Here is a 72,089-nt window from a genome sequence, read left to right as displayed (position 1 = left end):
TTTCTAACAAAATTTGTTTTTAACAATAAAATAAGTGTAACAATAATGAGTTAACACTGGTATAAAACGAACATAATTTGAGGAAAAGAAAACAGAAACAATTTGTTTATTTAAGGAGAAGCTAACAGATGAGCTGCATGCATTGGACGTTTGGAGTCAAGTAATTCGAAAAAAGTCATGAAACTACTCGCCTTCAATAGACAAATAACACAGAAACTGGGCCGTAGCTGACTAGTGCCGTATAGTATGGTCCGACGGGTAGCAATTTTACCTATTTTCAAATGATGCAAGGTGTCAAGTGTACCGACAGCCCAATGAGGCGTTTAGTCCGCAGTGCATGGGTAGGTGGGGGGGAGGGGAGGGGGTGTAGTTACGTTGGAGATAGTTCTGAGATATTTTAGGAGAGTTTTTCGGAGCATGACTTGGGCTCACTCATTTAGGTTACCCTAGACGCGACACAGAATGTTTATTTCAACATCCTCACCGGCCATCCTGATTTAGGTTTTCCGTAATTTCCCTAAATCGCTCCAGGCAAATGCCGGGATGGTCCCTTTCAAAGGGCACGGCCGACTTCCTTCCCAGTCCTTCCCCAATGCGATGAGACCGATGACCTCGCTGTCTGGTCTCCTTCCCCGAAACAACCAACCAACCAACCAACATTCTCAGTGGCAAAGTGTTGGCGTCTCTTTTGCATCTTCGTGATGACTATGCTGTGGACACCCCTGACTTACAGGGAGACAATATCCATGCTCACAGGGCTGCAAGCAAACATTCCTAAAGAACACTCGATTGCCACGCTAAACCACCCGATGTTCATCCCACATATATGATATTTTTGGAACAGTGAGTGAAACGCAGCGATCAACATTCCTAAGGTGTGGTAGCTCTACGGGAACTAATCATTAATGGGGGAGGGGGTCAGCTAGATACGGCGTAACTGAAGAAACTTGTGGGCTCTTTCCCGGAAAACTATTCCCAAGATTAGAAGAGGTGTCAAATGGTGTTACCGTGACGTCTGCTAGGGTGATTACTTTTTTGTTCTCTGCATTTAATACTAGTACTGAAGGATGTGTAGTGAATGGAGAAGACATTCGAAGTGAATAAATAGACCGGAAACGGTTATTTACGTTTTCTGCAAATACCATGTGCTTTAGTCGAACGTTAAGAAAGGAACTGGGTTTTGGGAATGAGCGGAGGATGTATAGGATGAAAGAGAACGGTTTACGACCACGCTCGGATGAAACGTCGGTTGGAAAAACTGCAAAGATTTCGAAGAGCGTGTGTAAATAGGATAGCAGTGAAGCCGTTCCGAGATGTGTGTCACGGCTGTATGCGAGGCAGCGCCAACAGTTTACTCGCCCAATCAGCGGCTTCTTATTCACAGATGCTGTAACAGAGGTATGCAAGCGCGAAGGAATGTTTACTTAGGCCTAGCCAGCAGCAGGTCATTGGCGTCAACATTTCCGCACTGCCCGCCATAAAGCAGGAGAGCATTCTTGAGCGAACACGCTGGCCGGTTTCGTTAGCGTCTAGGCTTCTGTTTGTCTGGCTGTGTTCACAGGTGAGGCGAAAGTGTGAGATAAAACGGTGTTGGAGAATTCTACGGCGAACAGTACAGGCGTAAAAGCGTCGTTCACAGCTTCAGACAGCTAAAAGTGTTCTACATGCCTAAGAACCGCGTGGGGAACTCCGTCCTGCTGCACGTCACGATCAGGCAGAATGTGTAACTACTCAAAAGTAATAATTCCAAGATAATGTGGTTATGTCATGTTAAGATGTGATCATGTCCCTATTACTTTTCATAATAAGAAATCTACCAGTATTATAATATTGAGAACTTGAAGAGGAAAGGAAAAGTCGTAATATGAATAAAGTCTAAAGGATGGAATTTTTTTAAAAACTTGTCATATTCATCTGGTATAACTATAAGCAAAAAAGTTTTAAAGGTACATGATTGCAATTTAATTTGTTGTTATTAATGTTTTTGTTTCTTTCTAAAATCTCTGCACGAGCGATTGATACTGTTATAAAGTTGTGTCACCATCTCTTTTACGCTTGTGCACTTTTTTCATTCGATCATAAGAAACTTGAAAAAGGAGAACTGTGCAATATTTGAATTATGTTTTATTAACATACTGCAAAACTTTCTATTGAACGATGTACTCGTAATTTTTTTGGAAAATGCTGCATGTAAAAGCTAAATTTTGAGGTAAAATTCAAAGTGGAAAATGCAGGATGCAATATGACGGTATTATGAAAAGGATAATTGCTACTCATCATATAGCTGAGATGCTGAGTCGCAAAATGGCACAACAAAAAGAGTGACAGAAAATGAGCTTTCGGCCAACAGGGCCTTCGTCGGAGATAGAACGTACACACACACTCACGCAAACGCAACTCACACACACATGACAGCAGCCCATGGCTGCTCTCACCACACTAGGCCTCGGTAGCCAGTTTCGTTAATTAAATCATTATCAACTAGAAGAAAAAGTATAAAATCTGTTGGTTTATAAATGCATCTTTCTCATAGAAGACACTTTCGAATACCGTATGTGACAATGACGAAACGAGGAATGCAACGAAACCACACCCTGGGAATATCTTGAAAACTTAGGTAAAAAATTGTTAAGGCTCTGTCAGCAAGACAAACTGCCTGTTGACTTCTGTCTCGGATTTTTCGGATGACGTTTGTTTGATTGTTTTCCTGACGTTTCGCCTGTAGGAGTGGCTGGCATTGTCAAAGCTTCATCCTCCATTGCTGGTGGTGAGCTAAAGTCGAGGTCGCGGCCGCGGATTATGTGTAGCTGTGGGGCCAACGTCCAAGGGCTTTTCCGTGGTAATTCCGGTGCGGTTGTCCTATTGTTACCTGCAACGTCAGCCGAAGAAACCGAGACAGAAGCCTGCAGGCAGCTTGTGAAATTTAGATGAGTTGCACACACACTCCTGACAGTTAATTTTGTGTTAGCAGAAGAGCCAACATCGTGTTACGAGTGGAGACCGAAAAACATGCGTTTTAGCTCACGCAGGCTGGCGTGAGGAGGGAAGAACTATACTGACGTGAGGTCTGGAACATGACAAGGAATGAGAATTCAGAAAGCGGACGTAATTAGTTTGATACTTAACTTTAATCCATTAATGATGAATGTCGCTCTTGACGGTACATGATTCACAATATTATCTGTTCAGAATACATTCTTGAAGATAGTAATTATAGTAACTGAATAGGGCGCCTTGCTAGGTCGTAGCAAATGACGTAGCTGAAGGCTATGCTACACTATCGTCTCTGCAAATGACAGCGTATGTAGACAGTGAACCATCGCTAGCAAAGTCGGCTGCACAACTGGGGCGAGTGCTAGGGAGTCTCTCTAGACTAGACCTGCCGTGTGGCGGCGCTCGGTCTGCAGTCACTGATAGTGGCGACACGCGGGTCAGACGTATACTAACGGACCGCGGCCGATTTAAAGGCTACCACCTAGCAAGTGTGGTATCTGGCGGTGACACCACAGTTAATAGGCGACAAACTCTGGCTATGTTGCATCCCATGTTTTGTGATTGTCACGTGTGGTATACGAAAGTGTCGTCTATGAAAAATGTGCATTTTTAAACCTAAACATGTTATAATTTCCCTTCCAGTTGATGATGGTTTAATTAATCGAAATCGGCCAAGAATAAATATTATATAACAGCTGATGGCACATAAAATTCATTTCTGCATATATCTCAACAGGCAAAGGCCTTGCCGCAGTGGCTAAACCGGTTCCCGTGAGATCACCGAAGTTACGGGCTGTCGGGCGTGGTCGGCACTTGGATGGGTGACCATCCAGGCCACCATGCGCTGTTGCCATTCTTCGGGGTGCACTCAGCCTCGTGATGCCAATTGAGGAGCTACTCGACCAAATAGTAGCGGCTTCGGTCAAGAATACCATCATAACGACCGGGAGAGCGGTGTGCTGACCCCATGCTCCTCCTATTCGCATCCTCCACTGAGGATGACACGGCGGTCGGATGGTCCCGGTAGGCCTCTCGTGGCCTGACGACGTAAAGCTTTTTTATATATATCTCACAGCTGTAACTAGTCACCTACATAAACTTTTAATTATTAACGTATTTCGTCGTTGAATTCTTATATTTACTTTGAATTCTCCTAGTGTTTTTTAGTTTGCCATTTGCTTTTCCTAGAACTAGCCTTATTTGCTCGGTCAATTTATATCATTACAGATATCTACTCCTGGATAATATACGGTTGTTACTGTAATGGACAGCCAGTAACAGTCTAAAAGGCTTGTAAGTGTGTTCCAGGGGAGGTTGCCCTGAGAAATAATTGTTGTGAAAAAAATGTATACCTTGAGCCTTTTCTGAGTTATTTAGCACTGACGTTAGCCAATCAGGTCGCCGCGCCTGCAAATCAAGCAGCCTGCCAGAGGCGGTGTCGCCAAAACGTGCTTTTGGAGTGATTTCCTCAAACCAAACAAACGTAGCTTTTGCTCGACTAGCTTTAATTTATCACTTCAGAAGAATGCACATTGTAACTGATAGTGAGCAGTTCAGCAAGCCGTAACTCACGGACCCACAAATGTCTGTGGATTACCGCATTTTAGCGCTTGCAAGTGCTTGAATTTGCACGCGCAACAACCTGATTGGCTAACTTCAATGCTAAATAACTAGAAATGGCGCAACGTATCGAATTTTTTTCTTAACAATCACTTCTCGGCACCATCTCCCCTGCAACACTCTTACAAGCTTTTCAGACTGTTTCTGACCATTATGTATTCAATAACTGATCGCTAATCGTATAATTTAACAATAACGACCCTTTCCCCCTATTTGCGCACAAAATCTTCGATTTTTTCGTGTTATCTTATAATTGTGAATACCTGATGCATTGATGGACCAGAATAACTAGACGACTAAATTCACTTTTGTCATGCGTGTCTTTTCTGTATATCACCCGAAGAAGGAGCACGTACGCTGATACGTCATACAACGAATCTGAAATACTGAAAAGAAAATAGCATATCGTTATGGTTTACATGTCCTTTATTGCCAGTCAGAATCTACAGTCTCGTACACGGGCCTCCAGTTTTCCGCCAGAAGTTTCGGCAATATATTCTCACTTCGCGCGAATTTACAACGCCACAAATATCGCCAATGTGTGATGTGATATAGGACCAGCTCCCATATTTGTGTGCTGTGTTCGTGCACTGCCAAATGAATGACAACGGTACTGTTTCTTTCCCCAGTTCTCGGCCTGCATTTGACAAAGACGATGGACGCACCGACTGTAAAAGGCGAGGACCACACAAACTGGTAGCAGGCCGCTTGACTAATACATACAGGTGGTCCTCGCGGCATTAAGATTCCTCTCGCCTCCATAGAAGGACAGCCGCTTGTTCCAACATCTGGCCGGACGCACGCCGTACAAACGCATTTGGGTGTACGCTGCCGCAGTTGCTCGACCAACTGGTAGACTTGCGTCTCGGCGGGACAATCGGCACACGACGAAGCCACTAGGCACTAAACCGCATAGATTCTGTACACCTGGTCTTCTGCTAAAGCTTCCAAGAGCTGCAGATTCTACCTTGTCAGTTTAACAAATTACCATTTATTTACGCGGTTGATGAAGATGATGAAGTGCGCAGGGGACGATGCAGGAGACCCATACCGCCATACTAGGCAAGGTCCTAGTAGAGGTGGTTTGCCATTGCCTTCCTCCGACCGTAATGGGGATGAATGATGATGATGAAGACGACACAACAACACCCAGTCATCTCGAGGCAGATGAAAATCCCTGACCCCGCTGGGAATCGAACTGGGGACTCCGTGCTCGGGAAGCGAGAACGCTACCGCGGGACCACGAGCTGCAATTTCCTCCTGTTGACAGTTGCTAGTCAGTGTGCGCAACGCCAACTTGGATGTCATTATTGCCGGTATAAGACACTGATGATGGACTAGTTCCTAACAACGGTCGGATAGTACATAATTTGTGTGCAGCTTGAATGTGCCATTTAAAAAATGTCGTTTATCACTAATGATATTGCAATTGTAAAACCTCTAACGTTGATACTGACCCGGCACAAAACACTATCGCTCCGACATCTTTCGACCGGCTTTTATCGACTCAGTACTAGAGAGGACAGCCAGCACGAAAAGTTAGGCAGCTGGTAAGCTACGGTCAGTGAAACCGAATAACCGTTCAAGGCAGACGTAGTTCTTTTCTGTAACTAACAGGAGGCAAAGTTCTCCTATCACACCTTGAGATACGGTTTCCTTCAGGAGAAAGACTCAGTAGTGTGTGACGCTTGTAGGGCAGGGGTGACAGTACGTCATGTGCTGGCAGAATGTACAATGATTACCAATCGGAAACCAGGCCATGTTTGAATGGGAAAGTTCTCGCTGTTGTGAGGGAAGTACGTGCATCAAAAGCGTTATAAATTTTTGTCAGAGTTTTCATCTTGAACCTAAAATCTTAGAGGTAAGAGTGTATCTTTTATTGTGTTTCTATTTTCTAATTTTTATGTGCTGAATTAATTTCACCTTTCCTTTCGGATATGCTTCTTTTGCAAGTATTTGAAATACTACACCGCGGACATGCTTATCACTTAGAAGCAATCCTGAACAGACTAGAGACTGTAGTATATGACAACAATACGGAGAGAGCGAAAAAAAAAAAGCTTTTGCGACAGATTAATATAAAAGTGGGATTTAAGGCCTAAGTCTTATTTAAAGCAGTTTTTGTTGTTATTGACAGCATTTACAAATAACAGTACAAGTAAATGTATTCGACTAAAATAGAATACTTTTCATGGCGCTCGAACACTTAACAACCAATCTTGTCTGTTTACTAGGCCATGATTTAACGTAAAGAAACGTTGTGATGGCCGGCCGAAGTGGCCGCGCGGTTCTGGCGCTGCAGTCTGGAACCGCGAGACCGCTACGGTCGCAGGTTCGAATCCTGCCTCGGGCGTGGATGTGTGTGATGTCCTTAGGTTAGTTAGGTTTAACTAGTTCCAAGTTCTAGGGGACTAATGACCTCAGCAGTTGAGTCCCATAGTGCTCAGAGCCATTTGAACGAACGTTGTGATGTTTGTGCTACTTTCTGCGTAATGATGGAGGCACACTACCTGCAAACAGATAACGGTATACCAAAAATACTATAGTGTCAGATCAGCATCTACATTCCAAGATTTGTATTTTCCGAGTTCGATCAGAACGTAAAGAAACCACTTCCGGGAAAGAGAGACAGAACAAGAAACAAGCAGGCGTACTAACTAATTCCGTGAAAACTCCTACAGCACTCGAAAATGGGAATAAATTCCATAAACACATCACCGAGCGAGGTGGCGCAGTGGTTAGCACACTGGACTCGCATTCTGGAGGACGACGATTCAATCCCGTCTCCAACCATCCTGATTTAGGTTTTCCGTGATTTCCCTACATCGTTTCAGGCAAATGCCGGGATGGTTCCTTTGAAAGGGCACGGCCGATTTCCTTTCCAATCCTTCCCTAATCCGAGCTTGCGCTCCGTCTCTAATGACCTCGTTGTCGACGGGACGTTAAACACTAACCACAACCACCACCATAAACACGTCGTGCTACGTATGGAAAAACGTAGCCGGTATAGTATTTTATTGTTTGAACCAGATTGGAGACAATCAATAATGCCTGGAATTGGGTGTAATGTTATCTCACATAGGTCATACGAAGCAGGCTGCCCTTCAAACACAGTGATAAAATAACAGTAATGACAAGGACAACCTACATCTAGATGTACATTCCGCAGGCCGCCTTACGGTGTGTGGCGGAGGGTCTTTCTGGTACTACTTTTATGTCCCCCTTCCGTGTCCTATTTGCGATTGATGTCTGGGTCAACGTCTGTGGGCTCTAGTTTTTCTTTTTTTTTGGAGGGGGGGGGGGAGGCCAGACAGCGAGGTCATCGGCCTCATCGGATTAGGGAAGGATGGGGAAGGAAGTCGGCCGTGCCCTTTCAAAGGAACCATCCCGGTATTTGCCTGGAGCGATTTAGGGAAATCACGGAAAACCTAAAACAGGATGGCCGGACGCGGGATTGAACCGTCGTCCTCCCGAATGCGAGTCCAGTGTCCAGGATCTAGTTTCTCGTATTTTTTTCTCGGATTTTCTCATTGCGGCCGTTTCAAGAGACGTATATGGGACTAAGAAAAGGGACAAGGGTACTTGTAAAAACGAAGAGAAAATCTCTTTAAAAATGTACCGAATGACGTGAAATATTAATGATGGATTTATGATATACCCTTGTATACACATTTCCATACAAATGATTTTCAACAAAATTCCTTACAGAGCATTACAATACCTCGGTGTAAACGATATTTGACGTAAGAATGTAATCTTCGTGTGCTTTTTGTTTATCATTTACTTTAAGTGATACAAAAACGTTAGCTGAATTAGTTACGCTTTCATAGGCTACATACAGTTGTCCTGACTAAAGACAGCATTTGATAAAAACAATTCTGCTCTTTGAGCGTTTGTCCGTGCGACTTGTTTATAGTGTTCACAAATGCAATTTTAATAGGCAGTTGTCTTCTTGTAGCCGGCTGGTGTGGCCGTGCGGTTCTAGGCGCTTCAGTCTGGAACCGCGTGACCGCTACGGTTGCAGGTTCGAATCCTTCCTCGGGCATGGATGTGTGTGATGTCCTTAGGTTAGTTAGGTTTAAGTAGTTCTAAGCTCTAGGGAACTGATGACCACAGATGTTTAAGTTCCATAGTGCTGAGAACCATTTGAACCATTTTTTTTGTCTTCTTGTCAATTGAAAAGGCACGATTGGGTCGGTTGATATTAAATTTATCCGTGATACTATAACAGTTTTCCCGATGCCAGTCTCTGTAAACAGTGGACCTGTGCGAAACTTTCACACTTTTACAATTGTAAATAAGACAGTATTTAGAATAAGTGTAGTCGGTGGGATAAGGGCAGATGGTGACAATGACAATTATGTTTGTGCTTTCGGAAAGTAAATTCGTTTAGAAAAGTCAACTTGTACGACGGGCAGAGCTAATGGACTACTGCAGTGGTCACGGTAATTATTTATGACGATGCTGTACCTAAATTATCCATTTAATAACTACTTTAAGAAAAAGCTGGTCTCCTCCTATCCAGCACTGGCACAGAGACAGAACCAGGTTTCATCAGAAAACACAACAGATCCCCACTTCGTCCTCCAATGAGCTCTCTTTCGACACCACTGAAGTCGCAGAAGGCGGTGGTTTGGGATCAATGGAATTCATACCACAGGGTGTGTGGCTCGGTACTATCCCTGAAGTAATTGATTTGTAACAGTTCGTTGTGTAGCTGTGGTGGCAACTGGTGCTCGAATTGCTGCTGCAGACGCTGTACGATGCACCACAGCCATACCTCGTACACGACGGTCTTCTGGAGACCGTACTTTCCCGTACGAGCAATCACGTACAGAGGCGGCATTGTTACCGTGCCTTCCTGCAATATCGGGAAGGAATATCCGGCTTCTCATAGCCCTATTACACGGCCTCGTTCCAACTCCGTGGAATTTGGTAATGCCGTCTCTGTCCTCTTGAAAGCATTCTTGACTAACACACCAATCTCAAAGGTAGGTAAGGCTATACGACCCTTACAGAGTTTCTAAAACAAATCTGATTCGTATCCTCATTGTGGCGTCACTAGCGCCACGCTTGTGCGACTGCCGTGAACTGTGAGGGAACGTCATCTACCCACCAATCCCTGCACCAGTCTTCGGTCCTCAGCAGATCCTCCGCTGAATTCTCCTGGAATTCTGGAGATAAGCAATATTTCGGGACTGACGATCCTACAATATGGTGACAAAACGCGATCGGCAAGGAACGAAACACAATGCCCAGCCTGTGGTGCTACAGTACCAACATTAAAAAAGTTCTTTATATTCAGCCAATGATATTCATGAATAATAACCCACCATCTTATACATTAGTGGGTCTTAATTACTACAGTACAGTTACTTACTTTAGCAACATTATTACAATTATACGTTTTCTACCTTCTACCTTGCTACAAGATTTGAAAGTGTTTGTTTGCTATGGGTAAGTCTACATTCTACTTTCTACTTTATCTATTCTACTGCCCTAACAAACTGCTCCTGCAGCGTTACAGATGTGCCGGTTGATCTATAAACCCACAACTTTTGGCCGTGCCCACTGAGCTAACTCCATTGGGCGTGCCCCAGGCACTGGGTTGGCCTTAACCTGGAAATCGCTGCAGGTACTGTTAATGGATGTCCAAAACCTACAGCCTACTTAAAAAGCTACCTATCTACTAGGAGTCAAATCCGGGATTTTTCGCATCTTTCCCCTACTCCAAGACGTGGCGGAATCCGACCGTCACGGCGATCGGCCAGCCCACGCCCCGGCGGAGTGGGGTAGGTGCGGATATGTCATATTTTGATCACGATTTATAGATTATACCTACGATATTCTTGCAGGACCTTTGCCGATACCTCGCTGGCACGACTATCGATGATCTTGAATGTGGTTCGGTCCCTAATCAGATGATATGTGTCTTTATTGGGTAATTGGTATCTTAGATCGGTGGCTACGTCATCGAAAATGGGACACTCGTATATCTCATGGTCCGGAGTGCCATTTTCAGCACCACGGTCACACGAGGGGGTGACCCTCTTTCCGAACCGGCAAAGATATGCCGGATACAGCCCATGACCTGTAAGGAAGTGCAGCAATCCCTTGATCGGTTTGAAGTGCGAGAGTTGAAGTCGTTCCTTAATATTTGGCAGCAGCTGGTATGTCCTTCTTCCTGTCTCTTCCTGCCACAGTTCTTCCCCTCTCATTTTGATGGCGAATTTGTCCCCGACCCGCACCCCCAGAATGTGTTCGGTTTTTTCAGGTTCTACATCTACATCTACATTTATACTTCGCAAGCCACCCAACGGTGTGTGGCGGAGGGCACTTTACGTGCCACTGTCATTACCTCCCTTTCCTGTTCCAGTCGCATATGGTTCGCGGGAAGAACGACTGTCTGAAAGCCTCCGTACGCGCTCGAATCTCTCTAATTTTACATTCGTGATCTCCTCGGGAGGTATAAGTAGGGGGAAGCAATATATTCGATACCTCATCCAGAAACACATCCTCTCGAAAACTTGAATAGCAAGCTACACCGCGATGAAAACCGCCTCTCTTGCAGAGTCTGCCACTTGAGTTTGCTAAACGTCTCCGTAACGCTATCACGCTTACCAAATAACCCTGTGACGAAACGCGCCGCTCTTCTTTGGATCTTCTCTATCTCTTCTGTCAACCCGACCTGGTACGGATCTAACACTGATGAGCAATACTCAAGTATAGGCCGAACGTGTGTTTTGTAAGCCACCTCCTTTGTTGATGGACTACATTTTCTAAGGACTCTCGCAATGAATCTTAACCCGGCACCCGCCTTACCAACAATTAATTTTATATGATCATTCCACTTCAAATCGCTCCGTACGCATATTCCCAGATATTTTACAGAAGTAACTGCTACCAGTGTTTGTTCCGCTATCATATAATCATACAATAAAGGATCCTTCTTTCTATGTATTCGCAATACATTACATTTGTCTATGTTAAGCGTCAGTTGCCACTCCCTGCAACAAGTGCCTATCCGCTGCAGATCTTTCTGCATTTCGCTACAATTTTCTAATGCTGCGACTTCTCTGTAGAGTACAGCATCATCCGCGAAAAGCCACATGGAACTTCCGACACTATCTAATAGGTCATTTATATATTTATTGTGAAAAGCAATAGTCCCATAACACTCCCCAGTGGCACGCCAGAGGTTACTTTAACGTCTGTAGACGTTTCTCCATTGAGAACAACATTCTGTGTTCTGTTTGCTAAAAACTCTTCAATTCAGCCACACAGCTGGTCTGATATACCGTAGGCTCTTACTTCGTTTATCAGGCGACAGTGCGGAACTGTATCGAACGCCTTCCGGAAGTCAAGGAAAATGGCATCTACCTGGGAGTCTGTATCTAACATTTTCTGAGTCTCGTGAACAAATAAAGAGAGTTGGGTCTCAAACGATCGCTGTTTCCGGAATCCATGTTGATTCCTACAGAGTAGATCTGGGTTTCCAGAAATGACATGATACACGAGCAAAAAACATGTTCTAAAATTCTACAACAGATCGATGTCAGAGATATAGGCCTATAGTTTTGCGCATCTGCTCGACGACCCTTCTTGAAAACTCGAACTACCTGTGCTCTTTTCCAATCATTTGGAACCTTCCGTTCCTCTAGAGACTTACAGTACACGGCTGTTAGAAGAGGGGCAAGTTCTTTCGCGTACTCTGTGTAGAATCGAATTGGTATCCCGTCAGGTCCCGTGGACTTTCCTCTGTTGAGTGATTTCAGTTGCTTTTCTATTCCTTGGACACTTATTTCGATGTCAGCCATTTTTTCGTTCGTGCGAGGATTTAGAGAAGGAACTGCAGTGCGATCTTCCTCTGTGAAACAGCTTTGGAAAAAGGTGTTTAGTATTTCAGCTTTACGCGTGTCATCCTCTGTTTCAATGCCATTATCATCCCAGAGTGTCTGGATATGCTGTTTCGATCCACTTACTGATTTAACGTAAGACCAGAACTTCGTAGGATTTTCTGTCAAGTCGGTACATAGAATTTTACTTTCGAATTGACTGAACGCTTCACGCATAGCCCTCCTTACGTTAACTTTGACATCCTCTAGCTTCTGTTTGTCTGAGAGGTTTTGGCTGCGTTTAAACTTGCAGTGAATCTCTCTTTGCTTTCGCAGTGGTTTCCTAACTTTGGAGTTGAAACACCCTCTTTTAACCCAATACCAGGCTGCTTGTTCCCTGATTTTAATGTCCAACGGACATAATCCCATGACAATTAATAGTGCTCCCCCTGGATATGTTCTGTAAGCACCGATCGAGCGTAAAAGCATATTGCGCTGCACCCTCCTCACTGCCACGGCAGGCACGACCCTCGTGAGCCGTTGTGCCCAGACCCCAGATCCGTAAACCACGATGGAGGCGAGAATGGTGATCAAGTCTAATCAGATCTGGAGGGAGGTGAAATCTTCTATGCCCAGTCGTGATAAGGTTATTCAAGGCCTCTAACGACCTTTGGGTTACCGCTTCGATATGTTGGGCTAAGCTCCATTTCTCATCTATGATAACACCAACATTCGCTGAACAGCAATCGAGCAGCCCTGGGAGAGCGCGGAGAAGGGCAGGCTACGGCGCAGTGTCTGTGACGGCCGCGAGCTGCAGAGGCCTTTGTGCGCGCGCGGCGCCTCTCCCAGTGCTGGTGGGCGGGACCGCGGCCTCGGCCCCTGCAGACAGTGGCCAATAAATCGGGCCGAGCGGAAGGCCCGCTGCGCGCTTCCGACGCGACGCCGGTACACGGGAGGCGGGAGACGGCCCTGGGCCCGACCTGCGCCGCCCGGCCCACTGATCCTCATAAATACGGCGCGGCTCGAGGCGCTGACGATGTTCATGCTGCTCTGCTCGCCTGCTCAGCAATCCGGTCGCCTTTTTTTCTTCGTTGTTACTTCATCCCCCAACGCCCCATATCGACGGGCGGTACACTGAACGAGCTCTTCAGCCAATTGACAATAAAAACTAAATGAGAAGAAAACAGGGGTGAGATATGTACGATGAATTCAAAACTTTCTGAAGATGAAAATAAAATGGACGTTATTTCCTCCGCCCTTAGTTAAAAATAGTTATAATAAAAGGTTAAACGGAGCACAATGAGAGCACATTTAAAAGATGATCCCAAACGCTGTTAAAGAAGCACTTATCTGGGACCAAAAACTGAATGGCTTGCCTTGGGATGGGGAATCTGTTGTTGAATTGGAAAAGTCGGAGGATAGGAAAGTTGTGGTATAAGGATGAAGGTTCAAAAATGGCTCTGAGCACTATGGGACTTAACATCTGAGTCATCAGTCCCCTGGACTTAAAACTACTTAAACCTAACTAACGTAAGGACATCACACGCATCCATGGCCGAGGCAGGATTCGAACCTGCGACCGTAGCAGCAGCGCGGTTCCAGACTGAAGCGCCTACAACAGTTAAGGATGGAGGACTGGTTCATACGATGGGTTATAAGTGGCTTTTGGGATAGGAGGTGGAGTAGAGGGGGGGGGGGGGTATTAGTGAAGAAAAAACTTGGTGGCAAAAAAGGAAAGGTAGGGAAAGATGGGGAGGGGAACGGGGCGAGCCCTGAAGAGTTGGAATGGTGGGTTGGATTTAGAGCTGGTAGGATGGATAAATGTCGGGACAGAGTTCATGATCTGGATGGGGGAGATGATTGGAGTTTCGTTGGGAGAGTATGTGGAGGGTGATTAGATGTAGGGTTGGCGGGTTTTGGAAGAGCCGCAGCAGCATACAAGGATTAGGAAGTAGAGGGGGGAATTACAGGGTTATTCGAGTCGAGTTTGCGGATGGTATAGGTTGTTCGGAGGTGTAGAATGTGAGTGAGAAGGGGTGTGAATTTGATGAGTTGGTAAAGGGTCCTTTTGGGGGGAAGGTAAACAGATACGGAAAGCGAGGTGGTGTGCATCAAGTTCCAGGATCTGTATGGACTTACAGAACTTCGATGGAGCGGACATCCATGCAGCATTCGTATAGAAAAGGAAGGGTCAGACCAAGATTTTGTAGGTGTGGAGGGCAAGGGAGTGGTCCAGTCCTTAGGCTCAGCCAGTTAGTAGTTTAAGCCTATTGTGTGATTTCTGTTGGATGGTTAATAGGTGAGGTTTCCATGCTTAGTTGCTGTTCGATGGTTAGTCCAAGATACGTTAGAGTATTAGTTAGATGTACAAGACGGTCGTAAATGGTAAAGGAGAAGTCATGGAGATGGAAGGCATGGCTGGTGCATCTTATAATTATTGCCTAGGTTTTGGAAGGGATAATCTCGAGGAGCCTTTCGTTACACCAGGAGGTAAGCTGATTGAGGTGGATTTGGAGGGATTGTTGGGAGTTCTAGAGTGTAGAATAGAGAGCGAGGAAAGCGGTATTATGAGAATACTGAAGGAAGTAAACTGGTGGAGATGATTTGGGCATATCGGTAGTGTAGAGGAGATAAAGGAAAGGAGGGAAGGCGGAGCCTTTTGGACATGCCTGCAGTGGGATGGAAGGTGGGGGATTGGCGTTGTTAATGGTGACGAAGGATGAGTGATTAAAGAGGAAGGATACAAGACTGCTGACATAATTAATTGGAAGTGCATAAGTCTGGAGTCTGTAGAGGAGACCGGTGTGCCATACACGTTTGTAGGCTTTCTTTGTTGAGGGAGACAAAAATAGTAGATTTACACCCCTTAAGCTAGTGGGATAGGAGATGGGAGAGACGCAGCAGCTGGTTATCAGAAGAGAAGTTGGGACAGAAGCCACATTGTTTAATGGAAAGGAGGTGGTGTTGGTTCAGGTGTTAATGGATGTGTTGGGAGAGGATGGATTCGAAGACCTTGCTAGACGCTGAGGTGAGTGAAATGGGGCTTTAGAGGAGGTCTCAGTATGGGATTTGTGCAGTTTGAGTAAAAGTAGGATTTTGGAGATTTTTCTATACTCCAGAGTAGTAACCTGTGAAGAACATAGTATATAAGGGGCATCCTTTAAGGTGCCAATAGATAATGCGGTCGTGAGCAGGGGATGTGTGGTGCTTTCCTGTGCAGTACTTGTTTTATGTCATGTGCTGTGATTGGGGTCACCAGTAGTCCGTCTGCAATGCCATTTCCATTCAGTACGGCCACATGGGGCTCGGAGATCTGGTTCTCTGTCTAACAGGTCCACAGTTCGTTGTTACAGCGGTCATCCAAACATTCCACAGTAGGTTTTGAAAACCAAGAGGAAATTTGGAAAGCTCGTGGAGAGGAAATAAAACCTTCAAGGTCTTTTTATATTTCATATTTTCCCGACACAATCACATGAGCATTTCAGAATGTTGTAAGCGATTTCGACCGGCTAGTGCTCATCTTGGGACTGTCAGTACATAAAAAGGGGAGACAAAGAATCTGTTGTGTCCTCCAGAGATACGACACACAGCCATGCACAGAGAGGTTGCCACATGGCAAGGCCAGGCTCCAGTGAGGCGAAACATAATTATGATCAGATGCCACACAGGGCGCACAAACACGGAATAAATTAAGATTGCGCCATACGTCACTCAATTCCCACGTGCACATCCCACCGCCGAACGTGGATATAAGCAGACACACGTCTCCGCTCAGCGAGTGTATCTACAGTTAATTCGGCAACCCGTGACTCAAGACAGCTTAAGGACATATCCACCATCGTGGACCAGAAAACTACACATTCAGCTAGCTACATCAACAATTGTTCATTGGCTTGAAGATTAGAACAGTGTTCAAACACTGATCAGCGCAACTGAGCTTTGCATTACATTGCCGCACATCATCTTCACACTCAGTGTACGTAATGTATAATTTTTGTTAATAAACTACTGTAAATTGTTGCTAATTTTTGTTTCCATTGATTTTGGCAGTTTGCCTAAACCTATTTGGCCCTGTAAGGAGGCTGTGTAGTTGCTGCGCACAAGCAACAGCAACTACTTTCGATGGTAGACTGTTCTCTTCCTATTACCTTATTATGTTTGATGCCAAAAGTATTTCGTGAACATAGCGCAAAGAATCATTATAGAATCTATGAACTATGCCAAGAAACTGTAAAAGCAATGGTAAAAAAGATTAAAATCATACCTAAAGACACGTGTTGCATGCGGTTTCCGTTCCGTTGTTAACAATACTGAAGACAGCAGTACCTACTACGTCAAGGTTTTTGTAGGCATTATGTAATCCTCATGTAACTGTGGATAAAAGTGTATAAAACCAACATAATCAATGAAACACTTAATCTCCACGCAGAGTATGTCAACTTTTCAAAAAAAAATTCAGAGTTTGAAATCCGTATGCCGTATCGCTCCTCTTAGTGAGGCGGTCAATAGGTTCATTATGGAGAATGCCTCGACGCCCTTTCATCCAAAATAAGCGGAAGTCAACGCCCAATGTCCGCGCGTCTATTATGGCCTTCAAGACATCTAAGAAATATTTGTTGGCCTGTTCATCAAATGCCGGATGTTATAGCTTCTGCAACACACTTTCGGAGTCCATGTAGTTCTATACGTGTCGGAAAATCCGCGTGCCATTATAAACAGCCTCCCTGATGACCAGTAACTCAGCACTGTAGGTAGACGCTTCAGGCGGCAGTGCAAACATTTGGTATGTGTAGTTAGAGGGACTCTGACGAAGGCGTATCCCACACCTGCCTCACTTTATGGGCCTTCCGTATAGATACAATCATCTGTGGCCAGTGTCGGGTAGGGAAGTACTCCATATCTTGATTAATGACCGACCCCGTTCTGAAATGCGATAGCACGTACAACACCAGGGCTGGGGTGAAGAAAATACCAAACGAAAGAAAGTTTTGCTGCCTTCGCGTTTGCTGGACTTACGTGCTTGTGATTTTGACCTATCGAAATATTTTAAAACGAAAAACATTCTGAAATAATCCTAAATCTGTAGACCAACTGAAGGGAAACCTAAGCCGGAGTGCTAAAATAGTAGATATAACGATTTTCTGTTAATTGAGAGTTAATATGATTTAAGGAGCACTAATTTTATGTAGGTGTGGGGTGGTCATTTTCAACATATGTTGTAATTTTTAAAATATTTTTTGAATTGAAACAAGATGGTATTTTCTTAAGTTAGAATACGCTTATTATTGACATGGGGCTGCTGTTATCTTGAACGTACGGCAGAACAGGCCCAGGTAAGCTACTACCGGTGGCCGCCTACAAAGGAGTCTGTGTGGTCGAAATTCGTCATATATTATCACATCAGCCATGTTTCTCCACAGGCGAGATTTTCAAACCGATTAGATAACAGACGAGGCCCAACGCAGATATTTTTGATCACTGGGCACAAGTTACAAAAGTGTCAAAACTTACATGAGCAACTCGTGAAGGGAAGGTAGGGTAGTATCGAACATACGTAAGCTTTTTCCAAATTACAATTTTTTCTGAATACTGTAGTGGACCATTCTTCAAACTAAATAACACTTGAGAAGAGTTGGGGAACAGAGAGAAATTTTAAAGGTAATCAGGAATACGAAATACGATTGGCTTGGACATTAGAGAAATTTTAAAGGCGATCAGGAACAAGAAATGCAATTGGCTTGGGCACTGGATGAGAAGAGATTGTTTCCTGATGGAAGGAACGGTGAGTGAAGAAGACACAGAAGATACTTAATGGTGGATAGTATAAGGACAGAAAACAATTATGAGAAAACTAACAGGGTAGTAAACGACAGAACTCCATGGAGAGCTACATCTGAAGACCTGTCCTAGGGCAGTTCACCGATGATGATGATGAACGGCCTGGTACAAGTCTTAACTGGATGTCACTTGGGCGACTTTCTCGCCCCGAACCTACCCCAGCAGTCCTACAGTCCTGGAGTGTAACGAGGAATCCGAACCACGTGTCACTCCTAGCGAATCTTCACCAGCGTTCTTCTCGAAACTGGACATTTCTCACTCTGATTTCCGTTCACTTTTCCCACAGCTTCCTTCGTGTTATTTTCATCCAAATAATGTCCTTATTGCTCTATCTCTGCCAGTTCGAGAAAAGAAAACGGTAAAATTTTTAAGTTATTATGTCGTCTGTTTTTTCTCGGTACAACCAGGAATTACTTTGTAAGATACAAGCCGAAAGCACAACTGTTGTAATTCAGCATTTCCGTTGTTATTACTTGGGCTAGACATTGCCACAACCTACAGCACACAGGATATCTAAAACCTTTTGGGTCAAATTGAAACAAGTGATAGTGGGTCCTATTAGGACAATGCCCGCCAATACGATGACAGAGAATCGTTGCTGCTGGCCACCGATATGAGAGGCGTGGGGATTGTACTCTCTTCAGACATGGCTGTTGCGGCTGTTGGAAACATCATCACGGGTGAATGAGGCCTCATTCGTGAACAATACAAACTGTACGATTTTCGGCACAACAGCACTGCGGTGGGTAATCCATTGACACATGTGAATGCTGGGCTCCTGTGCTTGGACACGTTCTTTATGACGGGGGTTTAATACCTGTTCCACGAGTATTCTCCATACTGTATCATTCGAAGTTTGCGATTCATGGGCAAGCTGACGGATGTTTATTGTTGGAAACTCGGCCACATAATCCAACGCCATCTCCTCAAAGGCTGGTGTTCGGATACGTCTTTGGCGGGAACATTGGCCAGCTCTCTGTGACTTTGTAAGGGGTTCACCACCCTGCTGGAGCAAATGTAATCTCGATGTATTGCTCACTTGCTAGAACGACAATTCACAGGCGCTGCCTGAGACATAAAATATGTTTCCCCTGTTAAAAGAGAGCTGCAATAGAGTCGCAGGTCAGAGAAGTCTCTGCGGCAGTCGCAGTCGCTCGCTGCTACAGTGTAGTTGTAGTCTGCAGTTCACAGTCAGTAGCTGTTAAAGTCACAGTGCAGAACAAATTGTAAAGTTTTGTTATATGGAACTGAATAATAATTGCGATCAGCAGCAGAGCTAAATGATACCATGGAATGAGATGACGATGAGAAATGAATAATTGTTAATTTAATGAAAAATCAACAATGTAATTAAGTCAACCATCTATTGTAAGGTAAATTTTATTATTTTTGTTGGCATGCGCGTAGTTAAGTCACTTGTCTGAGAAGTTAATATGAACTTGTTTCAATCTTTTCTTTTGTGATTCGTCAGCACCAGTTGACTCAGATATATGATATATTCAATTTACCCGTTTAACGGATTGTAGATCTTTATCAACAACGTAAAAAAATTTCAGAATATAATTGTTTTTACCAGTCAACTATAAACGTATAATGTCCCCTAAGTCATTACCATTACCGATCCAGTCATTTATGTAAATTAAAATATTCTAGAATTTTTGTCAGATCATAGTCATGTGTTCTTTAGTAATCAGATGACCAGCTGTGCAGCTGTGTCACTAAGTAAAGTCAGTTTTTCTAGTAACTCAAATCTCAGACAAATGTTATCCAGTATTAGTAGACAGACCAGATTGCACTAAGCTGTGCCATTTACGAGCAGATATATAGACAGCGTTAACCGGCGACACCATCACGAGGTAAGAATTTTTCAGTTTATTTCTCACGGACAGATTCAAATTAATTTCACAGTGCCATGGCGTAGCGCTGCGTACGTCAAAATTTATCAGTTGTTCATGAGTTAAGATTTATCAGTTTTCATACGTCAGAATTTAATTATCCAAATTTAGGTATCTTTATTTTTTATTTTCTGTTCGGGAAGGTTACACGTTAGTATTTCATATTTTTTTTATTTATACGGGAAGGCTACAACGTGAACGACCGGTGTCTCGTAAGTTGGTATCCACGAAGAAAAACGTCTTCCAATTCGGATGACGTCTCTTGGGAAAGCGTTCTCTGTACATTCGCGCTGCTTTACGGTCTCTACATCCTGCCGTACCGTACATTAAATTTGTGTCTGCCAACTCTCGTGACGAGTAACTTTCCATCTTTGACTATGTGTCACGCACTGTGCACAGCAACACACAGCAACACATCACAAGCTGTCTGGTGCAATGGACAACTGATGCGATGCATGCGGTCGTCGCGTGACACAGGATCTATGAGCCAACTTGTATGCGGTGTGTCTGTTTGGCGGACAGCGCTGTACGCTGTTTTATCATCCGCTGCCTGTTCCAGTGTACAACAGACACCTGGGATCTTCGCGACAGCGCGGCAGAGCTGCATGCACAGTTGCAATGTATTGAGAATGGCAGTCGTTGCTTTTGAACAACTACTGTGAGATACGTTGTTGTTAACGTGGTGTACGTTGCGGATGTCCATAACACAATAATTATGCATTTCCGACCATTGATTCCCTTTCTCAAAATAATAGGTCGTGTTTCAGTTTGACCCAAAAGGTTGAGACACCATGTAGATAATCATGTACTATAAAAATGTAACATTATTGACTTGCCCGGCCGATATGGTCGAGCGGTACTAGGCGCTTCAGTCTGGAACCGCCCGATCGCTACGGTCGCAGGTTCGAATCCTGCCTCGGGCATGGATGTGTGTGATGTCCTTAGGTTAGTTAGGTTTTAGTAGACTACTGGCCATTAAAATTGCTACACCATGAGGATGACGTGCTACAGACGCGAAATTTAACCGTCAGGAAGAAGACGCTGTGATATGCAAATGATAAGCTTTTCAGAGCCTTCACACAAGGTTGGCGCCAGTGGCGACACCTACAACGTGCAAACAGCATCATGATGGTCGCATCCGTATTTGCGACATCACGGTGAACGCACATTGGAAGCGTGCATTCGTCATCGCCATACTGGCGTATCACCCGGCGTGATGCTATGGGGTGCCATTGGTTACACGTCTCGGTCACCTCTTGCTCGGAATGACGGCGCTTTGAACAAAGGACGTTACATTTCAGATGTGTTACGACCCGTGGCTCTACTCTTCATTCGATCTTTGCGAAACTCTACATTTCAGCAGGATAATGCACGACCGCATGTTACAGGTCCTGTACGGGCCTTTCTGGATACAGAAAATGTTCGACTGCTGCCCTGAACAGCACATTCTCCAGATCTCTCACCAATTGAAAACGTCTGGTCAACGGTGGCCGAGCAACTGGCTCGTCACAATACGCCAATCACTACTCTTGATAAAGCGTGGTATCGTGTTGAAGCTGCATGGGCAACTGTACCTGTACACGCCATCCGAGCTCTCTTTGACTCAGTGCCCAGGTTTGACTCAATGCCCAGGCGTATCAAGGCCGTTAGTACGGCCAGAGGTGGTTGTTCTGAGTACTGATTTCTCAGGATTTATGCACCCAAATTGCGTGAAAATGTAATGACATGCCAGTTCTAGTATAATATATTTGTGCAATGAATACCCATTTATTATCTACATTTCTTCTTGGTGTAGCTATTTTAATGGCCAGTAGTGTAGTTCTAAGTTCTCGGGGACTGGTGACCTCAGATTTTAAGTCCCATAGTGGTCTGAGCCATTTCAACCATTATTGACTTGCAATCAAAGCACAACACTTCGAAGTTACGTTAGAGCACCGAAGAACTCACTAGGAACAGATAACCTGTTGCCACCGTTGTTTTGATTCAAAATCGTGTGAGTGGTCAAGTCCCTCTGTTGCTGCACTGGCGCGACAAGTGCTACCACTAGTGACAGAGTTATGAAACAGCTCTTGTCCGACACAATCCCCTGACGTAACGATTTTCCCTTTCTTAGCTGAGACAATGAGAATAATAGGCAGTCAGAGGAGCTGATGGTAGGGAGAGGTGGATGAAGAGGGAGCGTGGCAGGAAGCGGGGGGAGGGGGGGGGGATGCGTCTGGCCAGATGTGCTGAGGAGGAGTGGGGGCGGACGGCGAGGAAACGAAATACTGTAGAAGGCACGAGCGGCTTTCTTTGTGCGCGGGGCGTCCGCTGCAAAAAGCCGGCAGGACCTGTTGCTGGCATCCGTTACGGGCAGGCCTGTCCCCTGTGTTTACCGTCGAGATGGGCACGGGCTGATTGGGGGGAGCTTCCCCGCCGGGAAGCAGACTTCTCGCGTCGCGAGGTGGTCGCTCGTAAACAGCGCTTCTGATTGCTGCGATTCCCCTCTTCTGTTCTGTTCCGGCACACCTTCACGTTTCGGTGGTGCTACCTGCTGCTATCTCGTCTGTCTGTCTCGCCTCGGCGGCATCCGCTGCAAGATGTCGCGTCTATCTGAGATCGGATCTGTGCGGCCTCGGCATACACGCTCTTCCCTCCGGCCCAGAACGCTAGTGGTCGCGGTCCAGCGCCGCCAAACACGCTATGATGAAAGAGCTACTTGTTTATGCCGTATTTAGAACGCCCGTCTCTTTCCGGGCCGGGTATCCGTCTCGAGGGTTCACTGACCCTTCCGTATCTCTGGCGTTACGCCGTGGCTGGATTATCATCCGTCACGCTGCCACTGCCGCCGCTACTGAGACTGTGATAGGTCAATAAAGGCTCTACACACTCCTCACGCAACATCTGGTCCGCTCTCGCTGCCAGTACACGTAACTGCCACATGACGTTTAATACTGAATATTTTTAAGCGAGTGCAGGCATCACCATCCACGCTTAGCTGCTATACAGGGTGGGCCATTGATCGTGACCGGGCCAAATATCTCACGAAATAAGCGTCAAACGGAAAAACTACAAAGAACGAAACTTGTCTAGCTTGAAGGAGGAAACCAAAGGTCCTATGGTTGGCCCGCTCTACGGCGCTGCCATAGGTCAAACAAATATCAACTGCGTTTTTAAAATAGGAACCCCCATTTTTTATTACATATTCGTGTAGTACGTAAAGAATTATGAATGTTTTAGTTGGACCACTTTTTCCGCTTTGTGATAGATGGCGATGTAATTGTCACAAACATATGGCTCACAATTTTAGACAAACAGTTGGTAACAGGTAGGTTTTTTAAATTAAAATGCAGAACGTAGGTACGTTTGAACATTTTATTTCGGTTGTTCCAATGTGATACATGTACCTTTGTGAACTTATCATTTCTGAGAACGCATGCTGTTACAGCGTGATTACCTGTAAATACCACACAAAAGCAATAAATGCTCAAAATGATTTTCGTCAACCTCAATGAATTTGGCAATGCGTGTAACGACATTCCTCTCAACAACGAGTAGTTCGCCTTCCGTATTGTTCGCAGATGCATTGACAATGCGCTGACGCATGTTCAAAAAATGATTCAAATGGCTCTGAGCACTATGGGACTTAACTTCTGAGGTCATCAGTCCCCTAAAACTTAGAACTACTTAAACCTAACTAACCTAAAGACATCACACACATCCATGCCCGAGGCAGGATTCGAACCTACGACCGTAGCGGTCACGCGGTTCCAGACTGCAGCGTCTAGAACCGGACGGTCACTCCGGCCGGCCACTGACGCATGTTGTCAGGCGTAGTCGGTGGATCACGATAGCAAATATCCTTCAACTTTCCCCACAGAAAGAAATCTGGGGACGTCAGATCCGGTGAACGTGCGGGTCATGGTATGGTGCTCCGATGACCAATCCACCTGTCATGAAATATGCTATTCACTACCGCTTCAACCGCACGCGAGCTATGTGCCGGACATCCATCACGTTGGAAGTACATGGCCATTTTGTCATGCAGTGAAACATCTTGTAGTAACATCGGTAGAACATTACGTAGGAAATCGGTATACATTGCACCATTTAGATTGCCATCGATAAAATGGGGGCCAATTATCGTTTCTCCCATAATACCGCACCATACATTAACCCGCCAAGGTCGCTGATGTTCCACTTGTAGCAGCCATCGTGGATTTTTCGTTCCCAATAGTGCATATTATGCCGGTTTACGTTACCGCTGTTGGTGAATGACGCTACATCTCTAAATAAAATGCGTGCAAAAAATCTGTCATCGTCCCGTAAATTCTCTTGTGCCCACTGGCAGAACTGTACACGACGTTCAAAGTCGTCGCCATGCAATTCTTGGTGCATAGAAATATGGTACGTGTGCAATCGATGTTGATGTAGCATTCTCAACACCGACGTTTTTGAGATTCCCGATCCTCGCGCAGTTTGTCTGCAACTGATGTGCGGATTAGCCGCGACAGCAGCTGAAACACCTACTTGGGCATCATCATTTGTTACAGGTCGTGGTTGACGTTTCACATGTGGTTGAACACTTCCTGTTTCCTTAAATGACGCAACTATATGGCGAACGGTCCGGACATTTAGATGATGTCGTCCAGGATACCGAGCAGCATACATAGCACACGCCCGTTGGGCATTTTGATCACAATAGCCATACATCAACACGATATCGACCTTTTCCGCAATTGGTAAACGGTCCATTTTAACACGGGTAACGTATCACGAAGCAGATACCGTCCGCACTGGCGGAATGTTACGTGATACCATGTACTTATACGTCTGTGACTATTACAACGCCATCTACCCAAAGCGAAAAAAGTGGTCCAACTAAAACATGCATATCTCTTTACGTACTACACGAATATGTAATAAAAATGGGGGTTCCTATTAAAAAAAAAACGCAGTTGATATCCGTTTGACCTAAGGCAGCGCCATCTAGCAGGCCAACCATAGCGCCATCTGGTTTCCCCCTTCAAGCTAGACGAGTTTCGTTCTTTGTAGTTTTTTCGTTTGATCCTTATAACATTAATGAACTATTGAAAATATGACATATGTATATTAACGACCGTTATAGCGACAGTTATAATTTCTACACTGTCATTTTACACTTCTTTCAATAACCATGTAGGTATCATGAATATATGTATGTTATCGTCCGTGAAAGCGGCGGTTATTTGCATCAGTTTAATGACATTGTTTTTTGTATTGCAGTATATTTAACGAGGTAGTATTCCACAAAAGTGTGTATCGATAGAGCTCTTGATCACCCAACAAGAAATAACATGACGCACAAGATGCAGAAAGGACGTATCTGATGAGGGTGATAAACTTGACTAGACACAAAAGCTTCATAGATAGATTGAAACACGAAGTTTCAACATGAAACTTTTCTGCAGCTTTGCAATCGGGTTTTGTCACAAACTGAAAGGAAAACTACTCCATCAAGTGACATATCAGTCAATTATTGTGCATTATATGTATTGTATATATGCTCTTTTCTAAAAGCATTACATTTTTAGAGTTGTAATGAAATAAACATTTAACTGCCAGAAAAGACTATTATAATATCATTTGACATGGCAGACTGCGAAGTGACCAAAACTTATAAGAATATTCAGAATATGATCAATAGAGTAATTACTGACAGCTTTTTCTTATTCGCTGCTTTCTTCTGCAGATGTTGTATGCCATTTGAAGGGCCATTTGAAAAGTGTCTCATAAAACTCACTGTATCCTGCATGAAAATATTGTACAAGTCTTTCCAGATCTTTCACATTTTATCGTTACTAGAAGACTACGAGTGATGTATGCTTTCTCGTGAGATAGACTCGGATGGAAATCGTAGCATTTAAAAGAAAATGTGTTCCTGGCTAGTCCATCAAAATACTCAAAACCAACAATCTTCCCTTCCATGACTGATTTATATTCAAAATGCCTCGATTTGGATAAATGAAAAGTAACTTTATCTTCCTTACGTATAACTCTTCCTGCTGTTTCATCTGACAGACGCATGTATTTTCAGTGCTAGGGCCACCGTTTCTTGAAAGTTAAATATCGTCTGAATTCACCACTCTGATGGAGAAACGTTCGGACACACTGCTCTCTTTCATATGTTCACAGTATTCTTCCGCTGCAAATATCCTGCCGCTCTTCCTGATTAGCCGTTTAATAGCCCCGAAGTCTATGTCACAGGGCAAAATGGAATATCCTCGGACAGGATATCGTTATCAACCACATTAAGCAGAAAACGAACCAGGATTTTGTCGAGGATATGCGTTACTGAACCGTATTAGAGCCTGCACGTCTTACTCTTTGTTATTTTGTTGAATGTAGTCCAATAAAAAGCTACAAGCTTATCAGGCGTTCACTTGGCAATTCCTTCATGATAAACGTACAACATCGCATGGCTGATCTGTGGGTTGTGTACACTAAAAGTGAACACTGACAACTGTCTTAGGAAAAATACATATTGAATTCGGATGTTTGGTAGAGGAAGGAACAGCGGGAAAAAAATCAGATGATATACATGCACTCAAGCCTACCACAACAAAACACCAACATTCTCTACTTTGCAAAAAGGGATCAGCTGTGCTACATATGTCCATTCTGCACCTTTCATGATAATAACAACCAGGGAAATCATTTTCTGGTGGGTGTATGTGTGACTTTTCTGCACAGTGCATAGTGTTGATGCAAACAAATGAAAATTTCGAATTTTGTTAGATATGTCCTTTCTGCATCTTGTAGTTCACATATCTTGTTCATTTGTCTTTGAAAATTTACGATGAGTGTAACACAGCCAACTAACTCTATTTTATGTCTGATGTAGGAGGTGTAGACAGCCAGAGACAGTCAAAGCGTAGCCTTGGCTACGTACGTTATTAGGGTGTAAGCAGAATATGTGATTTTATTTCATTCTATGCTGGTGTAACAAGCTGTAACTTTGCGACAGTTCTGAAACATATCAATAAAGGAAAGTATGTGTGACTTGTGGCTGCTCCACAATTTTAATTTTAGCTTCACGTTGTGATCCATTGAGAAGATGAGGACAGCATATTCCTACTATTCCACAGCCGAGGCAACAGCTTCATCTACACTTATCGAGTAGACAGCGTTTCGAGTCCATCAGATAAAGGCATAAACGTTTCCACACAACCCAGTACTCGTTTCTTAACAGTAGCTTGTATTTACTTTTAGAGAGACAAGTGAAAAAGAAATGTACGACCCTAACAAATATTCTAAGCAGGAAAGAGATGCGATCTTGCGACACATTCGTTCCATTTAGAAAGGATAACCGATAGAGGTACTCAAAGTACCCTCCGCCACATACCGTCAGGTGGCTTGCTGAGTATGGATGTAGATGTAGATGTAGATCCACTTGAGAGTTTATCGTTTATTTTCCATTGTTCACGTAACAGCTCAGAGCGTATTTAATGTTCTACAGATACATTACATTCTAGTCGAAATTTATATACTGTACGTCTTACGATAGAGTTAGTATTAGACCTAGCCAAACTGTCCATGCCTGTAAAACGAAGATTAGGGTTTAAGGCCCGGTGGATGACGAACCATCGGAGACGGAGAATAATGGGGAATAAAGTCAGCCAGTCCGTTTTTAACGGGGCCATCCTGGCATTTGCCTTAAAATTGTTTCTTCAGATCCCTCCAACATGTAGTACAGTCAGAAATTTATTTATTTTCAGTCTGCGATCACATTCGACTAATGTTCAATCAGAAATCATCTATACTTTAATATGGTATTTAAATTTAATCTTACTTTGCCACATATTTTAATATTTATTTTTTACTTTAGTTTATCTCCCATACTATTTCATTTCTTACTACTTTTTAACTTTCCTAAATTGCACACATAAATATACAGTCATAATATCTAAAATTATGATTCCATTAATTCCATGTGAAGCTTTACTTTTGATCAATATAATATCTTCGTAAATGTCAAGCTGTTAAACCAACAAGGCATCATTTATGAACCAACACAAATAGAAAACACAAATTTAAGGACACTGTCGTTTCAACGTGTAACGCAAAGTTCTTCTCTGCAGGTAATTGTATTTCGAATAAGATTACAGTCACATCACTATATTTCTATACGTGGACGTAATGTTATATATTTTATTTTGTACGGAACCACAAAATCACTCGAGAATGGCCTAGAAGGCTGAAACTAATTGAGGAACAATAAAATGATTACAGCAAAAGTGGAAAATGCCACAATCTTTTGCAAAGCATTGTTCTCAGTCTATCGGGTTCAGTCAACAATCATCCTCAGAGCTCAATGTCAGCGACTGATGGTCTAATGACAAAGTGTTGTGAAATAAAGTACGTCCAACAGGAAAGTAATGCGCAGTCTCCTCTGCAAGAAATCTTGAGACGTGAGGATCCAGATGACATCTAAATGTTCAGCATTACACAACTTGAGGTAATACTTACAACAACCGGCGGAGAGGCTTAGCGAGTGAGGAAACAGGTACTCACCTGAAAGAAAGAGATTAAAGTCAGTATCACACAGACAATTCAATATGACATTTCACAGTTTCAGAGAATGAACACGTGTAATGCAGTTATGCGGGGAGAGGTTAAAACCTATGTGTATCTAGCACGAGTCAGACAGCACAGAGGAACGCACTGAACTTCATTGTCGAGATAGCGTCGCTGGGTGGTTGCGTGTTTATACGGCATGGCCTATGTTCGCACAGTACATGTCTTTAATCAGCGTATGGCACTAGTTTCGAGTCTCGCCCTGCTATTTTTTCCGTTCAGTTTTAACGCCTGCATCATTTAAATATGGTGTTCATCAAATATGTACTAACTAACATATATATCTTCATCGTATTTTATGAAAAATGCACATCTTCTTGTTTTACAGTTACATATTGTACGCAAAATTCCAATTTTCATTGTAAACATAAATTCTTAGTTATAAATATTTAGTAAGAGATTGTGAAAGGTTGTTTAAATTAAGGAAATATTACACAATTAAATTATTGGGGAAAAAATGAAAAATCGAATATCTATGTTCTTTATTTGTGTATGTTTTATACCACAGGTGTGATTTCACACGAGCCAGAGCGATAAAAGTCGTAGAAACATGGAAAACAATAATTTTCACGGCATCGAGCACGCCGTACGAATGATGTATTTTTATAGCTGCCAACTTATCACTGCATCTGAGCCCAGTACAGTTGATCTGGAGCGAAAGTAAGGGATTCCTTGTGAGAAACAACAAGTCATTAAGCTCCCGAGGTACTGGAACTAATGTACGAACCTTTCTCACACGTCACTGACAAACGCTGACGAAATGGACAACAGCACATCATTAAAGAAGGGGCGATACCTTTCTTTCTTTCCTTTTTTTTGGGTTGCTTCGGGGATTCTCTTGTTTATAGCCTCGTTTTTATGAATGCAGCGGTGTCAGTTCCGGTACTGAAATGTATTCCTCGAAGTCGCATATGGTAGAAGTTCAGCGATTACCAGACGACTGACTGTAATTTCTTCAGTGGCTTCAATGTTTTAACTATATGGCGAAATCCCTGCAATATGCCTTTACGTCAGGCAAAGCTCACGGAGAAAAATTGCCCTTTGTTTAAATTAGAAATTTTCTTGGCTCTTCTTCTTAATGACAATGCTGCGTTAGTTGAGATCGAAAGCACGTTATTCAGCGTGTTTGAAAAAGAACTCCCTAGTTATAATGAGTCCTAGAATCTGTACAAAGTGACATACGCTAGGTTCCCGGGTTCGATTCCCGGCGGGGTCAGGGATTTTCTCTGCCTCGTGATGGCTGGGTGTTGTGTGATGTCCTTCGGTTAGTTAGGTTTAAGTAGTTCTAAGTTCTATGGGACTGATGACCATCGATGTTAAGTCCCATGGTGCTCAGAGCCATTTGAGCCATTTTTTGTCATACGCTATTCTAGTTTGTGGTGTTTGATTCATCAACTCTCCAAGTTTAGCTCCCCTGCAGTTGGCAGCTCTGCTTGACCTTGTAATGGCATCAGTGCTGTATTTGTCCTCTGTTCCCTCAGATCAGTCCAGGCATGCGTGCAGTTCACTGCAGAGCAACTCAACAACATTGCGTACTCCCCAACAGAAAGCGCAGTATGTTATTTGGCTTGTGAAAACTGAGTCAGTTATAACAGTGCAACGTAATTTTAGACGTCAGTATGGTGGTGAACGACCTACAGCCAAAACTATCCGTCATTGGCTAAAGTCTTTCAAAGAAACCGGTAGTGTTTTAAAAGCAAAATCACCAGGCAGACCGAGAACTTCAGAAGATGTTGTTGAACAGACCTGTTTAAGTTGCGCGCCTACAAATTGCAACTGTTACATGAAATAAAACCTACTGATAAAATCGAAAGATATGAGTTTGCTGTTGAGTTTGTACACAGGATTGATGATGATGTTAATTTTTTGAAAAAAGATTCTCTTTTATGATGAGGCTACATTACATGGCAGTGGAACAGTTAATAGTCATAACTGCAGAATTTGGGAAGGGGGGGGGGGGAACTTATTCAGCATCATCTGACTCTCCCGAAGTTGATGCCTGGTGCAGTTTGATGGAAGATCGTGTGATTGGTCCTTTCGTTTTTGTAGAAAAAACGATAAACTGGGACATTTACTGTGACATGTTGACGGAGTACATCTTTCCCCAAATGGACCATGGAGGTAAGAATAGAGGGAGACCCCGTGACGTCACAGCTGCGAAGCCATGTGAAGCCGAGGGTAGCCATCTCAATCCGACCAAAACATTGCTGCTGTAAGCTTGTGTGCATAGGCTTGTCGCTCGCTTTTGGAAGGATTTTGCGCTATTATGGTGACTTGTGTGGTGTTCGGATGTACGAATCGTTCTGATTGTGATGCGAAATCGAAGGGAATAACATTTCATGTGTAAGTTGTCTCGTTAAGTGTGATTTTACAACTTCATTGTGAATGAACGTGTGCTATATCGGTACTTGTACTATAGCGTGTTTTTCTCCTGTATGATTTTAGATTTCCTAAAAATGAAAGTCGGAAAGCTCTGTGAGAGAATGCCGTGAGGAGGAACAATTGGCGTGCGTCTAAATGGAGCACTATATGTTCTCAGCATTTCCGAGATGAGGACATAGACCGAACTTCCCTTTCAACAGTAAGGCTCCGAGAAAATGCTGTACCATCAGTTTTCCCTACACACCCAAAACATTTACAAAAGGTATGTTAATTCAAAGAATTAAATTCTTAGTTTTCAAGTTCACGTTTCAATATAATACGTACGTATCGTCGATAATCGAAGTGTTGAGTAACTCACTTTGTCTTCATCATGTACCAAATTAAAAGCTAACACTACATTAACTGGCGTAAAGTATAGGCCTAAACAGGACACTGTGTAGATTTGCCATTCTATGTACCGTATTTCAGTAAATATTGGTGGTAATGAACAGTGTTTCCCAGTAGTGTTCAAATGGTTCAAATGGCTCTGAGCACTATGGGACTCAACTGCTGTGGTCATAAGTCCCCTAGAACTTAGAACTACTTAAACCTAACTAACCTAAGGACAGCACACAACACCCAGCCATCACGAGGCAGAGAAAATCCCTGACCCCGCCGGGAATCGAACCCGGGAACCCGGGCGTGGGAAGCGAGAACGCTACCGCACGACCACGAGATGCGGGCAAGAGCCCAGAAGTGTAACGTAACTGAAACGTCCCAGTACGTATTACAAACAAGATGGATTTATGGGGCTTTGGAGGGAGGGTATAGGTAACTTAGTTTTCAGTTTCTATTATTTAGTTTTTGATACACGTTTATTACTGAATTAACAAAATTGTATCGTTTACATTGAAGACTAGCTATTCGTAATATTACATTAAAAACTATTTTTAATCAGAAGAAACGCGGAATTTCGCCTTTAAGAGATTTTATTGTAAACAAAAACTTTGAAACAACCAATCTGATGACGTTACATGCGCACATGGTGCAATTAGCGACTGTAATACACGCAGCGCTATAGCACACTGGCAATGTTTTGGTCAGAGTGTCATGGCAGCGAGCCACGCCCCCATGGCTTCAAAACGTAGTACGGCTGGGATACGTAGCGCCATCTCCCCTTATTCTTACCTCCATGAAATGGACGATACTGAGGCGTGAAAGGGGCTTGTGTTTTCCCAACAAGATGGCGCCCCACCTCATTATAGTAACCACGTGCGTGTAGCACTTGACACTCGCTTTCCAGGAAGGTGGACAGACCGGACTGGCCCAAAACCTTGGCCACCACGAAACCCAGACTTAACCTCACTGGATGTTTTCTTTTGGGACCACATAAAAAATATTGTGTACAGTGAAAAGATCAGAGACATCAGTCATTTACGGGAAAGAATCGCCGCTGCAGTCGGGACAGTTACACCTGAAATGTTGGTGAATACGTGGCGACAAGTAGAATATCCTCTCGACGTGTGCAGAGTAACAAATGAATCCCACGTTGACGTCTACTAACATTAAACAAAACTTAAAGGAATTCTCTTTCATGATATGTACTCATTGATGTAATTTTTCATTAATTTTTCCATTAAATTTATACTTAAAGCTAGGGAGTTCTTTTGTAAACACCCTGCATTTTAGGTCTGGTCACTTTAAGAAGTGTATTGCAGGAGTATTACTACACTACTGGTCATTAAAATTGCTACACCACGAAGAAATGCAGATGATAAACGTGTATTCATTGGACAAATATATTATACTAGAACTGACATGTGATTACATTTTCACGCAATTTGGGTGCATAGATCCTGAGGAATCAGTACCCAGAACAACCACCTCTGGCAGTAATAACGACCTTGATACGCCTGGGCAAGGAGTCAAACAGAGCTTGGATTGCGCGTACAGGTACAGCTGTCCGATACTACAGTTCATCAAGAGTAGTCACTGGCGGATTGTGACGAGCCAGCTGCTCGGCCACCATTCATTGACCAGACGTTTTCAATTGGTGGGAGATCTGGAGAATGTGCTGGCCAGGGCAGCAGTCGAACATTTTCTCTATCCAGAAAGGCCCGTACAGGACCTGCAACATGCGGTCGTGCATTATCCTGCTGAAATGTGGGGTTTTGCAGGGATCGAATGAAGGGTAGAGCCACCGGTCGTAACACATCTAAAATGTAACGTCCATTGTTCAAAGAGCCGTCAATGCGAACAAGAGGTGACCCAGACGTCTAACCAATGGCACCCCATACCATCACGCCGGGTGATACGCCAGTATGGCGGTGACGAATACACGCTTCCAATGTGTGTTCACCGCGATGTCGCCAGACACGGATGTGACCATCATGATGCTGTAAACAGAACCTGGATTCATCCGAAAACATGACGTTTTGTTATTCGTGCACCCAGGTTCGTCGTTGAGTATACCATCGCAGGCGCTCCTGTCTGTGATGCAGTGTCAAGGGTAACCGCAGCCATCGTCTCCGAGCTGATAGTCCATGCTGCTGCAAACGTCGTCGAACTGTTCGTGCAGATGGTTGTTGTCTTGCAAACGTCCCCAACGGTTGACTCAGGGATCGAGACGCACGATCCGTTACAGCCACGCGGATAAGATACCTGTGATCTCGACTGCTAGTGATTCGAGGCCGTTGAGATCCAGCACGGCGTTCCGTCTTACCGTCCTGAACCCACCGATCCCATATTCTGCTAACAGTCATTGGATCTCAACCAACGCGAGCAGCAATGTCGCGATACGATAAACCGCAATCGCGATAGGCTACCCGGTCAAGCTGTTGCCCTGTGTCATCGCTGAGTCGATGTGCGCGTAACGCACAACATAAAGCGTATCTTTTTTATTGTATTTGACTGTACTCGGGACAGCTTAGGTCCTCCATTGAGGTTCCAGTTAACGCGGAAGAGTACATAGTGTAGTATTTACGCCAGGTTTATGAATACGATGGACGCAACAGGCTGCAATAGGAGCAGCATGGCCACTGACGCTCTAATAAGTATTCAGAAACTTTAAAGACAACCGCCCTTTAATGCAACATCCTTTTCTCGAGGTGACAGGTAAAAGTTTGTGACTAACCCTCGTAGACGTATTTGTAGATGTTGAGAGGCCGGGTCCGGACGAAGCAGTGTGTGTGTGTACCTGTAGGTGCCCACAGGGAAAACGGCGGAGGCGTGGCCGCGAGCGGGGCCTATCTGGGCCGGGCAGTGGCAGGCGCCAGCTGGTGCAGCCGCGGCGCAGGAGGTGGGAGACGGGATCCGCGAGCGCAGACGGCGGCCGGTAACGAGGTAATGATCCGGCAATTGCGCCAGTGTCGGCCGGGCATCCTGCCGCACCCAGCCAGCGCGCCGACCGACGCGCGTGCGCGGAATTGCCTGCTCGAGATGCACCTCGAGCCGTTGCCGCCACAGTTGGACGCAATCGGCGCATGCCGTTAATGAACCTGCTCGTACGTAGCAGCTTACAACTAGATTTCCTGATGCGTCCGACACGGTCAGTACCGACAGGAAGAGATTGAAACAGTGTGGTTGTTTTGTCTCATTAAAACATATTTTCCTGACACTCCCATTTGTTTTCCAGATTGAAATTGCAAGTTGCTCTATACCATTTTTTTTTGTCAGGCCAAGTTTTACTTTACCCAGTTTCCATGGCGCTAACCGGTGTTCTTTTTTGCTACCTCGTCGCTTATGAGTGATCATCCCAGGTTCGGCAAGGAATTTGCAGTTTATCAACAATTCCATTAGTTATAAGCTCTTCCCGCCCCTATAATTCCTTCGTTACAACTGTCCATCACCATGCCATGGTGTGTCAGTATACAATTCCCTCAAGTGTTTGAGGAATCTCACGAGAACACTCTTCGTTCGTGCGAAACTCAGCTTACCCTCTTCTTATGTCATACACTCATAGGCCAAAACATTATAACCACCGCCCATCGCAACGTTGGATGCCACCTGCTTGCGTTGCGAGGACGTGACGCGGAACGAAAATACACTACTGGCCGTTAAAATTGCTACAACACGACGATGACGTGCTACAGACCGAAATTTAACCAACAGGAGGAAGATGCTGTGATATGCAGCATTCACACAAGGTTGGCGCTGGTGGCGACACCTACGGCGTGCTGACCACGAGGAAAGTTTACAACCGATTTCTCATACACAAACAGCAGTTGACTGGTGAAAAGTTGTTGTAATGCCTCGTGTAAGGAGGAGAAATGCGTTCCATCACGTTTCCGACTTTGATAATGGTCAGATTGTAGCCTATTGCGAATGCGGTTTATCGTATCGCGACACTACTGCTCGCGTTGGCCGAGATCCAGTGACTGTTATCAGAATATGGAATCGGTGGGTTCAGGAGGGTAATACGGAACGCCGAGCTGGATCCCAACGGCCTCGTATCAGTAGCAGTCGAGATGACAGGCATCTTATCCGCACGGCTGTAACGGATCGTGCAGCCACGTCTCTATCCCTGAGTCAATACAAGGGGACATTTGCAAGACAACAACCATCTGCACGAACAGTTCGACGAAGTTTTCAGCAGCATGGACTATCAGCTCGGAGACCATGGCTGTGGATACACTTCACGCTGCATCACAGACAGGAGCGCCTGCGATGGTGTACTCAACGACGAACCTGGGTGCACGAATGGCAAAACGTCATTTTTTCGGATGAATCCAGATTCTGTTTACAGAATCATGATGGTCGCATCCGTGTCTGGCGACATCGCGGTGAACGCACATTCGAAGCGTGTATTCGTCATCGCCATACTGGCGTATCACCCGGCGTGATGGTATGGGGTGCCATTGGTTACAGTCTCGGTCACATCTTGTTCGCATTGACGGCACTTTGAGCAGTGGATGTTACATTTCAGATGTGTTACGACCCGCGGCTCTACCCTTCATTCGCTCCGTGCCAAACCCTACATTTCAGCAGGATATTGCACAACCGCATGTTGCAGGTCCTGTACGGGCCTTTCTGGATACAGAAAATGTTCGACTTCTGCCCTGGCCAGCTCATTCTCTAGATCTCTTACCAACTGAAAACGTCTGGTCAATGGTGGCCGAGCAACTGTCCCGTCACAATACGCCAGTCACTACTCTTGATGAACTGTGGGATCGTGTTGAAGCTGCACGGGCATTTGTACCTGTACACGCCATCCAAGCTCTGTTTGACTCAATGCTCAGGCGTATCATGGCCGATAATACGGCCAGAGATGGTTGTTCTGGGTACTGATTTCTCAGGGTCTATGCACCCAAATTGCGTGAAAATGTAATCACATGTCAGTTCTAATATAATATATTTGTCCAATGAATACCCGTTTATCACCTGCATTTCTTCTTGGTGTAGCAATTTTAATGGCCGGTAGTGTATGTAAGCGGAGCAGACAATAACAAAAGTATGCAAGCGGAGCAGGCACGGACAGGAGATCACCCTAGCAAAGATAAGGGCTGCAAATGGGGAAATCCAGTGATATAGGCGACTTTGATAGAGAGTAGATTATTATTAAGCAGAGCCTGCGAACGAGTATCTCGAAAACGGTGAAGCTGGTCGAATAACGTCCACGACTCTTATGAAACGTCCCCTTTTTGAAGAATTATACACGACTGTGCTTTAACTGACACACAATATTTTTTAGCGCAACGCAATCTGACTTTCAATAATCCCTACAAAAGAATGGCCCTGTCTAATATTAACCTATACGTTTCACAAATCACTTACCTCACAAAAATCTTCGTTACTCGAACTACTGCAATACAGCGAGCGCCACTACTGCCAGCTAAATAAAAGATTCAAACTAAGGAAGGCACTAACTGCTGATAGGAATAGTTAGCAAATGAAAGATTTTAATAGAGAACAAACACTGTCATATTATATATAGCAGTTCATGACAGTCTTACAAATTTCAAAACTCCGCCATCTCTCTCCCCACATCCATCACTGCTGGCGGCTCACCAACTGCGCAACGCTACGCGCTGTTAACATCCAGCAGCCGCTGCCCAACACTACAATGGCAGACAACAATGCAAACTAGCCACAGACTGCACACAGCACAGCCAGTGATTTTCATACAGAGCGCTACGTAACGTTGCCAATAAGAAAACATAAACAGCCTACTTACACTCTTTACAAAACGTGGGGTTCGGGGACTAGTCTGCTCTGTAAAGTAGGATAGATGGTGATCTGTGGCATCTTTGCTGAAAGAGCACAACGCAAGTGCAAACGCAAGTGCAAACACAAGTGTTTCGAAGCACACCATTCATCGTACATTGTTGAACATGGAGCTCGGCAGCAGACTATGCCTACGTGTTCACATGTTGACTCAATGACATCGCCAATTACGATTGCAGGGGCACGGGACCATGGGGTTTGACCGTCTATAAGTGGAAATGTGTCGCGTCTTCGGATGAATCACATTTTAGCCACACTAGGTTGATGTTCTCTCGGCAAACGCCGTCATCGAGGTGAACGGCAGCCCGAAACGTACTGCGCGCCGCTGTCGCAGGCTGGTGGGAGCAGTACTATCCTATGGGAGACATTCTCCTTGCGCCTGCGTGGGACCTGCGGCAGTAATCGAAGGCACGCTGACAGCTGCGAGCCATCTGCATGCCTCCATGCTTGATGTCTTCCCCGACGGCGATGTTATCTTTATTGATCGTGTCCCACAGCCATAACCGTGCTGCAGTTGTTCGGGTAGTGTTATAATGAACTCACGCTGATGTCTCGGCGACCAAATTCGCCTGTTGTAAATCCTATGGAACCCACCTGGGTTGCTATCGGGCGCCATCACAGCGTACGCAAATCAGCGACCCGTTATTTACGTGAATTACGTGACTTATGCTTAGACATCTAATGCCACACACTTTCACAAAACTACCAACAGACTGTCAGATCCCTGGTACGCGGAATCAGTGATGTGTGTCATTCCAAAGACACTCAGACAAGCTATTAAGCAGATGGTCGTAATGTTTTGGTTCAGCAATGTATACTGCGAACTATGGATGAAGAGCAACAAACAGATTCCATATTTTCAGATTTCCGAAAAGCATTTGACACGGTATCTCACTGCAGGGTGTTACCGAAGGTGCGAGAGTTCGGAATAGGTGCCTAGATATCTGAATGGCTCGAAGATTTCTTAAGTAATAGAACCCGGTATGTTGTCCTCGACGACGAGTGTTCATCAGAGACAAGGGTATAGTTAGAAGTGCCCCAGGGAAGAGTGACAGGACCGTTATTATTTACTATATACGTAAATGATCTGGTAGACAGGGTGGACAGCAATTTGCGCTTGTTTGCTGATGGTACTGTGGTATACCGGAAAAAGCTGAAGCTGAGTGACTTTAGGAGGACACAATATGACATAGACGAAATTTGCCGTCGGTGCCGTCAATGATCTAGCTCTAAATGCAGAAAAATGTAACTTAATGGGGTTGAGTGTGAAAAAAACCCCTAATGTTCTGATACAGCATTGTGTGGTTCATCTCCGAAGGAGACCGCAAATAGGACGCTAGTCGACCTATTCTTGAGTACTGCTCGAGCGTTTGGGCTCCGCACCAGATCGGATTAAAGGAAGACATCGAAGCAGTTCATAGTTGAGCTGCCAGATTTGTTGCCAGCTGGTTCGAACAACGCACAAGTATTACGGAGATGCTTCGGGAACTTAAATGGGAATCCCTGTAGGGCAGGCGACGTTTGTTTTTAGAAACTCTGCTGAGGAAATTTAGAGGACCGGCATTTCAAGCTGACTGCAGACCGATTCTACTGCCGCCAACATACATTTCGTGTAAGGACCACGAAGATGAGATACGAGAAATTAGGGCTCATAGTCATTTTACCCTCGCTCTATTTCCGAGTGGAACAGGAAACCAAGAGCCTAGTGATGGTGTAGGGTGCCCTCTGACACGCACTGTACTGTGGTTTGCGGGCTGTTCAAAAATGGCTCTGAGCACTATAGTACTTAACATCTGAGGTCATCAGTCCCCTACTTAAACCTAACTAACCTAAGGACATCATACACATCCATGCCCGAGGCAGGATTCGAATCTGGGACCGTAGCAGACGCGCGGTTCCGGATTGAAGCGTCTAGAACCGCTCGGCCACCACAGCCGGCTTGCGGGCTGCGTATGTAGAGTAGTTGTAGATGTAATATCGATAGACGTTGATAACAATGACGCTGCGAGAAAGTCTGTGAGGCACTACTTTGCACTGAAATTAGTAAAGAAGAACCGAAGTCGGAATACACAATAGCGATCTACAAAAGACGCGTGTGCAAATATGGAGCCGTGTTTATAAAAGCAAAATCCGAACTTTGCTTTTGTGTAAATGACGAATTCACAAGTCGTAAATTCTAACACATACGTTACATTCCATCAAACTTGCAACAGTGCAAATGCACCTGGAATACGAGAACCCAGTACAAAAGCGAACATCTGTTTCCGAAGTAGTATCTGAGTAATCTGTAACAAAATGATCCAGAAAAATTCTTTCACTTAACGGACAGTACGACTCCCCTTTACACTCTCTCATCATTCCTCGAGTCTTTTAGAATTGTGTTAAACTTTTCCAGTAAATTCGATGAACGCCCAGCCAAACACTTAAGTGTCAATTGCAGAGGAGTCACACAGATGTAGATGAAAATTATAGTACGTGTGACTGTCGCAGTTTGACATCAACGCATCGGAATAGGCCGCAGGTCTTCTGTAAATTGTAGTAACCTGGCCTCTTCACTCCAAGTAGTTTGTCGTAGTGCAGTGACAGTGGCGCGTCGGTTGTCGATCGGGTACTGCTGTCTGAAATGGACTGTTACCGTATGTGATTCAGGTATTCAGGCTTCAGGTAAAAAAGATGTAGTTGAAATTTTGCAAGGGATGCCATTTACTTTACGACGTTTGGGGAAAGTAGCAAAACTTGGATCACAAACCCGTGTGCTTGCAACTATCAAAGATCTACGATTCAGACTAAAACATAATCCACATACATTACAAGAATACTTTTAGTGCACAATGGGTAATGAATGTCAATACTACTATCTAATCAGTCTGCATCGTTCGCAGACTAGCACTAACACTGCAGATCACATTCTGAGGCTTTGTTCGTGACCACCCGACGTCGCACCAAGTGATTCGGCTATGAAGATGTTTTCTTAGTTAACAAAAGTTATCGTAACGTTATTTTACTAAGTAGATTCTACTGAGTTCATTGAAAAGACACTCTTGGTCGTTTGATAAAGTTTTATTTCAATCTTGTTTAATTAATTAATGGTATTGAAGCTATAGGTTTAGGCGCGCAAGCAGTATTCAATCATGGCATAGCATGCTCTGCTACTTCCACATCAGCTAACAGCAGGTGGATACTGAAACTTAAATACTGTGTAGAGACCTTCAAGTGGCAACTTTTCTTGGTTGCAAACACCAGTCCATGCTTCTGTGACATGTCAACTGCCTGATATGACGCGTAAGATGCCGTGGATGACAATAAAGCAAAAGCCAGAAACGTTACGTGAGGTTGTAGCCAACAGCCGATGTTATTTTCTCTGTACATTCGCCAATATACAGTTAGGTTACAATTAATCTCATGAGAAACGAGTGATCGTAGTACAACGAAACTTTGTAGAATCATTTCTAAGGATATGCGGAAGAGAAATAACGAGTAAATCATTGAAAGAAATACATTTTAATTTCCAAATTGCGTAACATGTCTATGTGATACGTTATAAACGTCACGTGGCAGAAGTTGGTGAGTATGTGAAGTTCGTTCGGATATTATTTCACAATTATTCGCAGCATTTTTCGAACGGTGGATCATGGAATGTTCAACTGTTGTGACACAGCTCGTGCACTGCTTGAAGAGCACACATTGCGTCCAGCATTCTCAGCCAGGGTAACACTTACTTTTTCAACAATTTGTGGAGCAAAAAAATGCAGCGTCCAGTCTGAACGACATTCCTGTAATGTTGGGTACCCGTAGGGTAAGTAGTTTTCCGTCTACACTGACTTAGGTACTGAAAGTTTCATTATAAATACCCTGTACATTGCGTTTGCAGACGTGTTAAAATCTTACCTACAGTCTTGTTTCATTGAGAAATAGTTGTAGCTGTAGTCATCAGTCTGCAGCTTAATTTTTTGGTTTCTAGACATAGAAATGAAACATGTAATTGCGTAAAACTTTTACGTCTAACTTCTTCGTGCAACTACCGAATAAAACATTTACTGCTACTCCTGAGCGTACTGCACATTTACAAACAAAAATGTATTAAATTATGCTTCGCAGTCTCAATCAGTTACAACACTTTTCACAACGCCAACTAGAAATACTTGAAATTGTTTATTATAAGGGGCGATAAAATGAAAACGAGACAGATAAGAAAAAACAACCAAACTACTTACTTTTTCAAAAGTAATCGCCATGACTGTTAATAGGTTCATCTCACTGTCAGACAAGATGGTCAATGCCTTCATAATAAATGTTTGCGGCTGCTAACGAAAACATGATTGTATCCAAGAATGCACCTTTTTGTTCGAAGCAAATTGATATCCACGAATATCTTTCTTTAGCGCTCCAAAACGATGGAAATCGTATAGGGTGTATGGAGGATGGAGTGGACTGTATAGAGGATGTCTAAGGGCTTCCCAGGAAACTTCTACGGCGCAGTCTAAACAATCTTGGCAGTATGTGAGCGGAGATTAGCCTGCAACAGCCGTCCGTCATCATTTCTGGACGGCCGGACTTGCTGGCGCCCTGTTAAGTTTTGCTTCTCGGCACTCTGAAACGGTGTCCTGGACGCGGAAACTTAGTGCCTACTTCTCCGTCGTGCCGCGTGAAATAACGGTTACTGCATATTTTGCTGCGGATCTGGTGTTCCCTATTGTTGATTTGGTCGCGTAGCTTCTTGATGTTCAGTTGGTGGTGTTTATCGTCATTCCTGGTGAAAATAGGTGCCATTCTTATCCACTGGAGGCATTATTTTATACAAATTGGATGTCATTTAACTGGCAGGTTAATCTCCGCTCAAGAAGAATAGCAGCGTTAATCACATTATTTTAACGGATATATGTTACTAAAAATTAATAATCGCCTTCAAGAATGAGTGAAACAGTAGTAAAAAAACGGTATTTCACACTTCCAGTGATATTAACAGAACTTTCCCATACTGTGTGTAAGATGACGATCGGCTGTGTGTAGAACATTCACCGTACGGAAGCTGCGGCAGTTTGCAGCAACTAAACTGTTACACCCAACAGCCAACACACCGCAGCTAGACAAAAAGCATCGCATTTCGAGCCGGCTCATCAGACGGAGGCATCGGCCATAAAGAACAAATTGTGTGACCTGAACGCTGGAACATGTGGTGAGAGTTTCCACCTCCCTGTGGGGTCTATGACCCCTGATACACGACGACAGTGTTTTTGTAGAACACCCTTTTTGTTCCAGCATATGTCGCTAGGACAATCTACAAAGAACGGCGGAAAGAGGATGTAGATCAATTACTGCTCGCTGTAAGATAAAGATACAGTGCCTAGGTTAATATTTTCTAAACGCACTGAAGAAGTGTTCCAAAACTGCCAAGGTCTGGATCACCCACCGCTTGCGTATATTTGGTATTTCCGTATGGAGGCTTCTGTGTTGATTAACATTTAGTGTCTACAGCGCACGAATTCAGAGTTAGGAAACGGCCAATATGGTAATAGCATTAGTTACATGCTGCCAGTCACCCGAGACATGGTGCAGGGACCGACATGTATTCCGAGTATCACATAGTCCGTGCACAACAAGTGACCACGCTAAAATGCAATTACCGTTGTTGAAAAAACAGGCTTTTGATGATCTCGAGGAAATAGTAATTTATTCCCACAAGAGCGCATCATCAAATGACGTCCTAAATGATCAAACATAGCTGTCCAACAAAAATTTTATAAGAAATTTACATAAATTACTTATGCAACCCACACGTCAAGTAGAGTTCTGTAAAAATCACAAAAATAATAATGTTCTTCTTCCCAATGTGAGAGTTTAGTAACTTTGTACAATGTGTCATTTCCTTCTTGCTTAACCATTCTAAAATTTTAGTCTAATGTTTCAGTCTGTTTACTGTGTATAAAATATGTGATGTTACCACTTCCATAATTTAGTTATCATTCTATCAGTGCTAACCTGTCACTACTCCACGAGGTAAAATACCATTCACGTTAACTGATACTCTACTGACTTTACGTAATTAAAAAAAGAGCTACCCTTCAAATGACCTAATGTGAGTCATTACAGTGCATACGCTGAATATTAAGCAACTGTAATCACGCAGAAGGATGTATCAAGTTTGTGATCAGCACTATTAAATCTGTAAACATGAGTGACTTCAAATGTGCAAGAAAATTGTAGCGTCAGATACAATTTCCGATACAAACAAGCGCATTAGTAGGCAGCGTGGCGAATGCTGCAGTCTATCAGTGAATCGCGAACCTAAAAGTGTTTGCGCTATGCACGTAAAAGCGGAAAAAGGAGACAAATAGTAGAACAACAGGACACCGTAGTATTAATTAAACGTAAATACACGAGTACCAATCAAAAAGAATTGTTACTTCGCATATACCAGCGCAACGTTCAAAATGCAGTCGACAAAGACGCTGAAGACATAAATGTATTGTGCTAACTGAAGATGGGCGAATGTCTGCATAAATAAAGCTCTACAAAGAAATTGGCTGCTTTCTGTATTTCTTGAAAAAAAAAAAAAAACTTCAAATCTCTCTGAGTTACGTAAATGAGTTGCATGTCCTTACGTTTGTTAGTCTACTCTGGGATGCGGTATAACTCGGTCATTATGAACCGGACAACATGTATAATACAAACTGTATGCTACCGTGGACGATGCTAGCATCTGACAACGTGTACATCTGCATAGTGCCGAAGAAGTCTGATATGTAAATAATGAAATAATGCATCGAATGATGATGACTGGACACTCAAAACGCGTATTCTATCGAATAAAAATGCACTCTGTCATAATTCATGTAACACATAAGTGGTAATGAAGATTATGCCGTGCTGTGTTCCGTGTCAGGTAGCGCGCTTGCGGGCTGCTGACTCAGCCGCCTACGCCGACAGCTAGACGTCTGTCAACTGTCTCCACTTGAGCCTCGTTGACCTAATTACGCATCACCGTGTTAGTCGTTAGCGGCTGTCTGAATTCGAGACGCAATGGGACAGCGCGCTACATCCCATCACCGGCAATTAACAACAATAGGCCCGAAGTGAGAGCAAGTAGAAGTGGTTATCTGAGGAGTTTATAACCCATAGACTTTTCATGGAGAGACACAGCACGTGGCGGAGCCACCTAGATTTCCCTTGCTAGTACCAGAAAACAAGGAGAGAAAAAGTGAAATAAAATTAATCCAGAAAACTCAGTTGCAGAGTCAACATTCTCACGAGATTACGAGCTCATTGGCAGGAAACACGGATTTATTAATTGCGTAATTAAATGACTCACTAATTAACTCAGTCAGTTTGAGTATCAAAACTAATACTCACTGGCCAACAAATACCACCATGGCGGGTCATCGGTTGTATGGCGCTAAACAATTTTCCCATTTACCATTCAATTTATTTATTTACACACTTTACGCCCACATTGGAGCACTAAAATCAAACACAATAAACAGAGTCTACAATAGAAAGAAAGATCCTTTATCGTTCAGCTACAATATAGCAGGTCAGCAAATGGAAGCAGTTAATTCCATAAATTATCTGGGAGTAGGCATTAGGAGTGGTTTAAAATGGAACGACCATAAAATTAATCGTCGGTAAAGCAGATGCCAGACTGAGATTCATTGGAAGAATCCTAAGGAAATGAAATCCGAAAACAAAGGAAGTAGGTTGCAGTACACTTGTTCGCCCACTGCTTGAATACTGCTCACCGGTGTGGGATTCGTACCAGATAGGGTTGATAGAAGAGACAGAGAAGATCCAACGGAGAGCAGCGCGCTTCGTTACAGGATCATTTAGTAATCGCGAAAGCGTTACGATGATGATAGATAAGCTCTAGTGGAAGACTCTGCAAGAGAGACGCTCAGTACCTCGGTACGGACTTTTGTTGAAGTTACGAGAACATACCTTCACCGAAGAGTCAAGCAGTATGTTGCTCCCTCCCACGTATATCTCGCGAAGAGACTATGAGGATAAAATCAAAGAGATTAGAGCCCACTCAGAGGCATACCGACAATCTTTCTTTCCACGAGCAATACGAGACTGGAATAGAAAGGAGAACCGATAGAAGTACTCAAAGTACCCTCCGCCACACACCGTCAGGTAGCTTGCGGAGTATTGATGTAGATGAAGATGTAGATTAAGTTTAGGTCTTAGCAGTCAGCAATTGCTTCGTTTCCCAAAACGTCTTCATTCGCTGTGATCTGTCTGCTCGTTCTTCTGCAGATATGACATACTTCTTCCGTTATGATGGTTTGAATGTCAGCCGTGTGTATTTGCTATTCAAAAGCAGTTTCTCTTCTCTGTGTTGAATTCAGTTAATATTAAAATCCCTCAAGCACGCGAGTTTTCTTGAAGTTGGAGCCGTTGTTTTCGAACTGGACAAGAGAGAATACCGGCTCATCAGGAGACCAACTGTCCGCGCATTCGAAGCACAGGCGCGCAAAAGGGCCACCCTGTAATCTAAACGCCGGCCGCGGTGGCCGTGCGGTTCTGGCGCTGCAGTCCGGATCCGCGAGGCTGCTACGGTCGCAGGTTCGAATCCTGCCTCGGGCATGGGTGTGTGTGATGTCCTTAGGTTAGTTAGGTTTAAGTAGTTCTAAGTTCTAGGAGACTTATGACCTAAGATGTTGAGTTCCATAGTGCTCAGAGCCATTTGAACCATTTTTTTGTAACCTAAACTTCAAACGGCTGAGCCGCACTCCGAGTCTGAGGACGCAGGAACTGTCAGTGCCATCTCCACCGGTTTTGGTGACATCGGGCAGCCCTTCCTCTCCCACGATGGTGTAGTAGTGTGGACTGGTGCCAATGTAACAGAAGTGTGGGGTCTCAATTGTACGTGATTGCTTGAAGATGTTCGACCTGTCGCTTGGTAAGTAGCTGTAAAGTGGAAGTTACCACCTCTTAGAATACGGCTGTCTCTCCATCATCTTCAAAGCAGCAACGCACACTACTGGCCATTAAAATTGCTACAACACGAAGATAACGCTCTACAGACGCGAAATTTAACCGACAGGAGGAAGATGCTGTGATATGCAAATGATTAGCTTTTCAGAGCATTCACACAAGGTTGGCGACACGTACAACGTGCTGACATGAGGAAAGTTTCCAATCGATTTCTCATACACAAACAGCAGTTGACCGGCGTTGCCTGGTGAAACGTTGTTGTGATGCCTCGTGTAAGGAGGAGAAATACATACCATCACGTTTCCGACTTTGATAAAGGTTGGTATGTAGCCTATCGCGATTGCGGTTTATCGTATCGCGACATTGCTGCTCGCGTTGGTCGAGATCCAATGACTGTTAGCAGAATATGGAATCGATGGGTTCAGGACGGTAATTCGGAACGCCGTGCTGGATCCCAACGGCCTCGTATCACTAGCAGTCGAGATGATAGGCATCTTATCCACATGGCTGTAACGGATCGTGCAGCCACGTCTCGATCCCTGAGTCAACAGATGGGGACGTTTTCAAGACAACAACCATCTACACGAACAGTTCGACGACGTTTGCAGCAGCATGGACTATCAGCTCGGAGACCATGGCTGGGGTTACCCTTGAGCCTACATCACAGACAGGAGCGCCTGCGATGGTGTACTCAACGACGAACCTGGGTGCACGAATGGTAAAACGTCATTTTTTCGGATGAATCCAGGTTCTGTTTACAGCATCATGATGGTCGCAATCGTGTTTGGCGGCATCGCGGTGAACGCACATTGGAAGCGTATATTCGTCATCGCCATACTGGTGTATCACGCGGCATGATGGTATGGGGTGCAATCGCTTACACGTCTCGGTCACCTCTTGTTCGTATTGACGGCACTTTGAACAATGGACGTTACATTGCAGATGTGTTACGACCCGTGGCTCTACCCTTCATTCGATCCCTGCGAAACCCCACATTTCAGCAGGATAATGCACCACCGCATGTGCAGGCCCTGTACGGGCCTTTCTGGATACAGAAAATGTTCGGCTGGTGCCCTGGCCAGCACATTCTCCAGAGGTCTCACCAATTGAAAACGGCTGGTCAATGGTGGCCGAGCAACTGGCTCGTCACAATACTCTGGTTGAACTGTGGTATCGCGTTGAAGCTACATGGGTAGCTGTACCTGTGCACGCCATCCAAGCTCTGTTGGACTCAATGCCCAGGCTTATAAAGGCCGTTATTATGGCCAGAGGTGGTTGTTCTGGGTACTGATTTCTCAGGATCTATGCACCCAAATTGCGTGAAAATGTAATCACATGTCAGTTCTAGTATATCTGTCAGTTCTAGTATAATATATCTGTCCAATGAATACCCGTTTATCATCTGCATTTCTTCTTGGTGTAGCAATTTTAATGGCCAGTAGTGTATAATGACCAGACAGCAGTCGAGAAACATGACAGGCGGTCAGGAGCCTACTGCAGCTATCTTAGCTATCATGGTGAAGTCAGACCCTACTGCTTCGCTCGCAAGAATCCTGAGTCCATCAGCAGCAATATAGTAAGCTTCAACGCAGCGCCCCTGTTTCTGGTAACGTATTTCGATTTACATGACTTACATTTCTCATTTTCGAGGTTCAGCTCTCGCAGGGTAACTCTCATTCTCTGTCTATTGGCACTGGTCTTCGTTTTCATTGTCTTTATTGAACGTTTCAACGTCTTGATACGCTTGTCATGTCCACTACCTGGCTTACAGCAGTAAGCCAGCTCACCATATCGTCTGAAATTGTGAGTGGAGAATCGTAATAACATGAAAGGGCTTTTTCAGTTTATTCTCGTTTTGGTTTGCAATATGTGTTCGTAATTAACTTCACTGAAGGGATTTTACTTACAATAGCTTTCCGCTGTCCCTTCTCTCTCACTGTTTTTAAGTAATGATATCACCGACAAGGCAACAAATATCTGTAAGTAGATGAGAAAACGGATACCTTCGCGGTCTTGGGCCAAATCAGCACTCTCGCTGTCTGGTAGCGAAAAGGTGATTGGTCATCCTTATTTCTTTTAATCTCAGTCGCCACATGAGAAAAGCCCCTGGAACGATAAATGTAATAAATACATTTTTATCCCTTGAGTAAAATACAATTTCTCGCGCTGCCCATTTGCACAGAGTGTTTTGTTCAAGGTCGAACACTCGCAATTTGTTTTTCTCCTATGCTAAAGCAAATAAGCACCAAGAAAATCCACAGACAATGAAGAAACGGTTGAATTTATTGCACAAACTGTAAGGAGCAACAGACGAAGGTAATTTAGTAAGCTAGTTACAGTTCTAGTACAATCCAGGAAATTTTATTACACTGTCACAGCGTTGGTATGTTTGACAGTCATATAGCTTTTTTGTTATTTTTAGCTTCAAATTGATGCAACATGGAGATGTTTTTTGGCTAGCCATATGAAGTGGTCAGAGTGACGGGACACATAATAATTATAGAAAAACGAGTTTGGTTCTGCTAAATGTTTATATTCGAAAGCTTCCATAGATACGCAGAAAGCGTTATGGCATCGGCCGCCATTTATTTGTTAGTATATGAGCTAAGCGTGGTACAGAAATTCACGCACGTCCGAAGGATTAGTAGCCGTCGTTACACAAGAAACCACCGAAAATCTAAGACTCGAAGTGCTCGAGATTACCATCGTTGAAGGTGCTTCAGCTAAACGACTACGCTATGTCCCGCGCTTAAAACTACACATGCGAGAGGTGCGTACGTCGTCGCTTCTGCAAACGGAGAGAGGTGGTACACCAATTGCGGCGCTGGAGTCGTATTTGAAAGATCGGAATTCTCTTACCCGCCCAGCCATTGCGGTTTTGTTTCCCTGCGGGTGCTTAAATCGCAGCAATGATTCCTTTGAAAGGTGGTGGATTATTTCCTTTCCCATACACTTTCTGTTCAATCGTACGTTCAGTCTCTAATGGCCTTGTCGTCGACTGGATGTTAAACACTAATTATCGCTCCTTCCACTGCACCATTTACCGATATTTTCCTAAAACGGATACAGAAGAACGTATCATTGGAGAATATAATAGAGCTTCGATGCAAACCCCAATATTTTTTTTCCACATATGCCTTATCCTTGAAGAAACCTGCAAATGTTATCACTCTTCAGTGACCAATCAATAAGAAAATAATAAAAAGAATTTTAGTGAAGAAGCACCAACAAGGTGAGGGACTTTTTGTTTACTGGAAAGCTTTTGGCCTCCGCTGTTTGGTCGTGGAGATCAAAAAAAAAATGGTTCAGATGGCTCTGAGCGCTATGGGACTTAACTGCTGAGGTCATCAGTCCCCTAGAACTTAGAACTACTTGAACCTAACTAACCTAAGGACATCACACACATCCATGCCCGAGGTAGGATTCGAACCTGCGACCGTAGCGGTCGCGCGGTTTCAGACTGTAGCTCCTAGAACCGCTCGGCCACTCCGGCCGGTATGGAAATTACTTGATAAAAACTGAAACTGTAATTGCAACCTTCAATGATTTATTACTTAATCGTTTGTAGCCGGATTATTTCGAGAAAATAATAAAATTTCCTCATAAAATAGTGTTCTCTTCCGTTATACATAGGAGCCATCGCAATGGAGAACCTGCGGTAATCGGAACTCTAATGACTTCCTCCTCTACCTATTTTTTTATTGTCCTCTCAGTGCACAACTCTCATGTACCTTACTATTTTAATTTGCCCTCAAGGGATTTTACTCAATTCCTAACTTATCAGGCAAAATTTTCATGAAACAAGTAAGTTACGGCTTTTGTAATTATGTATTTTACAGAGTTTGACAAAATTTATTTGTCTGATGGAATAGAAAAGGGGAATCACGCTGGACAAACGGTATAACCTCGTAAGAAGATATATTGTTAAATGAAGTGAATTATTCGTTAAATGTGTGTAAGACTCATCAGACGTCGCAAATTCTAAGGGATTTCACTGAAGGAATGAGACAGTCAGCTACCACCAGTTTCTTAATGTAGCATGTGTGTAATCAGACTTAAGCGAAAGGCGCTCTGCAGCTATAATACATCGCCACTGATAAAAGTGCATATCAGTCTTCCTTAGCTTATCCATGAGGGAGTCTTTTGGATATCAGGTAACAGGTAGGCTAGACGTGCTGCTAGACTTGTTACCGGCAAGTTTGATCGCAACACAGGTATTACGGAAATGTTCCGTAAACTCAGACAGGGATCCATGGGCGGAAGAAGACGTTCCTTCCGCGAAACACTACTGAGAAAGCTTAGAGACTCGGAATTTGCGACAGAGTGCAGAACGATTCTAGTGTCACCAATGTACATCTCGCTTAAGGACAGAGAAGAGAAGAGAAAACTGAGCTCAAATCGACGGATGTTTTTTCCTCGCGCCATTTGCGAGTGTAACAAGAAACGGAATGACTAGCGGTCCAAGGTACTCTCCGCCATGCAGTCGAAAATTGTACTTGTGCATCTCATTATGCCACCTGCACAATTTACGTACTGTCGGATCGTTGCTGCTTTCGTTTCTTATGTAAGCCAACAGTTGGCGTCAGGAGTAATATTGTCTTATATAGTGGGTGCAACTGTGAAATATTAAACGTCCATAAGTACCGTTTCTACATCTACGTAATTTTCGACTGACAATAGAGAGAAATATGGTCCCATCCTTGCGAAATGATTCAAATTTTTCCTTTCGTAAGTTACCTCTAGAATGTTGTACCAGACTGTTGTTGTTGTTGTTGTGGTCTTCAGTCCTGAGACTGGTTTGATGCAGCTCTCCATGCTGCAGAGCCAGACTACGGCGGATATATTCCAAGCCCTCGTCAGCTGAGACAAAGTGCTTTGTAGAGATGATACTTTCAAGCGATGACGGGTCGAAAGTTTTTGGTACTCCCGTGCATATCATCTCAAGCAACAGTTGTTACGGCATCCTTCACTCTGGTTATCTTGTGATCTTTTACTGGTAAGAGAATGCTGTTACTTCTAGAGTACGTAACGCCTAACGTATTTTCCGTAGACTATCTGTCACGCGAACTGTTGTTCAGAGTAGTCATATCGACTGTGGGGGACATTAAGAAAGCATAATCCTCAGCATTCGCTTACGCGTACGCCGTATCTAAACCTACAAAGCGTCCGCACACTGTTTCATCATTCATTTCTACCATTGTACAATTAAAGGAAGGGGCATATAACTCGGTTCCGTGGTGTAGTGGTTATCACGTCTGCTTTACACGCAGAAGGTCCCCGGTTCGATCCCGGGCGGAACCACGGTTTTTGTTTTCTCCTTTTCTCTTATATACATAGAAATTTGTTACAAAGATACATATTCAGCATTAGATTATACTGGTATCGCTGATTTCTTCGTACTTCTTAGGAAATACACTCCGTGATACGTAAGGGCGCATTCTTCGTTACTTAGCAAGTCTCTAGTAACTGCTCGGAAGAAGATACGCCATGCTTTGATTCCATTCCTCCCACAGTAACTACAGTGATAACTGCTTTGACTGCAAGGTCAATGGAGTTTGGACGAGAAACATTTCAGTGCTTCCAGAATAAGTGTCGAAATCGCGCTTCCGAATCTTGTCTGGTTGGGAATGGTTAGTTTCGCTTATCGAGACGAAGTTCGCTTTCTGTATTATGATGAATTAATTAAACTTTTTCTTTAGGCCCAAGGCTGGTTTCTGATAAGATTGCCCCGAAACACAGTAATCACACCCAGACTTCACTGAGTTCAAGCCTTTCACGTGGACTGCTGTACAAAGCCACGAACAGCGTTCCACTCATTACTTGCCTACTGCTTTAAGAGGCGCAGTGAATCGCATTTAATACCGTTGGTCGCGCAGCTCGAGAAAGTCAGCCAAGCGAACCAAAAGACGATCGTGCTTACCTGAAAAATAAAACAAGTGGAGTATTTTTATCTGAACTCAGAATCATCAAGTTACTGTAAGCTGTGTACCAGGGAGACCTCACAACTTCTTTCGCATCTTGAGACGTCGATACAATGTTTACGCGAGCATTGTATAGATATTAGTAAAAATGCAACTTAATTACTGCTAGTTAGTTTTTAAAATACAATAAATAATAGTCGGGCAATTAATCAGTACCCTTCCTTTAGCGTCTGCCGATATTATATGCTTTCACGATTTCCATACGGTACGGTGCACAGCCGCAAAAACGGAAGTAACTTCTGACTTCTTCCGCCATATTTTCCATCTGTACGCTTTATACATGTGCTACCACTGCAGTAATCTACTGACCTGTGTTCCCCGCCTTAGCGCTAAGCGAAATACAGATAGTGGTGGGAGGACACTTCGCTTTATATCGTATAAATTGTAAAATTGTGAAAGTTTGTTGATTAGTGTGGTTTTAAAATAATTGCTTGACAAAAGTACTATTCAAAATTTTGGACAAATTTTTTTTTTTCAGATGATGTGTTTATACGAATTGCAGTTTCTTGCAACCTATGCTGAAACGATGAACTAAGCTCTGATGTAAACAACTTATAATAATGTTTTAAGACAATAATAATATGTTGTTTTTGTTGTGGTCTTCTGCCCTGAGATTGGTTGATGCAGCTCTCCATGCTACTCTTTCCTGTGCAAGCTTCTTCATCTCCCAGTAACTACTGCAACCTACATCCTTCTGAATCTGCTTGGTGTATTTATCTCTTGGTCTCCCTCTACGATTTTTACCCTCCACGCTGCCCTTCAATACTAAATTGGCGATCCCTTGATGCCTCAGAACATGTCCTACCAACCGATCCTTTCTTCTAGTCAAGTTGTGCCACAAACTTCTCTTCTCCCCAATCCTATTCAATACCTCCTCATTAGTTATGTGATCTACCCACCTAATCTTCAGCATTCTTCTGTAGCACCACATTTCAAAAGCTTCTATTCTCTTCTTGTCCAAACTATTTATCGTCCATGTTTCACTTCCATACATGGCTACACTCCATACAGATACTTTCAGAAACGACTTCCTGACACTTAAATCTATACTCGATGTTAACAAATTTCTCTTCTTCAGAAACGCTTTCCTTGCCATTGCCAGCCTACATTTTATATCCTCTCTACTTCGACCATCATCAGTTATTTTGCTCCCCAAATAGCAAAACTCCTTTACTACTTTAAGTGTCTCATTTCCTAATCTAATTCCCTCAGCATCACCCGAGGCAACTCGACTACATTCCATTATCCTCGTTTTGCTTTTATTGATGTTCATCTTATATCCTCCTTTCAAGACACTATCCATTCCGTTCAACTGCTCTTCCAAGTCCTTTGCTGTCTCTGGCAGAATTACAATGTCATCGGCAAACCTAAAAGTTTTTATTTCTTCTCCATGGATTTTAATACCTACTCCAAATTTTTCTTTTGCTTCCTTCACTGCTTCCTCAATATGCAGATTGAATAACGTCGGGGAGATGTATTGTTATTATTTCTAAAATCTTATGCTTCTGCAGCTCGTTAAAGACGAAGGAGTTTTTGAAAGAGTGTCGTATATTCCTGCAGGACGTAATATTGGTCAAAATTAGACGAAAAGCCCTAAAATTAAATGTCCGGAAACCAATATCTGTTGAGATACGGCTCGTTTTACTTGTGAAGACTGACGTGCAGTATCCGACAGTGTAGGTCGTCTTAGTGTTGCAGTTCACTACGCGATGGAGGAAGTTAACCTTGCAAAAAGACAACGGCTCTGGTTTAAGCACGACAGGCCACCACCTCATTTTCTGTGGATCGTGCGACAGTACCTCATCGCAACGTGTCACTGGTGATGCATTGATTGATCGGGAAGTGCAGTAGCATCACCTCCCCGTTCATCAGACATGAATCCGTTGGATTTCCGGCTGTGGGAACATCTGAAGATATTGGTATATGCCCAACCCGTCGACACTGTGCAGACATTGCAGGACGTGGGATCTGCGTGAATCACTGCGAAGAAGGGCTGAAGGATGTGTCAGCAAGCGTGGTAACCAATTGCGGCACTGTGTGTAATGTCTACCTGTATAAAGAAGAGACCCATTTCTCAACACGTATCGGGTTCCGGACATAATCTCGAACACAGAGGGGAAAAAAAAAACAAAAAAAAGAAAACAGCGAGGCCTCACGAAGTAATTGTCCAAATGGGACGAAAGTCGGTAGATGTCATGTAAGAGCTTCACAGTTTGAGCAAGTCAATAACACGCTGGCCCACCTCTGGTCCTGTTACTGGGCTTGGCTTCGACTGATAAAAGTTGTTGGATGTCCTCTTGAGGGATGTCGTGCCAAATGCCGTCCAGTTGGTGTGCTAAATCGTCAAAATCCCGAGATGGTTGGAAGGCCCTGCCCATAATGCTCCAAACGTTTCTCAGTTGGGGAGAGATCCGGCGATCTTGCTGGCCAAGAAGACGAGCAGTAGAAATTTTCGTCGTGTTCGCGCGGGCATTATCTTGCTGAAATGTATGGCCAGGGTGGGTTGCCATGAAGGGCAACACAATACATGTGGTCGATGTACCGCCGTGCTTTAAGGGTGTCGTGGATGACACCCAGGGTACTACAACGAAATGAAAATGAAATGCCTTCCCAGACCATTACTCTTGGTTGTCGGGCCGTATGAGACAGTCAATCTCACTGCTGTCGGGGGTTTTTCCAGACAGGTCGTCGTTGGTCATTGTGGCTCAGTTCGAAGTATGACACATCATAATTCTGCTCCAGTCAATTAGGTTCTAGACGAAGACGTGTCTGGAGACGCCCTGGACAGTGGTTGGGTACCGACCTGACTGTCATCCGTCGTACGGGTCGACAACCAGGTGACGTTTTCTACGTCTCCTTTTGTTGTCCTTCATCGTAAACCATCCTGGAATTACACTGAAGCAAGATAATGCCCGTCTGCACACGGGCGGGAGTTTGCACTGGTTGTCTTCATGCTGCCAAACACTACATTGGCCAGCAAGGTAGCCGGATCTCTCTCCGATTGAGAACGTTTGGAACATTCTGGGCAGGGCCCTTCAAACAGCTCGGAATTTTGACGTTCTAACGCACACGTTGGACAGAATTTGGCACGATATACCTCAGAAGCACATCCAACAGCTCTGACAATCATTTCAAAGCCGAATAACAGCTTGCATAAGGGCCAGAGGTGGACCAACGCGTTATTAACCGGCTCGTTTTCTGAACACCTTTCTCTTGACTAAATCAATCATTTTTTCTGAAACTGTAATCATTTGTTGTCTGTATATGTATATCACATCTAACAATGTCCGTCCCATTCGGATAATTTCTTCGTGATGTGTCGTTCTTTTTGTATCAGAGTGTGTCATTACAGGAATTTTCCTTCTATTCTTGAAGTCTACCTGCTGTAGCAATATGTGATACTTTATTTTAAACCCTAGTATTTGGGAAAAGATGACAGCCAGTACAAAATCTATGACCAACCCCAAAACCGAATTCTAGATCTGCTCTGACGGGCGTCGTAAGGGAAAAGATTAGATGAAATAAAACTTCTACGAGCCATTTGGCAGTTCAGAGTTGAACATAGGTTGGAGAGATCTGGATCCAGCAATGGATGGCACATGGCTGATGGTAACGAGTGTAGGCGATAAATCACAAGCTGTGGATCGATGTTTGGAGACCAGAAAGTGGGAGTTTATGGAGGATCGTACTAAAGGCTTTGCTCGCTTTGGTAGACCCCTGCAGCCTCCGAAATGAAGCAATCCTTCACAGCGCCGCGGACTCTCTTAGAGATTCAACGAGGACACCAGCGGTCGGGCATTAGCATCGGCGTTCGCCGATCGGAAGCGTAAAAACTTTCGGCCACTAGGAGAGTCGACGCTGCGACGGCCAAAATTGGAATCAATTTTGCTGCGTTTAGCGGGTGCCAGCGTTTGACGACATATAAAGGCACGCCGAGCGACGACGTCTCAAAAAGACGGGCCCGCTGCTGATGCGGCCATAAATCTTTGCCTGGTGGCGACGACAGCCGTAGATGAAGCTCCAATGGCCGATCCTCGGCCAATGTGGAGGACCATCGAACCGTGTGCAACTACCTTAAACGGCGTTTAGGGAATGTGATGACCACGTGATGTGCTACAAATTTATTACTGATAAAAGACAGCCTTTTGAGGAGTACATTTATTTGTATTGTTGTTTCTACTGGGTTTTGTAGGGTTAAAAACAGGAAAAAAACTAACTGCTGTTTTGTTAATGGAGCTGATAAGAGAAAACATTATGAGCACCTCTTTAAAAGTGTGTTGGACTCCATTTGAAACGCAGTACAGCAATGATTCTACGTACATGGATTCGACAAGTCTTTGGTAGATGTCCGAAGATACGTGGCACTAAATGTATACGCACAGATCACGTAACTCCAGAAATTACGAGACAGAACTTCCTGCGCCCGGAGCTGACACACGACAGCATTCCAGGTTTGGTCCCTCGGGTTCGGATGACACGAATTTGGTGGCCAAGACATCAACGTGAATTTAGTATCATCCTCCTCAAACCACTAGGACGATTCTGGCGTTGTGACGCAGTCAGTTATCCTGCCGGAAGATGCCATCTAAACTGCGTAAGACATCAGTAGTGAACATAGAGTTGGTTCGCATTAAACTTCACGTAGTTTTATGGTGCCTTCAGTTAGTAACATAGGTCCCAGGAAAACCCAGCTGAATGTCCCCCAGAGCATAATACCCCATCCACCGGCCAGCGTTCTTGGCGCGGTGCAACTTCCGAGAAGACATTCGCCTAGATGGCATATGCTGACACGACTATCGATTCGATGCAACCAGAAAACTTATTCATCTGACCATACGACAAGTTTACATTCGACCACGGTCGAGTCTCCACGATCACGTGCCTACTGTCACGTCTACTGCTTTACAGAGCGTGAAAATCTCCGACCTCCACTTTCAGTGACAAGGCGCGGAAGTCCCGTATCTTGTCGCCTACTCGTACTTTCACCGTGCTTCAACCACTTTCCATAAACGCTCACGGCAATAGGATACGAACAACCGCCAGTTTCGCCGTCCCCGAAATGCCGGTTCCCAGCGCCGGGTCACAACAATCTACACCTTTGTCAAAGTCGTGCTTGTCAGTGGATTCCCCCATTTCCGGCTCGTACGGCATTAGAAAGATTCCCCTTCTGTCTCTGCTTCGCTTATGCAGAGTGGTCAGAAATAGCCTGAAAAGCTTGTAAGGGTGTTTCAGGGTACAATGTGCTGAGAAATACTTGTTGAGAAGAAAATTCGATTCGTTGCGTCGTTTCCGAGTTAATTAGCATTTATATTAGCCAATCAGGCCGTTGCGCGTTCATATTCAGGCAGCCTGCCGCAGACTGTACCGTCAAACGCCTATTCGTTTGGCTTCCTAAATCCTGCAAGAGAGCGATACAATAATAAGACATTGGACGGTAGTAAAGATCGAACCCGAGTCAAAGGCTGTGCAATCTGGTGCGCTATCATCTACCCTATGAGAATAACTGACACAAACAGTATTTGGCTGGCCGTTTGAATTTGGGCACACAGAGGCCTGATTGCCTAACTTCAATGCTAGTTAACTCGGAAACGGCGCAACGTATCGAATTATTTCCGAGGACAGCCTACCGTGCAACAGTCTTACAAGCTTTCCAGACTGCTTCTGGCCACCATGTATACACCTCACGGTGGACAGTGGTCATAATGTTTTGGCTCAATAGTGTATATCGTTCAGTAAGACCACATCGCCAAGTTTCGTGACGGGTACGTTTACGAAGCGCGGAAGCGTCACTGAGATTCACTATTAAAAACAGTCTTGATCACGATTTATTTATTAAGATGACCGCTTTCGACCACTACTGTGGTCATCTTCAGACCATTGAGTAGGAACCTCTTTCTGCTGGAGAATCACTACTCAAGAGATGTTCATAGAACTCCAGAAGCAGGCATTACAAGAGAGATACTGTACGCCATAGTTTACTGTTGATATTCCGCCAGCGGACGTACTAAGAAGAGTCAGGAGGTCCATTACATTCCCATGCGTGCATTCTTCTAAAAGATCGTAAGAGCAAAGAAGTAAAATTCGAACTTGTCCTTTATCAAGTGTGCTAATGTAGAATTTGGGCTGTACCACTGTGGATTTTTCCGGTTCGACGATATCTAGTAAAGTATGCTACAGGATATGTTACGTATGAATGTTAACGGTTTGATAGTAGTAGCTATTAATACAAAACCACAAAGTGTTTGTTTTTTATTATCTTTGTTTCATGAGTGACGCAGAGATCGGACGAGAGTTGACGGTTGTTCTTCTCGCGACACGGGGATTTTGCGTCATGGATTAACTCTTCACCAGGTCGACAGCCATCTGCAACAAGAATCCCGAGGCTACGCAATACCTCCTACGGAGATTATTAATAAATACACACTGTAAAACTAGTAACGTTGCTGTTAATATCATTAGCTGATGCTCAAGCTACGATGAACGTATATATGTTGCTCATTGCTGAAAGCTGTTATAAATACGCGGCATTATTTTGTACTCTTTGATGACAACATGAAGAGTGTGTGAGGATAAAAAATATTCTTTGAGTTGTAACTGTTTTGAAGGCACGCATGAGAAGTTACTAAAATAGTCTCTTGTTAAATGATGACTCAAATAAGTGTTCGCATCTAAATCAAATTTAATAGCCAAGAATTGAGGGAAGTGATCTAAACAATGTTATCTTTCGTTTTTGAAAGAGATCGAATAAATTTATTTTAATTGAGTAATAAGTGTTTCATAGTACAGTGAAATTTATTATTGAGAAGCAAAGGAAAAATATTTTTCACTTAATTAAAAATACCAAGAAAAGGAAAAATGAAATGTATTAAAGTTTATCGTGGAATAATAGCACATAATTCAGAAATCCAATGTATTTAGGTGACACCGAGTTAGTACTCTATTAAATATAATCGCCGGATATTTGAGCAACACGACAATCAACTACTGTGATAACCGTTGTGTGAAGTCATTATACACTTTCACCCCTGTTCTAACGAAGACGAACCTGCAAACTAATAAATAGAAATATATAGTGATGTACACGTAGCTGTGCACAGTCGCCGAAAATATTTTTATATATAATCAATCGTAATGAAGTGTCAAAGCTACGTTTAAAATGAAGTCACCACACAAAACAATGAACATTCCCACAAACATGTCTTGGCAGTGGGAGAATTGAGGGGTCTGCCCTTTGAAGTGTTGGGAACACCATCCCATTCCCCACATTTAGCTCTCTGAGAGTTCCATCTCTTCGCAAAACTCGAAAATCTTCCTTCCTGGCCAGCGTTGTTCTTCCAACCGTGCAGCGATTGCAGCTGTAGACGAGTATTTTTGAGCTCTTCCATAGGAATACTACAAATATGGATCAGTGTCACCGGAAAACCGCTGGATGAAGAGTATCCATGTCAAAGGAGAAAATGTTGGAAAATAAAAGTTTTTTGAAAATATAAATCTCATTTGAACTATCAGGCCGATAACTTCTTATGACAATCTACGTTGTCTGCACTTAAATGCACGCCCATCGTCACTGGTCGGTATTGATGAAACTTGTCGAAACTGAAGCGCACTGCTGAAGGTCCAAAAAGTGTCACACACTTATACGTGAATTTGCTGTTAAGTAATGTGATGTAATCAATAGAGCTAGACGTATTTCTGCGTCTGTATACCGTGACTGCACAACCAGCCGTTTCAAAAGCCATACGTACTTGCAAAGCTATCTTTTAACCACAGACTCACACGCTGTAAATCGTTTCATTGCCAGCATGATATACATAATGAGCTGAAAAGTGAAGTAGAATGCTGGTGTTCATCTCATTTAATCGAAGAATAAAAGCTATTTTAACAGATTAATCTGAAGATAGTACGGAAGCTGGGCTTCTCAAATAGTGCAAAAAGTCTAGTAGGAATTTAATATTCTAGATACGGAGGAAGCAGATAATTTATCGGGGACAACTGTCATTGTTCATTCCGTGGAGACAAGAAGAGCCGTACAGATGCCACGTGTATTTAATTACGTCGTAAAACGCGTTTTTATGGTGCGTATAATGTTGATTTACTTGAGCCTGGAGGCGTGCCGCTCCCCTGGAGAAGACAAAAAGCACGGACCCGCCGCCACTCACGTGTGGTGTCGGTACTCGGTAGCTCACCACCAGGGGCGTTGTCCCACACTGTGAAGCGCGGCAGACTGCAGCCAAAGAACTGACACATTCTAGCGCTTCCTCAAGGAGCTTCACAGTGTGATAGCAGTGTAGGGAAATTGTTTTGTGTAGTGAAGTTTCAAGTAGGAGACTGGCGGTGACCTACACGTTTTATCGAATCACATCGGCTGTATCGTTACATACAGATACGGCCAGGGGAGACCACTTAACACGTTCTCGAGCCACTGGCCGAGGAATTGAAGACACAGCTTGTGATGAATTTCAACGACAGTTCGGTGTTTCTTTTCAGGAACTATGGGACACTCATGGTTAGGTGTACAGATAGGAAAGTCGGCGTTCTTTGGGCATTAAGAAGAAAGAGAGAAAAAACACAGACTGCTGTATTTTTACTGTGGCTCTCGATCTGATTATATTGTGCTATTGTTGAATAAGCCCGGATGATGGAAAGCTATGGCATTTCTCTGATTTCTTAGGTGGAGTCTTTTAGCTATATCATCAACCATTTCCCTTTCTTTGTTTATGCAGATGTAACAGACGAAAATGTTTGAAGTTGTGTCATGGACGTATAAGAATAAACGAGTAGGAGGAAACAAAACGAAAGCTCTTGCACTAATAGAAAAAAAGTAAAAGGAAATAACCCGTTTTGGAAACATAAAGATCTGACGACTAATTACGTTCGTAATTCTTGAGATGTGAAACTTATTGACAGATTAAAACTGAGTGTCGGGTAGAGACTCGTACCCGGATCGTGACCTAACGCGCTTGTATGACTTTTTAAAAGGGTAGGAAAATGAATGAAACTGTCAAACGGGCACCGCAGTGCAACAAGCAAGCTCAGTCGATTGGAATATCGCCCACAATTTTATTCAAATTTCGCTCTAGAACAAACTTTCAGTCTGGGAGGACGTTTTCTAAAATCCTGAGTGGAAATGTTCATTTCATAGACTTCTTTTATGTTGTTATGGTGGTCTTCAGTCCAGAGACTGGTTTGATGCACCTCTCCATGCTACTCTATCCTGTGCAAGCTTCTTCATCTCCCAGTACTCACTGCAGCCTACATACTTCTGAATCTGTTTAGTGTATTCATCTTTTGGTCTCCCTCTACGATTTTTACCCCCCACACTGACCTCCAATACTAAATTGGTGATCCCTTGATGCCTCAGAATATGCCCCACCAACTGATCCCTTCTTCTAGTCAAGTTGCGCCACAAATTTCTCTTCTCTCCAGTTCTATTCAATACCTCCTCATTAGTTATGTGATCTAGGCCATCTAACCTTCAGCATTCTTCTGTAGCACTGCATTTCGAAATCTTCTATTCTCATCTTGTCCAAACTATTTATCGTCCACGTTTCACTTCCATACATTGCTAAACTCAGTACAAATACTTTCAGAAACGATTTCCTGACACTTAAATCTACATTCGATGTTAACAAATTTCTCTTCTTCAGAAACGCTTTTCTTGCCATTGACAGTCTACATTTTATATCCTCTCTACTTCGACCAGCATCAGTTATTTTGCTCCCCAATTAGCAAAATTCATTTACTACTTTAAGCGTCTCTTTTCCTAATCTAATTCCCGCAGCGTCACCCGATTTAATTCGACTACAGTGCATTATCTTCGTTTTGTTGAAGTTCACCTTATATCCTCCTTTCAAGGCACTGTCCATTCCGTTCAGCACCTCTTCCAGGTCCTTTGCTGTGTCTGACAGAATTACAATGTCATCGGCGAACTTCAAAGTTTTTATTTCTTCTCCATGGATTTTAATTCCTACTCCGAATTTTTCTTTTGCTTCCTTTACTGCTTGCTCAGTATACAGATTGAATAACATCGAGGATAGGCTACAACCCTGTCTCACTCCCTTCCCAACCACTGCTTCCCTTTCATGCCCCTCGATTCATATAACTGCCATCTGGTTTCTGTACAAATTTTAAATAGCCTTTCGCTCGCTGTATTTTACCCCTGCCACCTTCAGAATTTGAAAGAGAGTATTTCAGTCAACATTGTCAAAAGCTTTCTCTAGGTCTACAAATACTTTTATGTAATAATTCCTTAAGAGAGATACGTGTAAGCTCATCGTGACTGAAAATATATTACTCTTTAGACATTTTCTTGTCATTATAAGCTTTGTTTCTATTGACGGACTAACTTGTACTACAGAATAGGAGTCCCTTTACTTTCGTCCTATCGCCCAGCCAAGTATGGACTATATCAGAGAGCGACCTATGGCGTATTCCCCCTGCGAGTCTATTTCGGCGATTGTCCTTCAATGTCTGAAGTCCTAGGCGTTGGATTGAGGATTAATTCTGACATTCCTTTCCTTGCGAGATGGTGGCAGTTTCGGTTGTCTTCAGCAGCGGACTGCGTCAGAATATTTCTTAATTAAGTCGAAGCAAGGCACCTATAACAGATAACATTCTTTCATAACTATTCAGATGATACCATGATAAAACTGTTTCAGCTCTTATGCAAGCTGTATGAGAGGGTTGACATAGCCTGTGACTTCACGATGAATGTAATAGTTCATTTTCGAGAGAAGATGGCTGCTAACAGATATGAGTATTGCCAAACCATCAGTTCGACGTCTAGATTGCAAAACACTGACATGAATTATTTACGTAGGCTCACCTCGGGGAAAATCATTTTACGCTCCGGAGCGATGAAGTATCGCGCAGGATTATTGACAACTTGAACAGAGAGTCTAAGGACATGAAAGGCAAACAGTAATTGAAAAGAGGTTTAGACTGAGTTGTAGCCTATCCCTGATGTTGTTCAATCTTTATTTTAGATAAATAGTTAAGGGATCCAGTAAGATATTTGTAAGCGGAATTAAAATTCAGCGAGAAATAAATTTTTGAGGTTGTTTGTGACACCGTAGTTCTGTTAGAGACGGTATATAACTTGGAAGATCAGTTGAAGGGAATGGCAGTGTCTTGAAAGAAGAATATAAGATATACATGGACGAAGCAAAACACATGAATGGAACGTAGACGAATTAAATGAAGTGATGCTGAAGGAATTACGTCTGTGTTGCTGTTTGGGAGACAAAGTAAATGACGATAGCTAAAGTAGAGAGGACATAAAGCGCAGCCTGGCAGTAGCAACAAAAGTATTTTTAAAAAAGTTAGAAAGTCTTTTCCGAAGGAAAAGTCTTTAATAGAGTGTAGCCTTAGATCGGAGTGAAAGACGGACGCCAAAACATTTAAAACAAGAAGAGAACAGAAGGACTTCAAACGTGGCGTTACAGAAGAATGCCGAATATTATATGGGTAGATTGGATAACTGTGGAAAAGGTGCTGAATCGAACTGGGGAGATAAGAAATTTATGGCACATCTTGTCTAAAGGAAGGGGTCGGTTGATAGGATGCATTTTGATGCATCAACGAATCAGCAGTTTGATAACAGGAGGAAGTGTAGGATGTAATAATTGTAGAGGGGGACCAACATTCGAATACAGTAAGCAGGTTTGAATCTAACAGATTGCGGGGATTACGCAGAGATGAAGAATTCTGCAGGACTGATTGGCGTGGAGAGATTATCGAACCATTCTTCGTATTGAAGACCACAACAACACCGGAAGATTGACTAGCTAGCTCTTGTGCGGAGACCTTTGGTGTAGGGACAGAGTGCTGGGCGTGGATCCCCCACGTGGGGCCACACAGCGGGGGTGGTGCCCTCTCAAAGGGAAAGCTGGAACTGGGCGCACGTGCAGGCCAGGACTCCGCCAGCTCTGGGGACCCTGGTACTTGACCCGCGCAGCCACGCCTCGATCCCTTCTCCCTTTCATGTCCGCCGCGACACGACACGCTTTCGTAGCCAACAGCACTGCCACATTGTCCCTTAAGGCTGAGGATTGACTACATTGATGGCTTAACAAATGGTTGGTTCACGTCATATTTAACACAAGGAATGCCGAAATATATACTGAATAAATCAACTGAGGACGGTTTGCGACTACCTCCTGAATGTGGCGGTGGCCTACAGCGACAGATATAAAGGGTGTTACAAAAAGGTACGGCCAAACTTTCAGGAAACATTCCTCACACACAAAGAAAGAAAATATGTTATGTGGACATGTGTCCGGAAACGCTTACTTTCCGTGTTAGAGCTCATTTTATTACTTCTCTTCAAATCACATTAATCATAGAATGGAAACACACAGCAACAAACGTACCAGCGTAAATTCAAACATTTTGTTACAGGAAATGTGGTGTCACCGCCAGACACCACACTTGCTAGGTGGTTGCTTTTAAATCGGCCGCGGTCCATTAGTATACGTCGGACCCGCGTGTCGCCACTGTCAGTGATTGCAGACCGAGCGCCGCCACACGGCAGGTCTAGAGAGACTTCCTAGCACTCGCCCCAGTGTACAGCCGACTTTGCTAGCGATGCTACACTGACAAATACGCTCTCATAGACGATAGTTAGCACAGCCTTCAGCTACGTCATTTGCTACGACCTAGCAAGGCGCCATTACCAGTTTATATTGAGATTGTTATTAATGTATCAACAAGAGCGATGTACACCAATTATGGATTAAAGTTAAGTATTCCAGCAGCAACGTACCTTATTGGCTATATTAATTACATTGTCCTGTTCCAGACCTCACGCCAGTTTGTGTGAGCTTAAACGCGTGCCTTTCGGCTACCTCCGAGTGGCTTGGATGTCTTGCCAAGTCACTACAAGAAATGTTCAAAATGTCCTCCGTTAGCGAGGACACATGCATCCACCCTCTGTCGCATGGAATCCCCGATGGGCTGATGCAGCCCTGGAGAATGGCGTATTGTATCACAGCCGTCCACAATACGAGCACGAAGAGTCTCTACATTTGGTACCGGGGTTGCGTAGACAAGAGCTTTCAAATGCCCCCATAAATGAAAGTCAAGAGGGTTGAGGTCAGGAGAGAGTGGAGGCCATGGAATTGGTCCGCCTCTACCAATCCATCGGTCACCGAATCTGTTGTTGAGAAGCGTACGAACACTTCGACTGAAATGTGCAGGAGCTCCATCGTGCATGAACCACGTGTTGTGTCGTACTTGTAAAGACACGTGTTCTAGCAGCACAGGTAGAGTATCCCGTATGAAATGATAATAACGTGCTCCATTGAGCGTAGGTGCAAGAACATGGGGCCCAATCAAGACATCACCAACAATGCCTGCCCAAACGTTCACACAAAATCTGTGTTGATGACGTGATTGCACAATTGCGTGCGGATTCTCGTCAGCCCACACATGTTGATTGTGAAAATTTACAATTTGATCACGTTGGAATGAAGCCTCATCCGTAAAGAGAACATTTGCACTGAAATGAGGATTGACACATTGATGGATGAGCGATTCGCAGAAGTGTACCCGTGGAAGCCAATCAGCTGCTGACAGTGCCTGCAAACGCTGTACATGGTATGGAAACAACTGGTTCTCCCGTAGCACTCTCCATACAGTCACGTGGTCAACGTTACCTTGTACAGCAGCAACTTCTCTGACGCTGACATTAGGGTTATCATCAACTGCACGAAGAATTGCCTCGTCCATTGCAGGTGTCCTCGTCGTTCTAGGTCTTCCCCAGTCGCGAGTCATAGGCTGGAATGTTCCGTGCTCCCTAAGACGCCGATCAATTGCTTCGAACGTCTTCCTGTCGGGACACCTTCGTTCTGGAAACCTGTCTCGATACAAACGTACCGCGCCACAGCTATTGCCCCGTGCTAATCCATACAACAAATGGGCATCTGCCAACTCCGCATTTGTAAACATTGCACTGACTGCAAAACCACGTTCGTGATGAACACTAACCTGTTGATGCACCGTACTGATGTGCTTGATGTAGAGCAATGAGTCGCATGTCAACACAAGCACCGAAGTCAACATTACCTTCCTTCAAATGGGCCAACTGGCGGTGAATCGAGGAAGTACACTACATACTGACGAAACTAAAATGAGCTCTGACATGGAAATTAAGCGTTTACGGACACTTGTCCACATAACATCTTTTCTTTATTTGTGTGTGAGGAATGTTTCCTGAAAGTTTGGCCAAACCTTTTTGTAACACCCTGTATAGATGTTTCTGAATAAAGTTTCACAGAATTCGATTTTTGACATATTAGCAGGTGACTCTACAAATAACTGATGGGAGAGCCCTTGATACATCTTAAAGAAGATTAAAGGGACCCACCAGAGCACATACAAATTCCAACAGAGACGTTCTCGTTGGCATGCTATTAGCACCTAATTAGCATCTAATTTCGTTGTGGAGAACAACTATGTATTGGCTGTTCGCCAACCTGCTCTCCAGAAAGCGTGGTGATTCGATGCCTCCAGTCACTTTCTGCAACCTTATCATAATGTTTATACGTGAACATCAATAACTAAAATACCGAAATTTAATATTATTATACAATGAGGCCAACGAAACTTACATAATTTGAAAAAGTACATTGCTATAGATGTGCACCAAGAAAATGATGTGTGTAAGTAGCCGTCGAGACAGGTTAAAGCAAGTAGACATACACACATAAGAGAAGGCTTCCTCTGTCTTGCATCGCTATCAGCTTCTACCCTCTTCTCGATCAGGTGCTTTGGTAGAAATGACATATGGAAGTAACAAAATTTCGAGAAATTTCATTCTAGGGATGTTCGTCTTTAAATATTGCACATGGTTAATTTGCAGTAACACATGCAAACCGGGCAGCTACAATGTCACAAGTCCTAGGTCGCTGATACTGTCAACAGCGCCAAACAAAATACCGTACAATCGAAGCCTTCGGGGCCAAAACAAACTGTACGCATCGTTGTTTATTGGTGTCGCTTTTTCGCTTACTTTTGTCTAAAAGTAAACGTGTCTAACTGTGTTCATTTTTCGCCGTTACCATAAAATATGAAGTAAATTCCCAACATTCAATTTCTTCATTTTGATTAGCCACGCCTTCACTTATTATACAGAAACCGTATTTCCTCCAGCCTGTGCCTTAAAGAATAACACTAAAAGGTTGGACTGAAAGACGAAGAGCTAGAGAGACAGGAATAAAGTGGACAATGATAATGATAATTCTATTGTTGTTTTGGAGGATACATTTAAATGGGCACTGAAGGCAAATGCAAATAATTTTAAAAGTTACAATTGCGGTGTGATGAATTTACAGATTGGATTCTGTAATGCTAAACATTTCGCATCAGAGGTTACTTTACGTGATACAACGGCATTCTCATCGTGTTCGCTGCCGTTAACACAAAATTTATTTTTCAACGCACTGCATCAAGGACGCACTTGAAATGATCGAACAATTAAAAAGAATTCAAAGAATTATTTCAATAATATTTGTAGCTACAATGCAGCATTCGTTATGGTCTGTTCTGAGGCTTATTTCTTACTCTTTTCCTCATAGCGTTCGTGTAAGGACTAAAAATATGCGTAGTGTTCTGGTAAGAACTAAGAAATCGCAAACGAATAAATTCCAATTAATCTCATCAAAAAACTGACTTTCGTTACTTTACAAACACAACTGGTCGAATTTTCGATCACATGCGATGTTAGTGTACTTGAATACTTCCCGAGTCTCAAGCTCTGAGAGGTAGAAGCACTCAGCCTTGGGCTGATGTGAACATCGCTCTACCGAAGTTTAGCACAGTTCACGTGTCTCGCCAAATTCTTAACGTCCTGGCAGGCTGTTCCAGTGGACGAGTAAAGATTGGAAGAATTCTTGATTCCAAACCCTTTCACTCGATTGACAAATTTCTTAGTATAAGCAATGTACTCAGGAAAGGAGTCCCCGTCAAGAACCTCCTTTAAGCAGTTTCGATTCGGGATCCTTGCAAAGTAAAGTCGGATTAACGAAAGAGAAAGAGAGAGAGAGAGAGAGAGAGAAGGGTCAAAGCAGAGCTGCACGTTTCGCTACGGGTTTGTTTAGTCAGCGTGAGACCGTTAACCGGCTGAGGGAGACGTCACAAGAGGCACGTTACGCATCGTGGTGAGCATTACTTAAACTTCAAAGACTCCATGCTCCAATAACAGTCGAGAAACATAGTAGTCACTACAATGTACATCTTGCGAAGTGAACACAACACGAAAATTACAAAAATTCGGGCTAATACAGAGGGAACCAAAAGTACATCTTCCTGCGTACGATCGGCGAATGTGTGGGAAGGAAGGGGGGGGGGGGAGGCTTTAAGAAAAAGGTGGTACTGGTTCGGGTACACCGTGTATCCTATTGTACAGACACCTTGTGATGACTAACGGAGTATAGACGTAGATTTAAAAACAAAAGATGACGTAATGGAAGGTCGGTTGATGCCATTTGGAAACATGAATGAGAAATACGGATACGTTTGACTGCAAACTGTAATGAATAGCGCCGGCCGGTGCGGCCGTGCGGTTCTAGGCCCTTCAGTCTGGAACCGCGAGACCGCTAAGGTCGCAGGTTCGAATCCTGCCTCGGGCATGGATGTGTGTGATGTCCTTAGGTTAGTTAGGTTTAAGTAGTTCTAAGTTCTAGGGGACTGATGACCATAGATGTTAAGTCCCATAGTGCTCAGAGCCATTTGAACCATTTTGTAATGAGTAGCAGTATGATGAACAGCTAATTAAGATGGTGCCTGTTACTCGTATGCATTGAGGAAGATTTCTAGAGTATGTCAAGTCGTTTAATTAGTTAGGGATAATAATAAGGGATATGAAATGAGATGAACGTGTTAAGGTCTGTTGTGGAAAAGGCGAATAGAAGACAGATTCGTTATAAGGATTCTGGGCAGGTGCAGACCATCTGTAAAGGAAATCTCAAAGAAGACTAGTGAGACCAGCTTAAAGTCCTTACGAAATAGCCATGACACCTGTCACAGACGAATTCAGAGGCATGGTTGTAGGATCGTAACAGGTTGGTATGCTCCATACAAAACGGCAGAGATGATCGCGGAGCTTACAGGAAAATTCCCGGGAGAAAAACGACTTTGTTTTCAATAAACGCCATTATGTAAATTCAGAGAACCGATTTTCGAAAAAGACTACTAATGTTGATACGAAGTACCATGTGCTATGCAATACTCTACGCAAAACAGTGTTCTTTTTTCCTTTCTGCTGTTTCATACGAGAAAAGCTTTGGAAGTGAAATTATGTTTCTCCAGTAGACTATCTGTAGATATGGTCTTGAATTAATGACTGTCGTAGCTCTTGTAATAGAATGTTTTAACTGAACTAATCGCTAAGGCTTCTTTCCAACAGAAACTGAGCCGTCACAAATAATACAAATCCTGTACTGGATTGCGAAATATATGTCTTAATATGCATCGCAAGCGAAAAATGAACTATTAAAACATCCACTAGAGCAAGGGGATAAAGTACCACGCGTCAGAGTAAGGATGCTAACAAGCACTTTGCGCTCTCGAGGAAATAAAACAAGAGATGGACGTACTATAGCACTTGTAGTGACACGCTCGTTGAACACACCGCAGGAGGCGTGCTAAGCTGCCAAGGACAAGAGCCACAGAAGAATGGTTAACATTTATGGATGTAGTCTGGCAGACAGATAACACATACAGGACCATGTCCGACAAACCGAAGTACAAGAACTAGACAGTAATAAATGACGTCTCCTACTCGAACAGTTCCCTATCGTTATTTGAAACCAGGTACACCACGCTGACTCCAGTTAACTGTCTTTCGATGCCAAAGCTCTTATACCAAGTCATTTGAGAAAGTTATACATTACGAAAATTATTTTCTCCCGTTCTTCCCTGGGTCTATAGCTTTTTTCCTCTTAACAATTGCGTAGCACACTGTATAAACTCACTCTAAATGATGTTCATGTTTGAACGAAACCTTACTTTCAGAACATCTAGGTCTGCATAGACTACGGAAGCTATTATACAGGGCGTGTAAAAGGATTTTTTTCTAATTAATAAGTATTTGTTTCACATTATTAATTTGTTTCACTCTTTAATGATAGGAGGAGTATGTGTTCATTTAATACATTTCCGCACATGCATAATAGGAAAATAGTATATCTAAAGCACGAAGGGAGTGCGTAAGTGATTTTTTATTAACAGGAGGTTCGTGCAGAACTAGGTACTAGGTTACTGTAACGCAGAGAAGGTGAACCAAACAGTCATAGCCATCACTTAAAACACTCTCGAGAAAGAAACTTGGAATGAACTCAACAGCCACCACGAAACCTTTTTAAGCATTCCCATCATTCCCGCTGTTTTTGAGGGACATGCATTCGTTGTCTTATGTTATATGACTCTTTACACTATATTGTACTGATTTTATAAATTATTTCGCCATAACAATTTCGGTTAACCCTGTTCCATCATCAAGTGTGCCTGAAAACTCGATCACATGAATCGAAAGAAGGTACACCCACTGCGGAAATCCGTGTATAGATCTTCGCCATTCGTAGACTGTATCAAAATACAGTACTCCTCCACCGCGAAATGTAACTGTCCCAGCTACAGGTTAGAGGAGAGGTCGATATAATCGTCTAATAAAGTACCCGATACAAGTGTATTTTTCGTTCTAAAACTTGTCTTTTCGGACGTTTGGTATTTTGTCATACATTTGAGTAGACAGTTAACAATTCTGGTTGCCAATAAGAGAGCTTTGCGTTTTCTTGAAATTATTTTCCGCCACAGCGAAAGTTGATAATGTAATATGAAATACGCAAGTACGGTATTCTTTGTTGTTTACGTAATATAAATCCATAAATTTTACGCAAGTTTATTTTTTTGTAAATATTAAAATTGATTACAACTTAAGTTATTTGATAAATCACGTGGAAAAATGCTGAAGCACGATAATAGTCTCTAAAAATGAATATAAAACCAAAATTTGGATGAATGTATAAAAGAGCAATTTTTGGCAATAATATAAATAAAATAGTAGAATTTTAGCAATTTTAGACGGAAAAGTGGTTAATTAGGATTTTTAAAAACATTCTTTATTAATAACGAAGTTCATCATACATCAAAACCCACCACCTACCAATTAGTGTGTCCTACAATTTACTACAATGCCACATGCAGCTTAATATACAGCAGTGTTTCTTAAATCTAATGGGCAAGCTGACTACCTCATTTGCTCTACCGGGAACCACAAGCTATTCTTACAATTCTACTGCACTACGTTACTGCAGCGTTACAGGTGTGCCGGCAGAAATATAAACGTACTTTTGTGGCCGTGCCCACAGAGCTGTAATATCGCTGCAGAATTGCAGCTGATTAATTGGTTTCAAGAACGTTATTGTAAAATTCTCCTTATGTGATAAAGTTAATTGCAGCTGAAAAAGTTACTTTCGATAAGTTATAAATTGATAAACTAAATCGCGGCTTTGATCATGTGTCTCAATTATCGATCAGTATATCTTTGTCAGTCTCCGTTTTACATTAGTTTTGTGTCAGTCTTTGTAACTGTGTCTGTCTTGCTCGCGAATATGATTTAAAAAAAATAAGCACATCATTTTCAGTTCCTAGTAGAAACGAAGCTGGATCTGATAACCCGGTACCAAGATGAATATACATGTTCATTTAAAGACATGTATGGTTCAAACAGTTCAAATGGTTCTGAACACTACGGGACTTAACATCTGAGGTCCCCAGTCCCCAGAACTTAGAACTACTTAAACCTAACTAACCTAAGA

General features: G+C 43.5%; 1 non-coding gene across 1 annotated transcript; it reads left to right on the top strand.

The window, feature by feature from the left end:
* The first annotated feature begins 51,519 nt into the window (after window positions 1-51,519).
* On the top strand, window positions 51,520-51,592 carry Trnav-uac (transfer RNA valine (anticodon UAC)). The gene has a single exon. It is a non-coding gene; the product is annotated as a tRNA-Val (tRNA).
* The last annotated feature ends 20,497 nt before the right edge of the window (window positions 51,593-72,089 follow it).

The sequence above is a fragment of the Schistocerca serialis genome, chromosome 5 (assembly GCF_023864345.2).
Source record: "Schistocerca serialis cubense isolate TAMUIC-IGC-003099 chromosome 5, iqSchSeri2.2, whole genome shotgun sequence".
NCBI classification, from domain to species: Eukaryota; Metazoa; Arthropoda; class Insecta; order Orthoptera; family Acrididae; genus Schistocerca; species Schistocerca serialis.
The sequence above is the reverse complement of the archived record's forward strand: the minus strand, read 5'-3'. Positions and strand labels throughout refer to the sequence as shown.